Source organism: Bos grunniens, chromosome 8, assembly GCF_055505025.1.
Source record: "Bos grunniens cultivar Pamir isolate PY7600 chromosome 8, Bosgru_T2T1.0, whole genome shotgun sequence".
In the NCBI taxonomy this organism is placed as follows: domain Eukaryota; kingdom Metazoa; phylum Chordata; class Mammalia; order Artiodactyla; family Bovidae; genus Bos; species Bos grunniens.
In genome coordinates, this window is record NC_141172.1 from 89,712,102 (window position 1) to 89,773,049 (window position 60,948).

The window sequence follows — 60,948 nt, forward strand, 5'->3', positions numbered from 1 at the left end:
TTTAAATACCAAGCATAATTTCTTGATAAAATCCCAGTGGGAGGATAATCTATTATCCTCACCAAAAAGTAACTGCTTCTCTTACTTATTTATGTATTTTTAAACTTATTTTTGGCTGCTCTGGGTCTTCGTTTCTTCGAGGGCTTTTTTCTAGCTTTGGCGAACTGGAGCTCCTTTCTGTCGCCCTGCACAGGCTTCTCTCATTGTGGAACATGGAGCTGCTAAGTCACTTTAGTCGTGTCCGACTCTGTGTGACCCCATAGACGGCAGCCCACCAGGCTCCCCCGTCCCTGGGATTCTCCAGGCAAGAACACTGGAGTGGGTTGCCATTTCCTTCTCCAATGCAGGAAAGTGAAAGTGAAGTCGCTCAGTCGTGTCCAACTCTTCACAACCCCCATGGACAGCAGCCCACCAGGCTCCTCCATCCATGGGACCCTCCAGGCAAGAGTACGCGCTTGGGCTCAGTAGCTGCAGAAGCTGTGGCTCATGGGCTTAATTGCTCCTCTTCCTGTTGAATCTTCCTGGCTAGGGATCAAACCTAAATCCCCTGCATTGGCCAGCGGACTCTTATCCACTTCACCAACAAGTCCAAATATTAACCCTTTCTATTCCTCTTTTTTTGCTCCTGACATTCCATGTTTCCTTCTGTTATCATTCTCCTTCTCCTTTCAAGAACTTCCTTTAGCAATTTTTAAAATTAAGTTCACTAAGAACAAATTCAATTTTCCTTCATCTGAGAATGGCTTCACTTCATTTTCATTCCTAAAGTATATTCTCACTGGATATATAATTCTGTTAACAGTTCCTTTCTCTTAGCACTTGAAAAATGTGCTGTTTCCTTCTGGCCTCTATGGGTTCTAATGAGAAATCACAAGAATTAGAGACATTCTGCCCCAGTAGGCAATGTATCATTTTTCTAGGACTGCTGGGCACATTCAAGAGTTGGTTTTTTTGTTTTTTTCTTTTAGTTTTCAGTAATTTGATTTATGATGTTTTAGGGCATTATGATAGTTTGGGGCCTATTCTTTTGGGATTGACTCAACTTCTTCAAACCGTAGGTTATACCTTCCCCCAATTCGTGAAGCTTTCAATCATTATCTATTCAAATATTTTTTTCAGCCCTGCCTTCTTCCACCTCTCCTAAATTTTAGATCTACTCTTAATGTCTTACCAGCCTTTCAGATTATGTTTATTTAAAAATTCTTTTTTTTTTAATTTAAAAAGGCTTAATTGTGGAAAATAACATATACAATTTACCATTTAAACAATTTACCATCTGAACAATTTCTAAGTGTACAGTTCAGTAGTGTTAAGCATATTTACAGTACTGTGAAACCAATATCCAGAAGTTTTCATATGGGAAAACAAACTCTATACCCATCAAACAACAGCACCCCATTTCTTCCTTCACCCATGCCCCAGCAACCATCAGTCTACTGTCTGTTGATATGAATTTGATTTCTCTACATACTTCATATAAGTGGAATCATACAGTATTTTTGTTTTTGTGACCAGCTTTTTTCACTTAGCATAATGTCCTCAAGGTTCACTCACATTGTATCATGTGGCAGAATTTTCTTCCTTTTTAGGAATGAATAGTATTCCAGGACTTCCTTGGTGGTCCAGTGGTTAGGACTCTGTTTTTCCAAAGATAGGGGCACAGGTTCCATCCTTGGTCAGGGAACTAAGATCCCTCATACCACGCCATTGAGGAAAAAAAAAAAAGAGTAATATTCCATTGTATGTATATATTGTATTTTGTTTATCCATTTATCTCTCCATGGACACTTGGGTTGTTTATTCCTCTTGCCTACTGTGAACAGTGCTACTATGAATATGGAAGTGCGAACATTTCTTCAAAGTCTTGCTGTTAATTCTTTTGATATATACTCAGAAGTAGAATTGCTGGATCACATAGTAATTCTATTTTTAATTTTTGAGGAGCTCCCATACTGTTCTTCATAGCAGCTGCACCGTTTCACATTATTTTGTGTCTAGTTTCTTTGAACATTGTGCTTGAGATTCATCCATGTTGTTGCAAATAATAATGTTTTGTTTATTCTCATTACTATGTAGCACTCCATTAGGTGAAAAATCCTGCAATTTATTTATTCTACTATAGACTTTGGGGTTGTTTCCAGGTTTGAGCTATTAAAAAGAGTGCTGTTATCAACATTCTTCTGTGTTTCTGGTGTTAAAAAAAATGTGCGAGTGAGTGCTAAGTCACTTCATTCATGTCCGACTCTGTGCCACGCTATGGACTGTAGCCTGCCAGGCTCCTCTGTCCATGAGATTCTCCAGGCAAGAATACTAGAATGAGTTGCCATGCTCTCCTCAAAAAAAAAAAAAAAAAAGGCATGTATACACATTTCTGCCAAGTCAAATTCCTAGGAGTGGAATGATATTCTGGTGATTATTATATTATGGTTTTGACTTAAAATTTCCTGATGACTAGTGGAATTAGCAGAGAACTTTTCAAATGTTTATGGGCCATTTGTGTATCTCCTTTTGTGAACTGTCTATCCTATATTTTGCCCACTTTTCTGAAAGCTTGCTTCTTATGATTTTGCAAGAGTTCTTAATAAATTCTGCATATGAGTTCTTCGTCAGATACAAGTGTTACAATATTTTCTCCTTTTTGTGGCTTTGTTCTTCACTCTCTAAATGTAGTTTCTTATGATAAACCGATGTTCTTACTATTGACAAAGTTCAACTTTTCATTTTTATTTGTCTTTTAACATTTTCTGTAACCTCATTTAGAAAATCCTAACTAAAAAGCCTCTTCATGAAAGTGAAAGAGGAGAGTGAAAAAGTTGGCTTAAAGCTCAACATTCAGAAAACTAAGATCATGGCATCTGGTCCCATCACTTCATGGCAAATAGATGGGGAAACAGTGGAAACAGTGTCAGACTTTACTTTTGGGTGCTCCAAAATCACTGCAGATGGTGACTGCAGCCATGAAATTAAAAGACGCTTACTCCTTGGAAGGAAGGTTATGACCAACCTAGATAGCATATTCAAAAGCAGAGACATTACTTTGCCAACAAAGGTTCATCTAGTCAAGGCTATGGTTTTTCCTGTGGTTATGTATGGATGTGAGAGTTGGACTGAGCACCGAGGAATTGATGCTTTTGAACTGTGGTGTTGGAGAAGTCTCTTGAGAGTCCCTTGGACTGCAAGGAGATCCAACCAGTCCACTCTAAAGGAGATCAGTCCTGGGTGTTCTTTGGAGGGAATGATGCTGAAGCTGAAACTGCAATACTTTGGCCACCTCATGCGAAGAGTTGACTCATTGGAAAAGACTCTGATGCTGGGAGGGATTGGGGGTAGGAGGAGAAGGGGATGACAAAGGATGAGGTGGCTGGATGGCATCACTGACTCATGGACATGAGTTTGAGTGAACTCCGGGAGTTGGTGATGGACAGGGAGGCCTGGCGTGCTGTGATTCATGGGGTCGCAAAGAGTCGGACACGACTGAGCGACCGAACTGAACTGAACTGAACCCAAAGTCATTAAAATATTTTTTTTTCTAAGAGCTTCATTGTTTATCTTTTATATTTAGGTCTGCAGTCCATCTGGAATCAATTTTTGTGTATAATTTGAGATCTGCGTCAATAGACAGTTCTTCCTCATATGACTTTCCAAATGACCCAGTACCATTTTTTGAAGACCATCCTTTCCCATTCCACTGCTGTATTTACCCACACCATTTGTAATAGCTGTAAAGCATTCCATTCTAAGGCACTCTCATAACTTATTCACCATTCTTCCATGGGATATTTGACTTATTTTCTAGCCTCTGCCATCATCAAACAGGGTGAATATATCTGTATAGACATCAAGGCCTTCTTCTGAAATTGTTAAAGCAGAGTACAATTTATGAGCCAGAAAAATATTTATTTTTTTGAAGAATTAATAAATTATACGGTTCACAATTTCAAAAAAATCCAAAGAGGCCCAGTGAAAAGATCACCTCCTACCTTGTCCCCAATCCTTCTGGTCCCTTCACCAGGTAAGCACAATCATGAAATCTTGAGTATTTTCCAGACACCTTGTAATGCATGAACAAGCATTATTTATATTATTTTCTTTTCTTTTTACACAGCTAGTGGCACTCTATATACTTTGTTCTTCACCTTGTCCTTTTGACTTAACAATACATCTTAGAAATCTTCCCGTTAGTGTGCATAGAAAAGCATCCTGGTTCATTTTAAAGGTAGCGTAAATGATGTGTGTCACTGACTCGATGGACGTGAGTCTGAGTGAACTCCGGGAGTTGGTGATGGACAGGGAGGCCTGGCGTGCTGCGATTCATGGGGTCGCAAAGAGTCGGACACGACTGAGCGACTGAACCGAACTGAAATGAATTGAATTGCTGCGTGTATCACAATTTAGACAGTCTCCTATCGATGGATATCAATGCCGTTTCTAAGTTTTTGCAATTCATCTGTGCTTCAATGCCTGAACTTACACGTGTCATTTCACATGAGTGTAATGTATCTGTTGGAGGAGGTTCTAGAAGTGGATCAAAGAGGATATACAACTGTGATATGATTATTTTATTATTATTTTAGTTGTGATTAGATTATTTTACGGTTTATCTCATCGTGTATGAGATTAAACACTTTTTCAGAAGTTTTAAAAAGCGACTTGCTTTTATCAACATCCTTTGACGGCATGCACTTCTTTAAAATCCCCCAGTCTGCAAATTCCTCCAGTATTTCCTCATTAGAAGTCCTCAGACATTGTCTTTCTGTGTCAGAGTTTGCACTTTTTAAAAGTTGTCTTTAAATGCTGCCATTTCACGCTCCCTCCACAACGCAGACCGGAACCCGTCTCGCTTCCATCACCATTAAGTCTGGGGCTTAAAGGCGGAATGGTACCTGTATGTTTTCCTAGGTGGAAGCTGGCACCTCTAGGTAAGGGGGCGGAGGGACCCTGGCCTTCTTGGGGAGGAGCCCGCCCCTCCCTGTCACTTTTCGGCCACGCCCTCGGCGCCGCAGTCACGCCCCTGGGTGGACGGCCCCGCCCCTCCCTGCCCCGTGCTCGCCTCCTCCCTGAAGAGCGGCTCCACCCTCCCGCCAATTTAGCGCCTTCCCACCGCCTCTCGGCTTTGCCCTCGGGCTAAGTGGCCCCGCCCGTTACGTAACCTGGCATCACTGGTCACGTGGTGCTCGGCAGAGGCGAGAGGGATCGGCAGCCATCGCTCCCGCCCGCACGGATGACTTCTGCTGAGTGAAGCGCACTGAGGCGTGATGGCGAGGTCCTAGGGAAAGGCACTGAGAGGCCTGGACGTCACCTCTAGTTGCCTTCGGCCTCCAGGCCCGGGCGCTCGTTTCTGCGTCGTTGCTAGGCAGCCGCGTCTGGGGCGGAAGCCGGGGCGGGCTAACGCGGAAGGGTCTGGTGCCAGCGAGGGGCTGTAACTGCGGAGGGTCAGGGTGCCGGGCAGAGGGCCATGGAGCAGTACTGCATCTTGGGGCGCATAGGGGAGGGTGCGCACGGCATCGTCTTCAAAGCCAAGCACGTGGAGGTGAGCATCCAGCCCTTCCTCTTCGGTTTCATTGAGATCTCCCCGTCTTCCTGACCCATGCTTGGGCCATAGCTTCTGCCTCCCGGTAGTTCATCCTGGCGTGCGCCCGCCTCTTTTGCCCGCGGAGGGGAGGGCTTCCAAGTTGCGGCCAGCTACCAACGGCGCTTTCAGCGAATTCCCCTAGGAGCCTGGCGTGGATATCTGAGTTGTTTGCCCAGCTCTGCGCCGGTTGGCCCTGATTTCCCTCCAGCACGGGTTGGGGGGCGCGTTCCACCCCCACGAGGACCTCAGCCCTCGGCGTCGCACCCCTTTTCCCAGCTGGGACGGGCTGGTAGTGTCTGCGTTCTGTCCCAAACAGACTGGAGAGATCGTTGCCCTCAAGAAGGTGGCCCTGCGGCGGCTGGAGGATGGCATCCCCAACCAGGTCCTACGGGAGATCAAGGCCCTGCAGGAGATCGAAGACAGTCAGTATGTGAGTGGGGCTGGTGTTCTGAGGGGCTGTCCCACCCTCCTTGCTCACTCCCACTCTGAGGGCCTGCGGTCACTGTGTTTCCTTATTTGCATCCTCACCCCTCAACTCACTGCCTTTCTTGTCCACATTCATTCACCCAGTTATTTCATTCCTCACTCATTCCCTCTTGTTCACGCATTTATTTCTTGCCTACTTGTTCATTCATTGACTGACTTATCCTTTTTCTCAAATCATATAATGATTTCTAATGATAATGATTATTGCCACCTGTTGAGCTCCTGTTACCTTCTGCAGGCTGGGTTAACTGCTTTATGTACACTGTCCTGAGTTTTCTCCTCCATACTGCAAGGCGGGTTTCAGGCTCTCCTTCTCTCAGGCCAGGGCCTGCTCATGGGCACTCAGCTGGCTCAAGCTTGTCTGTGGAGGCTTTGCCTGATTGCAGAATCAAGGTTTTAGCATTAGGGTCTCCCATAGGCTCTGCCCTCTGCTGGGCACTGGAGACATAGCCCCTAACCTGCTTTTGAGAACTGAAGTGTGATAGGGGAGACAGACAAAGGCTACAGGGTCCACTTGGCGTGATTTGTATGTGACAGGCATGAGAGGGGCTGTGGGCGCATGGGGAGAGACACCTCCCACACCCAGGCTCATTACGTGGTTTTCTCTCTTGTCCATGTCCTTCCTGAGTGGAGAATGTACCTAACTTCCTGGGGAGTGACAAGGCTAGGCCCACCCACCCAAGAGTAGGCAATACTCTGACTTGCTTCTTTTTTTTTTTTTTTTTTAATTTTATTTTTAAACTTTACATAATTGTATTAGTTTTGCCAAATATCAAAATGAATCCATCACAGGTATACATGTGCTCCCCATCCTGAACCCTCCTCCCTCCTCCCTCCCCATACCATCCCTCTGGGTCGTCCCAGTGCACTAGCCCCAAGCATCCAGTATTGTGCATCGAATCTGGACTGGCATCTCATTTCATATATGATATTTTACATGTTTCAATGCCATTGTCCCAAATCTTCCCACCCTCTCCCTCTCCCATAGAGTCCGTGAGACTGTTCTATACATCAGTGTCTCTTTTGCTGTCTGACTTGCTTCTTATTCTCTAGAGATGTCCATGATATTTTGGTGACAAAAGCATGTTTTAGAACTGCATGTGTCATCCTGGTTTTGTATAAGAATATTAAGTGTATATATATATATATATATATATATATATATAGGCTTCCCAGGTGGCTAAGATGGTAAAGAATCTGCCTGCGATACCTGAGACCTGGGTTTGATCCCTGGGTCCGGAAGATCTGCTGGAGAAGGGCATGGCAACCCACTCCAGTATTCTTGCCTGGAGAATCCCATGGACAGAGAAGCCTGGTGGGCTACAGTCCATGGGTTCACAAAGAGTCAGACATGACTGAGCGACTAACACATACAACACACACACACACACACACGTATGAATATGTGTCTGTGTATACCATGTCTCTTGTAAAGTCTGGTGGGATAGACTCCTACTGTTGACTATAGGTGGTAGGATTTTACTTTTGCTGGGGTTTTTTGTTATAATTTTGTGTATTATCTGAATGTATGTTTGTCCCAATTTGTAAAATGACTGTATGCTACCATCAAAATCAGAAAAACAGCACTATGGCCATTCTTGTTTTTTGAGGACAGTAAAAGGGCTTGCAAACAGCTTGTGTGAGCTGGTTGGAGGGCCCATGGGAAGCTGGTGATACAATCCCATGTCCTGTGTAGCAGGCCTGAAGGGTCTATCTTTAAAACACTGCTGGTATTCCCCTGGCCCAGGCCATCCTCACCTCTCATCAGAACTACTGCAACAGCTCCCCCTTCCCTCCTCCACCTTCCCTGCCACTACTCCCACTCCACAGTCAAAAACTGTAGATGAATCCACTCCCCAGCTTGAAAAGCTCCAGTGTCTTCTCTTCACTCTGAAAGAACTATCTCTATCTGCTCTGTCTCATGCCAGCCTCTTCATTCATTCAGCAAAATTTCTTCCATGTCTCTCCGAAAACAGCACTATCGAGACTCCAGGAGTATAGAACAGAGCAGCCTCCTTCCTGTTCTTGCCTTCGGGCCTTGTGTTTGCTGTCCCCCTGCCCCCAGCTCCTTCCCAGATCCCTATATAACAGACCTCGCCCCATCTGTTCTCTTCTGTTTTCATCAGAATACCCTATAGGTTTGTTAGTTTCTGTCATTTTTCCCCTCCTTGAGAACCCACTGGCCCTCCCTCCTGCTCATTGCTGTGCAGCCAGCCCTTGTGGGCCCTCGGTTTATATGGCATGTCTCCTGCGCCCAGTGCTGGGAGCTGCGATCACCTGTGTGGATGTGTTTCCAGATGACTTTCCAGTTCATGGGCTGGGTGGGGGATCAGACACTGCCCTACGTGGCCTTTCTTAGACCTCCTTTCCCCTGAGGGTTTGCTAGAACTAAATCACTTCAGTAGTGTCTGACTCTGCGACCTCATGGACTGTGACCCGCCAGGCTTCTTGTCCAGGGAATTCTCCAGGCAAGAATACTGGAGTGGGCCGCCATGTCCTCCTCCGGGGGATCTTCCCAACCCAGGGATCAAACCCACATCTCTTAGGTCTCTTGCATTGGCAGGCGGGTGTTTACTACAGGATTCCAGTAGGGACTTGCCTTCTTCTGGGAGAAGGGAGCGAGAGAGCACCCAGCTCCCTGATCCTGAGCTCAGGTCTCTTTTCAACTTCTCTGCCTGCCTGGTCCTCTGTTGGCGCAGGGGCTGGGGATCCGAGAGAACGTGAGCCATGAGAGTCTGGAGGCTGACGGGGTACCATTGCAGGTTGTGCAGCTGAAGGCCGTGTTCCCACACGGCGCAGGCTTTGTGCTGGCCTTCGAGTTCATGCTGTCAGATCTGGCTGAGGTGGTGCGCCACACCCAGAGGCCACTGGCCCAGGCGCAGGTCAAGAGCTACTTACAGATGCTGCTCAAGGGTGTTGCCTTCTGCCATGCCAACAACATCGTGCATCGGGTCAGTACCACCATGGGCTGGGGTGGGCCTGTGGATGGCTGGGCTGGGAGTAGGCCAGCCCTTGATAAAGGGCATGGTTTGGGAGGGGACAGAACGGGCAGGGCCTGGGAACAAGTGACTGGAGTTGTGGCCCTGGAAGAGACCAGGTCCTGAGCTCACCCGGGTGCCCAGCCTGCCAAGCCCTCCTGTCCCGAGGTCCGCTAGAGGAACTGATGCTTCTTTTGGTGCCCTCAGGACCTGAAGCCAGCCAACCTGCTTATCAGTGCTTCAGGCCAGCTCAAGATAGCAGACTTTGGCCTGGCCCGGGTCTTTTCCCCAGATGGCAACCGCCTCTACACACACCAGGTGGCCACCAGGTAGGGAGGACCAGTTTCTGGGCAGGATATGGCAAAGGATAGGCCCCCAGCCTACCTACTGGGGAAGAGATGATTTTGGAAGAGATGTTCTGTCCAAACAAGTGCTACTGGGGCTGGTGTGAGGGTCAGGGTGACCTTCCAGGGCAGCTTCCTGACAGACCAGTGACCTACCTGTGACCCCGTGCCCTCCTCTCATAGGTGGTACCGAGCCCCCGAGCTCCTGTATGGTGCCCGCCAGTACGATCAAGGTGTTGACCTCTGGTGAGACTCCTATGGGCTAGACAAAGGGGGGATGTGGGTAGCTGAGTCACCTCTCCTCCTGGACATTGAGGTCTCTAAGCCATTTGGGGGTTTTCCCTGCTGTGAGCTCTAGGTTGCCTTGGGAGTGTCTCCTCTGGTTAGAGTATTTCTGAGGAGTTTGGAATCAGTGATCCTCCCCATGAGTTTTGAGCTGGGAGGGGTCAAGTGGGATTGGAGTGATTGTCCCTGTAGGAAGCTTCTGGGCTGAGGTTGGGAAGGCGGTCCGAGGCATGGGACGTCTAAGCCGGTATGCAGGGGATGACATCCCAGGATGTAATGTCCCTGAGTTATGCAGAGGCCTGGGTCCCTGGATATGAAGGCCCTGGACCTTTATTTGGAGTTGGATGCATGGCATCTCACTCTAGTATTCTTGCCTGGAGAATTCCAAGAACATAGGAGCTTTGTGGGCTACAGGCCATAGGATCTCAGAGTCAGACATGACTGGACTCACCTGGTAGCTCAGTTGGTAAAGAATCTGCCTGCAATGCAGGAGACCCTGGTTTGATTCCTGGGTCAGGAAGATCCCCTGGAGAAGGGATAGGCTACCCATTCCAGTATTCTTGGGCTTCCCTGGTGACTTAGATGATAAAGAATCCTCCTGCAGTGAGGGAGACCTGGGCTTGATCCCTGGGTTGGGAAGATCTCCTGGAGAAGGGAAAGGCTACCCACTCCAGTATTCTTGCCTGAAGAATTCCATGGGCAGAGGAGCCTGGCAGGCTACAATCCTTGGAGTTGCAAAGGATCAGACACGACTGAGCAACTTTCACTTCACAAGAGTTCGAGGTCTGGGGGCTGTTTTGGGGGTCTGTCCCAGAATGGGAGGGGGTTGCTGTGTGTTCCAGAGTATGAGGTTCTGAGACGTTCCCCAAACTGGGTTGATGTGTGTTTCAAAGTTGAGGCCTAAGACCTATTTAGAGAATGGGCTATGCTCTGTATTCTAGGCTTGAAGCTTTGGACTGTGTGAAGCTGGGGATCTGTAGGCTACTTTGTGGGTGTCTTGACCACAGAGGGAGGTGTGGGTGCTGGTGTGGGGAAACCTGTGTCCCTCGTGTGTGATCTCTGAGATGTTTGGCTTCTGTACCTGCAGGGCTGTGGGCTGCATCCTGGGGGAGCTGCTGAATGGGTCCCCCCTTTTCCCAGGAGAGAATGACATCGAACAGCTTTGTTGTGTGCTTCGAATCTTGGGCACCCCCAATCCTCAAGTCTGGCCGGTTTGCAGGGGCCTACCATTTGAGGGGGGAGGGGGTGTCCTCTCTTCCCCCAGCAGCTCATAACTCCCCTGCCTTGCATCTTCTGTCTTCTGCCTCAAGGCCCCCACACCTCCTAGACCCTCCCAGACCTTGGTCCTGGCCCAGCATGGGATCTCCTCCATCCCTGATCTACTGGAGGGTGGAGGACCAGAGCCCAGCCCCTACCCCTTCCTGCTAATCCCCAGCACACACGCAGCCCTTACCAAGCTGGGCATGGAGCAGGCGCCTGAGATGTGCATGTGTTCACTCACATCATGCTGTGAGCGCATGATGTCATGAGTGATGTGGTGCGAGCAGGGGCAGGTGGATGGGGGCTCTGTGAGTGAATGGCAGCAGGTGGGTGACAGAAAGCAAGAACTGACTCCTGAGGGGGCTGACAGGGTGGGCGCCAGCCGTGATGAGCCCCCTTCTCCTCCAGGAGATCACTGAGCTGCCCGACTACAACAAGATCTCCTTCAAGGAGCAGGCACCTGTGCCCCTGGAGGAGGTGCTGCCCGATGCCTCTCCCCAGGCCTTGGACCTGCTAGGGCGGTTCCTCCTCTACCCACCACAACAGCGCATCTCTGCCTCCCAGGTAGGAAGACGCCCATTGCCCTGACCCTCCTTGTTCATGCCCCTGTGTCCCAGCAGGTTGAGGTCCTCAGAACCTGTGATGGGCTGGGAACAGCACCCCTGGAGACAGGGGGCATGGAGAAGGGGTACCTCTCCTGAGCAGACCCTTGAGAGGCAGCAGGTGGCTAGGAGTGGCCATATTAAAAGGGCATGCCCACCTCGCTGAAGAGTGCATCTCGCTTCTTTATCCCTTCATTCCTTCAAGAAGAATTTACTAGCATCTGGCACATGCCCAGCATTGTCTTGGGTCCTGATCCCGTGTGAACAGACGTGACTTGTTCCTCTGGGCTCTCCACCCTGTGGTGGGGCAGGGCAGCCAGTCTGTGGGCATCAAGGGGAGGGATGTTGGGACTGACTCTGGGGTCATGCAGGTCTTCTGGAGAAGGGCGGGGGGAGTGGGGCGGGTCTATTATCCCAAGAGAAATGATGAGCAGAGGCCTGGAGAGGAGGACCCAGAAGGGGTTGTGGCTGTAGGTGAGGGAGGAGGGGAGAACCATGGGCTGATGGCTTATGGAGTCAGGCCTCTGTCACATGTACCTGTCCATCTGGCCTCATGGCAGCCTCACCTCCCTGCCCTTGGAGCAAGCAGTGTGTGTTTACATACACCCCTATGAGTTCCAATGTCAGCAATGCCTTTAGGATGTACTAAAGCCAACCGAGGCTTCCCAGGTAGCGTTAGTGATAAAGAATCTACCTGCCAGTGCAGGAGACATTAAAAAAAAAAGATGCAGGTTCGATCCCTGGGTCAGGAAGATCCTCTGGAGAAGGGAATGGTACCTCACTCCAGTATTCTTGCCTGGGAAATCCTAAGAACAGAGGAGCCTGGTGGGCAAAGAGTTGGACATGCCTGAAGCGACTTAGCACGCGTGCACCCGACCACTTCTCAGCCCCCCGCTGCTGCCTCCAATCTAAGTGCCTCCTGCCTCCATGCAAGTCCCCAATTGCTTCCCAGAGTTTGCTTCTCCTCCTCCCATTCGATCTCTCCTCCACTCGGCAGAGAGAGGGACCTTGTCCAGGCAGGCTGTCACATCTTCCCCTGCAGGGCTCTCTCCTCAGCTGAGAAGCCCAGGTCCTAGTGACCCACAGGCATCACACACGTGGGGCCGTCACATTTGTGACCCTGCAGCTCCCTTCCCCTTGCTCACTCCCTGGGACCCCAGGCCTCCTCCAGGTCCTAAGGTCTGTGCACTTCTGTCCCAGAGCCTCACTCATTCAGCTTCCAGATCTCTGCTCAAGTGCTACCTCTCGGGGCCTACCCTCCTGTTCTTCAGGCCTGCAGCTGCCCTAGTTTTCCTTGTCCATGCTCTGACTTTCTTTTTCCCACAGCACCAATCATCTGGTGCGCTGTTTATCTTACTTTACCTTGTTATCGCCCCCTGTGCTGTGCTGTGCTTAGTCGCTCAGTCGTGTCCAACCCCTGACTATATGGAAGACTTGAAGGCAGAGCTCTTTGTTAGTTCACTGCTACATCTCCTGTCTTTGGAGCAGTGCTGAAACAGTGAACACTCAGAGCTGTTGGGATCATCTTGAATGGAGAATGCATGAATGAGAAAATTTCTTCCAGGGTATTCTCGGGTATTCACATCCCCCCCAGAGGGAAGTGAACTGAACCTGGAAGGCTGCAGTGACCGGTTTCCTTTTGCTGTCTCTTGCTTGCTCCCCTCAGGCCCTCCTGCACCACTACTTCTTCACAGCTCCCCTGCCTGTCCACCCCTCGGAGCTGCCAATCCCCCAGCGCCCAGGGGGACCTGCCCCCAAGGCCCACCCAGGACCCCCCCATGTCCATGACTTCCACGTGGACCGGCCTCTCGAGGAGTCACTGTTGAACCCGGAGCTGATTCGGCCTTTCATCCCGGAGGGCTGAGATGCAGGGCCAGGCCCAGTTGGCTTGTCCCCCCAACTTCCTGCCCCTCCCAAGGACAACCCAAGCCACTCGTTCTTCTGCTCCAGCCTGATTTCAACCACAGTGGCCCTGGTCCTGGCCAGACGATGAGGCCATCCAGCCCCAGCAGAGGGCGCCCTCAACCTGTGCTGTCAGCCTCCAATTTTGTGTGCTGCTGAGGGATCCATCAGGAGGGGGCAGTGAGCTCCACTACCATGCCTGCCATCATCAGGGATTCCACCAGGCAGGGATTGTCCCAGTAGAACCATCTGAGGGAGCACTGAGTTTAAGATGTCCTCATGTTGGAAACCCAAGTGAGAAGGAAAGTTTGGTTTGATTTTGTTCTCAGACATTAAACACTAGTTCAATTTTGAGATTTATTATAAAAACCCTGAGTAGTTCTATGTGACGTAAGCCCCTCTTCCGTAGTTCATATAGAGAGAAGTGGCTGAGGTGGCATCATCTCTTGGCCCTTGTTTCTGCTCACTTGGAAAGTGGCCCCACTCATGGCTACTTTATAGTCTTGGGGGCTTCCTAGGTTCTTCATGTAACAGAGCTCCCTTTTAGAGGTAAGGTGGCAGAAGTCAAGGGCCAGGGATGGCTCAAGTGGGGGACCCCGTAGTGACCCTCCACACCTTAAACTGGTTTACCAGCATCACCCTCAGGATAAGGGTAGGCTGGGATCAAATGAACCTCTTCACTCAGAGATATCTTGCAAATAAGAGACATTCCTGGAATTCACTTGTTAATTCAGTAAATACCAAAACAATTCGAACTTGCTCTTGTCTTTCTTATTTAATAACTTGGTAAGCCAATTCTAAAATATATATGTGGAAATGAAAAGGTTAAGAGGAGGGAGAAGAAGAAAAGGAGAAAAGCAATAAAAGGATTTACCGTATCAGATACCAAGACATATAGGGTATAGTAAATAAGACAATGTGCTGTTTGTTCACGGATAGATTAAAAACAGACAAGTGAGAGAAACTAGTATTTTAAGAGAAACTTAAAATACTAGCAGTATGTTATTCAAAATATACATTTTGTGCTCATATGTATAAACTTCTGCAAGCGCTGAGGTTACAGAGGTGACTAACTGCCACCATCACTGCCCTCTAGGCTCTTTGAGGGTAAAATACAGTAAACTCAGTTGTTGCTTGCAGGGATAAGTTTAAGTGTCTCATGTGACTTTAAAGGTGTTTTAAGCATCTGCCCTCTGCCTGTTTGTCCAGCCACATCTGAAGACTAAGCTTCAGTCTAGCTCAATTTCTGGTATCTCTCACCTCCATATGAATGTGGGTCTGGACCCAAACCCTGATCGCTGACACTCAGCCAGTTCTGCTCACAAAGACTCTATAAACCTTACCCCCACCCCCAACACAGACCCTAGCCTTGACCTTGAGCCTTACATTTAACCTGACCCTATTACCCTGACCCTGGTACATACCCTCACTCTCACCTTCACTCAGTTCTTTGGCAGCCCCTTCCCCATCCCCCCGCACCCCCCCACCCCACCACTGGCCTGGCTTTGATCTTAGCATTGACTGACCCTCATCCAAACTCTGACCTCATTTGACCTAGAACTTAACCTTGTCCTTGAACTTGGCTCTCCTTTTCACCTTAACCATGACTGTCTAACTGATATCTTTGTTTCTCATGTTGACCCTGGGATCGAACTTGGGTCTCCTGCATTGCAGGCAGATACTTTACTGTCTGAGTCACTGTACTCAAGCTGAAACTGAAACTAGTCTGCACCCCATACCTGATCATGACTCTGGTTCTGACACTCATCTTGCCATAGACTCACACTTGGCTGACACCACTGACACCCTAATCCCATCATGACCTTGAACTTGACCTAGACCTTAACTCTAAAATTGAACTTAAGGGTGACATAGCCCTTCATGATTACGATGACTCTGATCCTCAGCCTGAACATCACCTCCATCTTGACCTACTCTCACGTTGAAACTTAAGCCTGATTTTTACTACAAGCCAAACGCTGACCCTCTGTGGTAAGCAGACTAATGTTCCCTTTAAAATGCCCATGTCCTAAGCTATGAATATGCTGTTTTACACACAGAAGGGATTTTGCAAATGTAATTAAAGGAGTGAGATGTAAAGAGTGTCCTGGATTATGCAGATTGGGCCAATGTAATGGGGGGAGGGGAGGGAGAGTTGGAGGAAAACTTAATTCCTGCCAGCAGGAGTAGAAATGGAACCCCACCTTGACTTTTAATTGACCTTGACTTTCATGCTCACCTTGACACTAACATTATCCTCACATTGATCTTGACCCTGAATCCAACACTGATTCTAATTCTGAACATCAACCTCACCCTCAACTTGACCCTGAATCCTACTCTGAAATGGCCATGCACTGTCAACCTGAACCCAACTTTTACTTTCATCCCCAAAATACCATCTTTCTTATCCTGACATTCATCCTCTCACTGACCCTCTGCAATGGAGGCACAACTTGATCTTGACTTTCACACTGATCTCAAACTTGAACTGGATCTTGAACCTAACCCTGAATCTAAAATTTCCCTCACACTGATCTTGTCCTTGAACCTGATTCCAATGACACAACCCTGACCTTTTTCTTATCTTAACCCTTAACCTGACATAGAATTTTACCTTGAACTGGACACTCACCCCAATTTCTGATCTTCATCAATCTGTCCCTGATCTTACCCTCATCCTGACTGTGACCCTAACTGCTCTGACACTGAGCTAGATCATGATCCTCACCCTTACACTAACTCTGATCTTTGATATGGTCATGACCAAGTCCAGAGTGAGCTCCGGGGTCAGGGCCAAGGCAGGGGTCATGACAAAGGAGACACTAGGTGAGGGCCAGTGCCAGGGTAAGAGGGAGGCTGGGGGTCTCTGTGAAGGTGATTGTGAAGGCAAGAGTCATGGCTAGGGCAAAAGTCAGGGTGAAGGAATGTTAGGGTGTGTCAGGATCAAGTGAGGGTAAGAATAGGGGTGGGGTAGATGTCAGATGCTAATGAGGTCAAGCGCGATGATTAGGGTGAGGCTGAAGAAAAGGTACAAGGTCTGGATAAGGGCCAGCACCAGGGCAAGGGCTCAGGAGGTACTTGGTGCAGGGGCACCACAAGTTCCAGTGTAAGGGTCAGTGCAAGGGCGAAGGTCAGAACGAGGATGAATGTCAGTATAAGAGGGTGAGCGAGGTTCTGGGCTACTGTCAGGACAAGAGCAAGTGCCAAGGGGAAGCTCAAAAGCCAGATGAAGACTAACAGAAGCGGATCCGGCGTGCTATTACTGTAAGGAGCAACAGCACCGCTGCTCGGCAAGAATTATGCCAGCCGGGCGGAAGCCGGCGGGCTGGGCGGGGCGCGGCCTGCGGAAAGAGGTTCAGCTTGAGGGGCGGGGCTCGGCCGTCGGGGGCGGGGCTCGGCCGTGGGGGGCGGAAGCACAGCGAAGGCGTGGCCCAACCCGGCGTCCTGGGCGGCGGGCGCCATGGAACCGCAGTTGGGTTTGCATGAACTGTTGCACGTCTTTTCCTTCTTGGAGGCTCGCGACCTGCTGTGCGCCGCCCAAGTGGACAAGGTAGTGAGTCCCGTCCCAGGTGGGAGGCAGGGCTGGGCTCATGGTCTCTGGCGTGTCCACGGTTGGTCCGTTCCCTCTAGGCCTCAGTTTCCCAAATCTGGGAGGGAGCGTGCGGCGGTCCTGAATCCGCCCGGAATTAGCAGAGGACGCTCGTGGCCCCCGGGGTGATGACCTCCTCAGCGTTTTAAGGGGTCGCTCAGAAAGCCTGTTACTCCTCCGTCCCTCCATCTGTCTAGAGTGTGTCCAGAGCTCCTGTTGGGTTGACCTGCGCTGGGTACCTGTGAACAGAGTTCACCCCAAGATTGACTTAGAGATCCCGCCTCTTCTGGAATGTTCTGAAAGTTCCCTTATGGGGCCTGCCCGGAAATCCTTGCTCTCCCTGTGAGTGGCACCTCCTCCTGCAGACTCGGGCTACCCCTTCTCAGCCAGTCGAACTCTCATTCTGGCTGTGTTCCCTAAGTGCCTGTTGAATGTGGTAGTCTGGTCTGCGCTTCTGCGCATGTTACACGTGTTCTGAGCGCTTTCTCCTCTGTGCGCTCCATCAGCACAGCTGTAACCACATGATCGTACAGTGTTATTTGTTAAATATCTGCTCCTCACCCCCCACCCCCACTGGACTCATTTCTAAGAGTGGGGAACTTGTTTCTTGCATCACTGTGTATAAAATCACTGTATAATCATTGTGTGTATACACTCAGTATATGGCTTGATATTTAATTGTTCAGTCACGCCAAGTCGTGTCTCACTCTTTACGACCCCATGGACTGCAACACGCCAGGCATCTCTGTTGCTGACCATCTCCCAGAGTTTGCCTAAATTCATGTCCATTGAATCGGTGATGCCATCCAACCATCTCAACCCCCTTGATATTTAGGGTCCTCAGTAAATGTTTGTTGAGTGAAATAATTTCTTCACTTTTAAAAATACATTATTGTATCACTTTACAAAAGGTAAACAGACAGACCTTTACCTCTTTGTGTAATTACAATTTAAATGTGTAGAGTAACAATCCTGGGTTGTTATCCCCAGTTGCACCAGTAAGGTATTAGGCTTCCCAGGTGGCGCTAGTGGTAAAGAACCCGCCTAACAATGCAAGTGACTGTACTTGGTCAGGGACGTGGGTTTCATCCCTGGGTCAGGAAGATCCCCTTGAGGAGGAAATGGCAACCCACTCCAATATTCTTTTGGGGAGAATCCCATGGAGGAAGGAGCCTAGTGGGCTATGGTCCATGGGGTCACAAAGAGTCAGACGAGACTGAAGCAACTTAGCATGCACACACACCAGTAAGGAAAATGAGTATCAGGTAGTGAGCACGTTGGCTGAGGTCACCCAGGTAGTCCCCCAACAGATTTAGAAAGGGAGGTGCCTTTTACCCTTTGATAGTAGCAGATTCTCTAGGTTCTGGTTCCCCTGTTAGGTAAAATGAGGTCAGTAGACCCTGCCTCACAGTGTCATCATGAAGGTCAGGTTCTAACAGAGAGATTCTCGGAGGACTTGAAAGTGAAAATGTTAGTGAAAATGTTGCTCAGTTGTGTCTACTCTTCTGCGACCCTATGGACTGTAGCCTGCCAGACTCCTCTGTCCATGAAATTCTCCAGGTAAGAATACTGGAGTGGATAGCCATTCGCTTCTCCAGGGAATCTTCCTGACCCAGGGATAAAACCCAGGTCTCCTGCATTGCAGGTAGATTCTTTACCATCTGAGCCACCAGGGAAGCCCAAAGGTGGGTAGCATTTATTTTGTAGGTTTCATTACATTTTATAATTATTAGGGATTATAAATATTAGGGAAATAAGATCTCAGTTGGGTTTTGAACTGGGAACTGTGTAAAAGGAGAATGGATAATCTTGTCAGGTTTGATCTTTGCAAAATATCAACTTTACATTCCTTCCAGCCAAAAAAACTTCCTTTTTTTTTTAATTTGGCTAAACTGGTTCTCAGTTGTCACACACAGAATCTTCCATTTTCATTGCAGCATGCAGGATCTAGTTCCCTGATCAGGGATCAAAGCCAGGCCCCTGCATTGGCAGTACAGTGTCTTAGTGCCTGGACTACCAGGGAAGTCTCCAAAAGGACTTGTTAAAGGCTGAAATTTTTGAACTTGGATGAGTGAGGGCGGCAGAAGTAGGAGCCTGGGCTCAGACAGGAAGGTTGTTACTTCTACCAGGGCCTGGTAAGCCACATATCTGGAAGGGAGCCTCAGTAGGTCTCGGCCACAGAAAGCTCCCGAGTGGTTTTCATGAGGATGGGTAGGCTCCTGAATCCAGGGTGGCCCAGCTAGAGAGGCCAGGAGGTTCCAGGATGCAGGTGTGGCCTGAGGGAGAGGGAAGCATGGCACTCTGATCCTGTCCGGGGCCACCTGAGCCTCTTCCAGACATTTCTGCAGATAGCAGTTTGTGGGAATAGGGCCTATGTACCCTCCCCAGATAGGAGTCCATTCTGCCACCTTGACATCTCTGGGACATCTCTTTAGCCAGGGCCTTAATTTACTCCATTGCAGCAGCCTTCTTATGGGCCCTGCTGCTCTGCGTTCTTCAGTTCTTCCTTCTCATAGCATCTAGTGACCTTCCTGAAACAGTTTGGCATGTCGCTCTGCCATTTACAATTCTCAAGTGACTTCTCACTGTTTTTGCCCTTCCAAGAGTTGGTCTAAGCCTGTCTCCAGCTCCTTTCTCTGTGTTCTGATGAAGGCAACCTGCTCATCATCTTTTTCACACTTGTGAATCTTTGCCGAGGTGGATGGCTCTCCCTGAAATTGCTTCAGGCATTTTATTAGAGGACAGCCACTTAAGAGGACATCCTTCAGGGCTTGATCCATCATTTCTTCTGAACCTCTTGGCCCCAGTTGAGTTGGTCATTCTTTTTCCTTCCTCATTCGTCATTTGGTGGGTTTTATTTGATTGTCTGAATATGTCACCTCAGGGTGAGTGTTCTTGAATGCCAGTACTGGATCTCATTCAGCACTCTGTCACCTCCACAGGGCCTGGCAGGCTAGTCACTGATTGCTTGCTGACTGAACAGATGACTGTCTTCTCTCTCCTCCTTTTCTAGGTCTGGAATGAGGCTTCAAGGACCAAGGAACTGTGGAGGTGAGTGAAGGAAAAACCAGGCCTCTCAGGAAAGAGTATGCCTTGAAGAAGAGCGGGGTGGCCCTTTTTAGCACTCACTGCATTTCTGTTAAGGAGACAGGAACAGACAAACCACAGCCCCTACCAGCAGGAAACTCCTCCCTACTTGGAGAATAAGACTTTTCTTTAATAGTATATTGAAATAAAAGAGAGTTTATTAATCAATTGGAGGTTAATATTAGGGGCGGGGGTACCAAACTCAGGGGCAGATGTGTATAACAGATTGAATGCAGCTGGCTGATAGACAAATTGATGGACAGATAAGCCATTTTGATTTCATCTTTGCTGTAATGGCATTGTTCAAATGTGTATGTCTTTCCTTTTCTCCTTTGCTTTTTACTTCTCTTCTTTTCACAGCTATTTGTAAGGCCTCCTCAGACAGCCATTTTGCCTTTTTGCATTTCTTTTCCATGGGGATGGTCTTGATTCCTGTCTCCTGTATAGTGTCACAAACCTCTGTCCATAATTCATCAGGCATCATCAGGCACTCTATCAGATCTAGTCCTTTAAATCTATTTCTCACTTCCACTTTAGTATAGTCATAAGGGATTTGATTTAGGTCATACCTGAATGATCTAGTGGTTTTCCCTACTTTCTTCAATTTAAGTCTGAATTTAACAATAAGGAGTTCATGATCAGAGCCACAGTCAGCTCCCAGTCTTGTTTTTGCTGACTGTATAGAGCTTCTCTATCTTTGGCTGCAAAGAATATAATCCATCTGATTTCGGTGTTGACCATCTGGTGATGTCCATGTGTAGAATCTTCTCTTATGTTGTTGGAAGAGGATGTTTGCTATGACCAATGCGTTCTCTTGCTTCATTCTGTACTCCAAGGCCAGAATTGTGTGTGGTTTATTCTGTGTGGATCACAATAAACTGTGGAAAATTCTGAAAGAGATGGGAATACCAGACCACCTGATCTGCCTCTTGAGAAACCTGTATGCAGGAAGCAGCAGTTAGAACTGGACATGGAAATTCAGACTGGTTCCAAATTGGGAAAGGAGTACAGCAAGACTGTATATTGTCACCGTGCTTATTTAACTTCTATGCAGAGTACATCATGAGAAACGCTGGGCTGGAAGAAGTAAAAGCTGGAATCAAGATTGCCGGGAGAAATATCAATAACCTCAGATATGCAGATGACACCACCCTTATGGCAGAAAGTGAAAAAGAACTAAAGAGCCTCTTGATGAAAGTGAAAGAGGAGAGTGAAAAAGTTGACTTAAAACTCAACATTCAGAAAAGTAAGATCATGGCATCCGGTCCCATCAGTTCATGGTAAATAGATGGGGAAATGGTGGAAACAGTGAGAGACTTTTTTTGGGCCAAAATCAGTGCAGATGGTGACTGCAGCCATGAAATTAAAAGACGCTTGGCTCCTTGGAAGAAAAGTTATGACCAACCTAGACAGCATGCTAAAAAGCAGAGACATTACTTTGTCAACAAAGGTCTGTTTAGTCAAAGCTATGGTTTTTCCAGTGGTCATGTATGGATGTGAGAGTTGGACTATAAAGAAAGCTGAGTGCCGAAAAATTGATGCTTTTGAACTGTGGTGTTGTAGAACACTCTTAAGAGTCCCCTGGACTGCAAGGAGATCCAACCAGTCCATCCTAAAGGAAATCAGTCCTGAATATTCATTGGAAAGCCTGATGCTAAAACTGAAACTCCACTACTTTGGCTACCTGATGCGAAGAACTGGCTCATTAGAAAAGACCCTGATGCTGGGAAAAATTGAAGGTGGGAGGAGAAGGGAACGACAGAGGATGAGATGGTTGGATGGCATCACCGACTCAATGGACATGAGTTTGGGTAAACTCCAGGAGTTGATGATGGACAGGGAGGCTTGGTATGCTGCAGCCCATGGAGTCGCAAAGAGTCGGACAAGACTGAGCAACTGAATTGAACTGAACTTGTAGTACAGTGCTCACAACTGAAATGGGTAGAATGCCAACCCTAAACCCTAGTATTTGTTTTCATTTTTACTGATAAGCTGGGGTAGAAATTTCCCTTTGAGTAACAAAGTAAGTATATTTCTTGCAGCAATTCAAAAAATCTTTGCAGCAGCTTATCACCTGACCCCCACATATATGTCATGTGTCACCATATTGTATGCATCTCCAGGTTCCTGAAGCAGATTGTTCAGCTTTCTGCAAGCCAAGTCACAGATAGGTTTTCGGTTGATGATTATTTTTCAGTGTCTGGTGTTAACTCTTTGTAGCATAAAGTCATTGCTTAAGATTATACCTATGTTCATATAAAAACACTGGGTTTCTGTTTCTGGGACAACACATTCCAGGAGCATTGTCACATGCACATATCATTTCTGATGCTGTGCCTGTGTGGGTACCAGACCCCAAAATTCCTCAGGCCCAGTGAAATTCTTATGGACACAGTAAATGAATGTGATTAACTGATCATGTGTTTTTAATATGTACTCCAATTCTAATTTAAAATACTTCATGGTATTTCTTTAAAATGCTTCATGACCTTTTTTCCCCCTTTGACCTTTTAATTAAATTGTGCCATTTCTTTAACACACTAAGCATTAGTTTTTTGGTTAAAAGTAAAACTGCAGACATTTCCTTTTGTTTAAGGTATGTAATTTCTGTTGTGCACATTAGATTGTTTTGCTGTCAGCTGGTATCTGAAAGGTTTTGATGCCAAGGGTTTTGATTTTTTCACTTGATACATCTTTGTATTTCAGAGATGTATATACTTATATGCACACTTCAACTGTATTGACAGTGTGCCCTTTTTTAGTCAGATCATTTGGTTTTATTTCTTCTGAATATTCCTTTTGGTTCCTACTTACGGTTTTATGTATAATGGCCTTAACAATGTAGAAACAGGCTTCACTTCCACAAAGAAACATGCTTTCTCCCTTTTTTTCTTAAAACTACGTTGTCTTCTTGGTCTAGTTTTTATTTTCAAACTGTTTAAGTTGACATATGTGTACAAGAAAGTCCCCTTTCTGCTTATTTCACCTAAATGAAAATCAACAGCATGAGAGTAATGATGTGAGGCAGCTGGTAATCAGCTTCTTAGTCCAGGAGATGACACAAGCGGTGAAGGCTGTGGTGGAGCTGATTCTTTTTTTTTTGACGGTGCCATTCAGCTTGTGGGATCCTCGTTCCCCAACCAGAGACTGAAGTAAGGTCTTCAGCAGTGAAAGTGCAGAGTCCTGACCACTGGACTGCTAGGGAATTTCCTGAAAGCCCATTCTTGTCTGAAGGGGACAGTTCTCTGTGGCCCCAGACAAGTTTTATCAGGTGGTAATTTGATTTCAATATAGCTAAACCTTCTTTTACCTGATTTGTGTGTGAAATTTGATTTTTAAGTGTGCGCAACTACTTCATGTAGGCCAGTCCTATGCAAAGGGATTCCCTAGTGGCTTAGATGGTAAAGAGTCTGCCTGCAATGCAGAAGACCCGGGTTCAAGCCCTGGGTTGGGAAGATCCCTTGGAGAAGGAAATGGCAACCCACTCCAATACTCCTGCATGGAAAATCTCGTAAAGGAGCCTGGCAGTCCATGGGGTTGTAAAGAATTGGACATGACTGAGTGACTTCACTTTCGCTTTCAGTCCTAAGCAGACCAGACAAGGTAATCTGGATGCTCATTCTGCCCACAGGCTGTGATATGCTACTTCTGATAGAATAAGCAGAGTTTCAGTGAGTATAGGAAAACCTGCATCCCACCTCAGCACTGGATTCCTCAAAGGAAATTGAGGCCTACATAGACAGAATGAGTTGTCCAGGCTAGTGTTAATAGATGCTAAAACTGGGAATTGAAACTAGGCCTCCTGATGCCAAAGCACCTTGTAATGACACCTCTTCTGCCTGGGACTGGGGCCTGTGTTTCAGGCAGCTGTGTCTGAGACGCTGGTCCTCCTGTAAAGCCTCCCAGATGACCCTGGGCACACAGACATGGAAACAGTACTATCTCCGCCGATCTGAGCTTGAGTTCCGAATGGCATCTGGGCGGCCAGAGGACTTTACCTGCAGAGCCCTTGCTGGGCACAAAGGTATGGGGTGACAAAGTGGTAACTCTACATTCCCACGGCTTCCCTGGTCACGTCTCCAGGGATTTGGTCTTTCAGCCAGTTAGTTGGAAAGGGCTACTTAATGAGGATATGCCCTTGCTGGTTTCTATACTTGTTCTATATAATTTGATCCTCACAGAGATCATTACATCTGTTTCAGAGTAGAAAGAAACTAACATAAGGAAATTGTTGACAGTTACATGACCAGTGGGATGGTAGGCAGTCCTGGGCATGATACCCGGGTTGTAAGTCTGAAGCCCTAACTCTGTGTGTCCACTGCTGTGCCCTGAATCAGCACTGCTTCTGAGAGAGAAAGAGGGATGACTGTCCCACCTACCAAGCTGAGTGTTCATATCCTGAGCACCCATATGTGTGCTCAAGGCAAGTCTGTGTTCTTCTTCAGGAGAGATAGATGATCTGGCCTACATCTCAACCAGCGAGTACCGGTTTGATGGTCGGGACAAGTCCGTGGTGTGCACTGTGTCCTCAGATGGCACCGTGCGTGCCTGGGATCTGCATGAGGTGAGCTGCCTGGGAGGGGGCCAGGATGAGCGCTGTGGATTCTGCTGTGTCCTCAGTCTTGCAGCCCTTTGCCTTTATTCTCTTTGTCTTTAAACATCACAGTCAACTTGTGAGGTGTGGGAGTCCCATTGTACAGTGGAAAGTGTGAGCTACAGGAGGCTCAGTCACTGTGCCAGGTCACTCTTCAAGCTTGAGTCTGATTGATCGCAAATGCCCTTGACTGTCCTGCCCCGCCTCAGGGAGATGGGCATTTTTACAGTGCCTGATGGAGTCTGTTCATGCAAGGGGATGGCAGCTGGCTTGCCCAGTTTTGTGATGTCCATATTAGAGCTGATGCCAGTTTTGCCCAGATAATGCAAACTTTACTCACCCATTTGCAAACTAAGTGTTAAAAACTTTGATAACTATTAGTAATTTCAGACTTGGTTGGCACTTAAAAAGCTTTCCTATCCATTTTCTCATTTGATTCCCACAGTAGCCGTTATTATTCTCAGTATTCATTATTATTATCATCCTAATTTTATACAGGTTTAGACTGAGACAGAGAGGAAAGGCATCTGAGTTGAACCACGTGGTCCCTAGCAGATCCAGGGCTTCTGCCTGGGCCCATGGATCTTTTCCTGGAAAACTAGATAGCTTGATGTTTTCAAACACCCTAGACAAGGAGGTCCCTCTAGGCCTTGCATTATTGGTAGACAGACTTGGGGAGGTGGTTGCTCATCTTGTGCTGTTGTTCGGGTTTGCTGGACATGACAGTTTCCTTCCACGGGAACTTAGTGCAGAGCGAGCAGAGGGCAAACTCCTGAGTAGGGCACCAGGAAGCCCTACCTAACGTCCCGCAGATTGCCCCCATGAACAGGGCACGGTGGTCAGAGACCTGACTGATCTGTGGGCTTGACTTCTCAGTCCGTGTTGTAGCTACATTTTTGAGTCCCTGTTCCTGCCTTGGGGGTTGCTCCTCTGCCCAGACTTCATGGTAGAAGCCATGAGAGAGAATGGTGTGAACCGTGTTAGGCGATGGGAGTGCTTGGCTGCCAGTGAATGAGTAAGTCCGAAAGCCCTAGTTGGGCTCCAGCCCAGGATTCTGACAGATGCCAGATGACAAACTAGGCCGTCTGAGGGACTTTAGAAACTGGGATAGGGACTCAGAAAGGGAGGAAGGTTGGGGGCACTGGATGGGAGCAGTGAGAGGGCAAAGGAGCAGAGCAATTTGGGAATGAGTTTTGGGTAGTTACAATTTGCTTTGATTTTCATAAAACACTATCAAGGCTTTTATATGAAAGGAAAAATGGGACTAAAAGATAATTTATAAGAAGTAAAAAAAATTGCCCTTCCTTCCAAAGGTAACCACTTCTTTATTGATTTCTGGTCTTATTTTATATTTTATTAATAGATTCTGTTTCTTGGTGTGTATACTTTAGAGAGCATCTGTTGACTGCTTTACAGAAACATTTTTAATTACTAGGAACCCTTTCATATTTTCTGATTATAATTATTATTTTTGTTTGTTTAAAGGATACAGTTATTTGCATCGTATGTCTTTCCTCCATAGTCAGTTTTTCAGTTGTTTATCACGGATTTTTCTCTTCCATGTGCTTTTTTCCCTCATATATATGCCATGATGTTTGACATAATTCCAAGTGAAGGTCTCTGGTGACCATGGGTGCATGTAGCTGGTTTCTGTCTCACTGCAGTTGTGTTGCCCTGAAAGAGGCCTGCCTCAGGCTGTGGACAGGAGACCTTGCAGGCTTAGTAGGTTAGGGATCTTGGGCAGGAATGAGACCCAAAGGCTGGGAGGTTCCATAGTTGCCAAAACAAAAAGATCTTGACTTGAAAGAGCTTTGGTGCAGGGGTCGACAGACCTTTCTGTAAGACCTTTTCTTTGTCTGGCCAGCAGACCAGAGAGCAAATATTTTAAGCATTGTAAACCATGTGATTCTGCAACAACTTAACTCTGTGGCTGTAATGCAAAAGCAGCCATAGATAACAGATAAACAAAAGGGAGTGGCTGTGTTCCAATGTAACTATTTATGGACACTCAAATGTGAGTTTCATGTTGTTTTCAAGTGTCATGAAATGCTCTTTGTGTTTTTCCTTTAACTAAAATTCAAAAATGGGTTTGGGTATAGGCCGTGGTTGAACTCTACTGTGGTCTGTTTATTATAGGGCTAGACCACTCTGCATCCATTCTTCCTGATTCCCTATCTTAATCCCTCTTGTGAGCACATCTCCAATCTTACTTTATTTTTTAAAAGTTCAGTCATTCCGTTGGAGTCATGCAATATGTAGCCTGTTTCCATGCTCTCTTCCCCTGGTCACTGCTTTCGATTCTGACATGAGAAGGGGAGTTTCACTGCTGCTTTGCCTACTTCCATACCACTGGCCACTGGGGAGTGATGTGTGGTCTCCGAGACCTATTTGACATGAGCCAGTCACCGGTGCAGAGTTTCTACTAGTGATGGTCTTATTAGCTGTTCCAGCAACAGAAATCAACTGTTGATATGTTGACATGAGGGGGAAGAAAGAAAAGAAAGGAAGAATACTGGGATATCATGACTGGGAAAAGATTGTGCTAACAAGATAACACCTGATACAAAAAGGACCATAATAACTACAAATTGAAAGAAAAAGAAAAAACTTTGTCGCAACTCTGGAAAACTCTGAAACAATGGCTAGAGGATTGGTTCTCTGATGCCCTTTGTTAATGTGCCATGGGCCTGCTCTTTACCTCACTCTTCTAGCTTTCAGAATCCTGGAAGAGACCGTGGAGCTGGGAGTCAGCCCATCTCAGGCCAGTTGTTCTCCTCTATGCTAATGGCCATGACAGGGCATGGACCTTGGCCAGGCCCGGCCCGTGGTAGCTCCACTGGGCACCCCAATGGGAAGGGCATGTTCTGAGCAGGGCAGCTGCAGTTACCCAACAGAAACTGTTTGCATCCATGAGCCTAAAGTAGCTTATCTGTAAACTTGGGCTTCCTGGGGACCAAATGGGATGCTCTGTGTGGAAGTTCTCTGTATGCAGCCCTCTGGAACTCAGGTCCTGAGTACAGCTCCAGTCCAGGGCAGGGTGGAGGGTAGCGTTGGTCCTGCCTCCCTGCCCAGCCTTCCTCAGTTAAGCCATAGTTGACCACTGGTAGTGCTTCAGACATCCCAGTGTGCACCCCAGACCCCACCTTTAGTCCTTCTGGCCATGGCTCTAGCCCCAAGCAGTCTCCGCACCCACTCTCAGCCACTGCTCTCCTCTAGGACAAATGTGTCCTTTGTGGTAGAACGTTATTTATTTTTTTTTTTTTAATGAATTTTATTTATTATTTATTTAGTTTTTGGCTGTGCTGGGTCTTCAGCACTGCATGATTTTCTCTTGTTGCCAGGCAGGCTCTAAGGGTGCACAGACTTCAGTAGTTGGGGCACGCGAGCTTAGTTTCTCTACGGCATGTGGAATCTTCCTGGACCAGGAATCAAACCCATCTTCTCTGCATTGGCAGGCAGATTCTTAACCACTGGGCCACCAGGGAAGTCCAGGGGAACATTGCTTTTGTGTTGTATCCCATATTGTGCTGTGCATCCTGTGAGGATGGGGATCACACCTCTCATCCTGCATGTCCCCAGTGTGCCCTGGGTGATGGTTGAATGAATGAAACCAATAAGTGTTTAGGAAATAAATGAGCCCTGTGTGAGTTGTTATATTCATTTTGTTGTTGCCCAGGGCATGGAGCTCTGGTCGAGCCCTGTACAGTCTGCTGCTCTGGTGAATCTGGTGGCCTACCCTCGACTGCAACTGGTGGTCACTGTGGATGAGCGGGGACTGATCAAAGTATGGGAAGCAGAGAATGGGTGTGAGAAAGCCGCCTTCTTGCTGCCCATGTATTCATCTGCATTGGAGGCCTGTGACATTCCGGAGGGTCCCCTCTTGCTGGTGAGTAACCTGGCTCCTAGGAGCCTCTCCTGTTTCCCGGCATCTGTGGGCCTGGCACCGGACCACCGTGTCAGGTGGCACCTCAAGCCAGGCCCTCCACGTGGCAGACCAAGTGACCTCATTATTCTGCTTGGTCCCCCCGCTCCTCCTTGCCTGCCGTGTGGAGGGCAGGCTCCACATCCCCCTTCAGTTCTAACATGCCACAGCCTGCTCCCTGGACCTGTCTCTGCAGCCTCTCACCCTCTCACAGTGAGGTCCAGCCCCATGGGCTGCCGGTGCTTTCTTGTCCACATGCCCCTGCTTTCCTGTCTCCCCGTCCTGCTCATAGTCTTTCTTTCCCTTCTGGTTACTTCTCATTACTGCATTCTCACTCTTCTCTCCCCCTTTCAAGTCTCAGCAAGGGCCCAACTCAAAGGAAAACAGGCATGTTCGACAGAATGCAAGCATTTGCCTGAGATGATAAAGGCCTTCTGTTGCCAGGACATTTGGTTTGGAGGTGATTCTTGAGTATTGCAAGGGAGCATTTGGCCAGAGAGAAAGGGTGAAAGTGGGTGTAAGTTGGCAGGTCGAGGATGTGGCTCTCACCTGGCGGCAGTATCCTCCTCCTGGAGGGAAGGAGGTCTTTGAGAGTGTGAACAAGCTGGCCTCCCAAATACCAAGATGAGCACACCCCCAGGAACAGCTTCATATGTAAACAGGACTAATTCTGTAAAGGAACTAAGTTCATGAACAAAAACAGTAAGACCTGATGAAACATATTTCATATAAATAACTCTGTAGTTATTTAAAGGAGACTTTGGAATAAGTGTAATTAATACCTCCAGAGCAATTTGAGAATATATTGTAAAGAGGAAGAGGAAGCCACTGTAGTTCTCTCCGGGGAATGAGAGACCACATGATTCACACTTCATTGTTGGTGAAGGACAGTTAGGAAAGTTAGAATATATATTAAATCAGAGAGCTAAAAATAGCAAACAGTTTCTAGGCCAAGATTCAGAAGATGGCAGAAAGCAAAGTGCTGAGCCTAACACTGGGGCTGCTTTTGTTCTGGAGATGTTTACTCCAAGGCCAAGGAGCTGAGCAGGGAGATAGCCAAGTAGATAAAGGTTGGAGTGCAGGGCCATCAAGGGTTGGAGCCCTGTGAAGCCTCTTACATTGGGTGTGTTATCGAATGTTGGAACCTGAGAGTTGTGGGGGAGGGTCTGAAAATAAACAGTGCCTGCAATGGCTGCAGTCCATGGGGTCGCTAAGAGTCGGGAACGACTGAGCGACTTCACTTTAACTTTTCACTTTCATGCATTGGAGAATGAAATGGTAACCCACTTCAGTGTTCTTGCCTGGAGAATCCCAGGGACGGGGAAGCCTGCTGGGCTGCCGTCTCTGGGGTCACACAGAGTCAGACATTACTGAAGCAACTTAGAAGGAAATGGCAACCTACTCCAGTATTCTTGCCTGGAAAATTCCATGGACAGAGGAGCCTGGTAGGCTACAGTCCATGGGGTCGCAAAGAGTCGGACACTGAGCGACTTCACTTCTTCACTAAATGAAAATCCTTTCTAGAGAAAGATAAGACTCACCATGCCTCTCTTTTCAAATATAGTGTTTAGCACTCCCTTAGAAATGAGGGAGTGGTTAAGACAATGGGCTTCCCTGATGGCTCAGAGGTTAAAGCATCTGCCTCCAATGCAGGAGATCCGGGTTCGATCCCTGGGTTGGGAAGATCCCCTGGAGAAGGAAATGGTAACCCACTCCAGTATTCTTGCCTGGAGAATTCCATGAATGGAGAAGCCTGGTAGACTATAGTCCACGGGGTCGCAAAGAATTGTACACGACTGAGGGAGACTTAACCTTCACCTTCACCTTAGAGATAAGTAGTGATAAGATAACAGGACCTACCCAAGGCAATCTACAGATTCAGTCCAGTCCTTACCAAACTACTAATGGTGTATATTCTTGGGCTTCCTTTGTGGCTCAGCTGGTAAAGAATCCACCTGCAGTATGGGAGACCTGGGTTCTATTCCTGCGTTGGGAAGATCCCCTGGAGAAGGGAAAGGCTACCCACTCCAGCATTCTGGCCTAGAGAATTCCGTGGACTGGATAGTTCATGGGCAAAGAGTGGGACGTGACTGAGCAACTTTCACTTTCAGAGATAAGTAGAGATAAGATAATATGACCTACCAAGGCAATCTACAGATTTGGTACAATCCTTAGCAAACTACCAGTTTTTCACAAAACTAGAGCAAAAATTTTTTAATTTATATAGAAACACAGAATATCTTGGAATAGTCAAAGTAATCTTGAAAAAGAAAAAGGGAGCTGGAGGAATCAGATTCCCTGACTTCAGACTATACTGCAAAGCAACAGTAATCAAAATAGTATGAGACTTGTACAGAAACAAGAATATAGATTAATGGAACAAAATAGAAAGCCCAGAGATAAACCTATGCTGCTGCTGCTGCTGCTAAGTCACTTCAGTTGTGTCCGACTCTGTGCGACCCCATAGACGGCAGCCCACTAGGCTTCCCGTCCCTGGGATTCTCCAGGCAAGAACAAACCCATGCACCAATGGTCAGTTAATCTATGACAAAGTAGGCAAGAATATACAGAGGAAAAAAGACAGTCTCTTCAATAAAATAATGGAATTAGAACAGTCCCTAACACCATACACAAAAATAAACTGAAAATGAATCAAAGCCCTAACTGTAAGGCCAGACTCTATAAAATTCTTAAGAGGAAAACAGGCAGAACACTCTGACATAAATCGCAGCAAGATCCTTTTGGATTCAGCTTCTAGAGTAATGAAAATAAAAACAACAGTAAACAAAAATTAAACTTAAAAGCTTCTGCACAACAAAGGAAATTATCAACAAAATGAACAAAGAGCCCAAAGAATGGGAGAATAATCCCCCAAATATGCAAACAGCTCATGGAGCTCGCTCTCTGTCTCTCTCATATATATATATAAAACAATCAGAAAATGAGCAGAAGACCTAAATAGACATTTCTCCAAAGAAGACATTGTAAAGGCCAAAAAGCACATGATAAGGTACTCAGTATCACTAATTATCAGAGAAATATAAATCAAAAGTAGTGACATATCACCTCAAACCAGTCAAAATAGCCATCATCAAAAAGTCTACAAACAATAAATGCTGGAGAGGGTGTGGAGAAAAAGGAACTCTCCTACAGTATTGGTGGGAATGTGAATTGTCACAGCCACTATGGAGAACAGTATGGAGGTTCCTTAAAAAACTTACAACTTAAAATACGATCGAGCAATTCCACTCTTGGGCATACACCTGGAGAAAACCATTATCCAAAAGAACACATGTATCCTAATGTTCACTGCAGCACTGTTTACAATAGCCAAGACATGGAAGCCATGGGTGGTGATATGAGTATTTACTTTGTAATAATTTACTGAGCTCTTATGTTTATGTTTGGTGCAATTTTCTGTGTTATGTACATCAATTAAGAAGTTAAGATTATAGAAGAATTAGTGAACTGGAAGATAAACGTAATTCTGTAGAATGCAATGGGGATATCAGGAGTGGTAAATGTGGAAGAGAGGCTGAGAGACAGAGACGAGTGCTTCTCAGACTTGAATGGGATGTTATTTGCCTGTGGACCTTGTTGAAATGAAGATTCTGATTGAGTGGGTCCCTGGGAATACCTGAGATTTCTGAGTTTTTTAGGAGCTTCTTGATATTGATGCCGTCAGGTCACAGACCACACTTGGAGTAGCAAGGCCATAAAGGACCCATGAAAAAGTTTAGTATTTGTTCATTTGATATCTTAGGAGTAGGTGAGTCAGGGTGAAACCATGTAGTGCCATTTCATGGGGCTCCAAAGAGCCCTCATCTTTTATGTCTCCACGTGGAAAGAATCCAGCGAAGGGTGAAGTGATAAGTGATTTATTAGAAAAGGGTGCTTGTGAGGCTTACAAGCAAATGGGCAAGAGAGCGCTGTGTCCTGAGAACTTAGTGGGCTAGTTTTATAATCAAAGGAAAAGTGAGGAGGAGGAGATCTTTGTCTTTCTTGATAGATGTCACGCTTCCATCATGAGTTCCTCCTCCAGGTTGAGCAGGGGAGTTTTCTTGTCCCTATGTGGTCCATCTAAGTCCACAGGTACTGTTTCATGTGTGCAGAGAGCATGCCCTAGGCATCATCAGCTGACTGAGCTCCCTGGGCAGGATGTGGTCTCGTGCCACCAGTGGTTTGCAGTTTTGGGGCATGTCATGCTTCTGTCGCTAAGCAAGCCAACTTGGTTTTGAGGTTATCCAAATTTGCTTTCTTGAGTGATCATTAACTCCCAGGGGTCTCCCCAATTTTTATTTATTTATTTATTTTTTCCAGTAAACAACTTAGTCTTTTATTTGCCCAAGGCCAGCTGTTGCAGGCACTGAGGCCCTAAGACTTCCAGAAGGGATGGGGGTGGGGGGAGTCACCCTGCCTCCCAGGTCCTGCCTGCCCCATCCTGCTTCCTGCAGGAGATGGGAGAGTAGAGAAAGTGTGCCCTTGCACCATCAAGTATCTCAGTTGTGTGTGTGTGTCAGTCGCTCAGTCGTATCCGACTCTTGCGACCCCATGGACTGTAGCCCACCAGGCTCCTCTGTCCAAGGGATTCTCCAGGCAAGAGTACTGGAGAGGGTTGCCATTTCCTTCTTCAGGGTCCAATTTTTAAAACTTACAATCCCCTAGTGGGAGTTAACTATTTTATGACCTACGTTGTCCCTTTACTCTTTCCCTATCAAGCTGGGGGGTGGGGTGGGGGTGGGAGCATAAGAAACATTTGACAAGATGGTAGACATTTTTCCAAAATAGACTGAGGACATTAATCAATGAAGGTCAAGAAGGTCCTGCAAACCCCGAGTAAGGTAAATAAAAATAAATTTGCACATAGACCTATCAGAGTGAACTGAGATAATTGAAGACTAAGACAGATCTATTTAATAGCAGTGAGGGGAAATAAAACTACCTTAAGTGTAATAGTAATGAGACTGCTTCAGGCAGTGGGAGAATGATCATAGGTGAACTTTCAGAAGGAGCAGGAAAGAATTTTGAGCAAGAACCATGGTAAATCTTAGGAAATCTAAACGAATATCCTGTATAAAGCAGCAGAAACAATGCCTTGTGGATTTTATATGTAGAAATAAAATGAATGACTTCACCATTTAGGTTAGGAGAAGGTTATGAGGAACTAGGTCTACTAAGCTCCTTGAACTGTCCGAGATTAAATGTACGAAATTAGTCATATACTTTATGAGGCAGTTTGCAAACAGTTATCTCTCACCTAATTCCCAAAATAGTATACAGCAAATAGCTTCTAAATCATAAGAGGAAGATCAATGTGTCTTGTGGTTTCCCTCTAGGGGCAGGATCAACCCAACCCAAAGTTTGGCTTGGTAATTGTCAACTGGAAAAGAAAAACAAAAGCACAACCTAGAAGCTGAGAGTTTTGTTTTATTCAGCAGGACTTTCTGAAGATAGAGCATTTCAGATGACCTTAAGAAAACTGTTCGGAAGAGGCAAGGGTGGGGACCCAGGATATATAGGATTTTTTTTGCAATAAATGACCAGGTGGTTGGAACATCAAAAGATTACTGTTAATTAAAGAAAACCAGATATGATATCTCAAGTTAAGGAATTTAACACTCTTTTATGTATGGGAAAATGCAAGAGTCTGGGCTTACTGAATTGTTCCTTTGATACGTACCTTCTTTTGATGTGGGCTTCCCTTGTGGCTCAGCTGGTAAAGAATCCGCCTGCAATGTGGGAGACCTGGGTTCGATCCCTGGGTTGGGAACGTCCCCTGGAGAAGGGAAAGGCTACCCACTCCAGTATTCTAGCCTGGAGAATTCCATGGGCTGTATAGTCCATGGGGTCGCAAACAGTCGGACATGACTGAGCAACTTACACTTTCATTTTATGAACCTTCACGGTCTGGGGCCAGTATCCTGTGTTTTCACATCCCGAGTCCCCTCAGAGCTCACCATTGCGGGTGGCGGTAATGTGATGCTTAATGGCTGCAACATCCTTTGTTTACATATATGGCAGGCAGCATTTTTAGTTCTCATTATCATGAGAACTCATGATGCCACACATGCTCTGAGGGGATGTAAAAAGATTCATTGGTTTCATTATCAGACCTCCCTGGGAGAGCAGAGCGGGCTTCTAGGAGTCAGCTCTGGAAATGGCTTGAGGGAGTAGGGAGGAATGACTGGCTCTGGTCTTCCTTCAGAGGAAGCAGAGCCCTGCTGGCATCTTGATTTGGGGCCTCTGCCCTCTAGAACTGTGAGAGAATACATTTTTTGTTTTTATAAGCCACCCTGTCTTACTACTGCACCCAAAGGAAACTAATACAAGACTCCTCTAAAACAGAACACTTAAGGAATTAAAATGATGGGAAAATGATAGGCATTAGAGATGTTACCAGAGGCAAGCTGATACAGCTAATTATGTTAGACGAGAAGACTGGAAGATGAAAGTCTTTCCTGGATCTTAGGGATCTTATATCAGAATAAGAATTAGGTAAGCCTCCTGGGAAGATACAGCAAGACTAATTTTTTTTTTTGGCCTTGTGTTTTTGGAGTGGCTTTCGGGATCTTAGTTCCCTGACCAGGGATCAAACCTGTGTCCCCTGCATTAGGAGTGCAAAATCTTAACTACTAGACCACCAGGAAAATCCCAGGGCTAATTTTGAATGCATTTTAGAATATGGCCTAAAATATATATTGAAAAATAATGTGTAGAATTTCAAGGAGAAATGGTCAAAGCTACATGCATCATGAGACATTGCTGTTACCTGGTTAAAGAGAGATGATCTGGGCAGGCCCACTCTAGTTCCGTGGGCGCTTTAAAGGCCAAGCATTTTCTCTGGCTGGTCACAGAAGAGGAAGTCAGAGACACAGAGGGTGAGGGCATGGGGGCCTCCTGTGCTGGCTGCCAGGTTGTTGGTGGGCCTGGAACAGGGATGGTCTCTGCTGCCAACCAGTGGGCAGGGAAACCTCAGTCCTGCAGCCACAGTGACCTGAATGGGCCCTCAAATGAGAATCCAGCACCCTGACACCTTGACTCAGCTTTGTGTGACTTTTTATACATTCCACGGTTTATTTGGAAGTGGTTAGGTCATTGGCTCATTTCAAGTTAAATTACATTTGTGTGCAGGGTCAGCATCAGGGTTCATTTTTACTTACAAATGGTCATCCAAAACTCACAGGAAAGACCATACTTTCTTCATCCAATTACATTATCACCTTCGTTTTGTCAAAATATCAGCTGACCAAATGTGTCATGGGTGTTCTATGTCAAACTTGTGGGTCAGTCTCCACTGATCTGTATGTCTGTCCTGATGACAGTCACATGGGATCTTGTTTCCCACAGATTTTAGTTAAGTCATGACCTCCCACATTTCCTTTCTTTGAAAATATATCTGTTTCCATAAAATTTTTCCAGTGAGCTCATCAATTTCTGTAACACTGCTTCCTGGGTTTTTGCTTACTTTGAATCTGTACATTAATTTGGGAACAACTAACACCTTAGTATTCAGTCTTCTAAGCCATGAATACGGCATCAGTTCAGTTCAGTCGCTCAGTCATGTCCGACTCTTTGTGACCCCATGAATCGCAACACCCAGGCCTCCCTGTCCATCACCAACTCCTGGAGTTCACCCAAACTCAGGTGCATCGAGTTGGTGATGCCATCCAGCCATCTCATCCTCTGTCGACCCCTTCTCCTCCTGCCCCCAATCCCTCCCAGCATCAGGGTCTTTTCCAATGAGTCAACTCTTCGCATAAAGTGGCCAAAGTATTCGAGTTTCAGCCTCACACCAGTCCTTCCAATGAGCACCCAGGACTGGTCTCCTTTAGGATGGACTGGTTGGATCTCCTGGCAGTCCAAGGGACTCTCAAGAGTCTTCTCCAGCACCACAGTTCAAAAGCATCAGTTCTTCAGCGCTCAGCTTTCTTCACTATCCAACTCTCACATCCATACATGACCACTGGAAAAACCATAGCCTTGACTAGACGGACCTTTGTTGGCAAAGTAATATTTCTGCTTTTTAATGTGCTATCTAGGTCAGTCATAACTTTCCTTCCAATGAGTAAGCATCTTTTAATTTCATGGCTGCAATCCATCTGCAGTGATGTTGGAGCCCCAAAAAATAAAGTCTGACACTGTTTCCACTGTTTCCCCATCTATTTCCCATGAAGTGATGGGACTAGATGCCATGATCTTCGTTTTCTGAATGTTGAGCTTTAACCCAACTTTTGCATTCTCCCCTTTGACTTTCATCAAGCATATATGTCCATATATATATATAGGCCTTCATTTATTTTCCTCAACAAAGTTTTGTGGTTTTAAGTGAACAGCACTTGCACATAGTCTGCTACAAGCATTTTCATACTGTTTAAATATTATTTTAAAGTATTCATTTATTTTTGCCTGCATCAGGTCTTAGTTGCCGCACTCGGGATCAATCATCATTGCTGGGCACAGGCTCTTTGTTGTAGCACAGGGGCTGCTCTCTGTTAGTACTTGTGGTGCACAGGCTCCAGAGCTTGCCAGCTCAGTTGTGGGGCACGGACTTAGTTGCCCCGAGGCACGTGGGATCTTATGGCTTCCCTGGTGATGCAGTGGTTAAGACCACATCCCAATGCAGGAGACATGGGTTCGATCTTAGGTTCAGGAAGATCCTCTGGAGCAGGAAATGGACACTCTGAGTATTACTGCCTGGGAAATTCCATGGACAGAAGAAACTAGCAGGCTACAGTCTAATCGCTTCCCAAAGAGTGGGATGTTACTGAGCATGCATGCGTGTGGGATCTTAAGATCTTCCCCAACCAGGGATTGAACTCACATCCCCTGCATGGGGAGGCAGATTTTTAATGACTGGACCATGAGGCAAGTCCCTTAATGTTATTTTAAAATGTACTTTTCCAATTTTTTCCATTGCTAGTATACAGCATATATAGAACATAAATAATTGTGATCATGCTACCCAAGATGGCTCTTCTCTTGCTGTCTGTACATCCTTTGCTCGACCAGTCCCTTCTTCACCTATACCCTACTCACATGATCAGCCCCTACTCACATGACCAACCCTTAATACCTACTCCCCCCTAAAACATACTTGCCCCCACCTCCAGTTAGTGATTATTCTAATCTTTAGATCAGAGCATCTTCTCCATGATAGTTTATCAAAGGGGTGGTGAGGGACGGGCTCCTCTGCTGGTTTCCCTGGTAACTGACAAGCCAACCTGATGTCAGTTACCTCTGTAATTGGTCTCCCTCCTATACATGGACGTCACCAGATGGTCAATACCGAAATCAGATTTATTATATTCTTTGCAGCCAAAGATGGAGAAGCTCTATATAGTCAGCAAAAACAAGACCAGGAGCTGACTGTGGCTCAGATTATGAACTCCTAATTGCAAAATTTAGACTTAAATTGAAGAAAGGAGGGAAAACCACTAGGCCATAAGGGTATGATCTAAATCAATTCCATAATTCTGACCATAAACTGGACTACAGACAGGAGGAGTTACAGGAGTATCAAGGGACAGAAACAGGCTTGAATGAAGCATGAGCCTCCTGAGCAGAGAGCACACAGGCTGATAATAAAGCCCTTCCTGGGAAAGCACAGTCTGCAGTCTGGAGGAAAAAAAGAAGGGGGAAGGAAAGAGCAAGAAGTGGGATGCAAGAGGCCTGGAAAGCAGGGAAATGAGTAAACTGTATTATTTAGTCTGAATAAAGACAATCCTGGGCTTCCCCGGTGGCTCAGACAGTAAAGAATCTGCCTTCAATGTGGGAGATGCGAGTTCGATCCCTGGGTCAGGAAGATCCCTTGGAGTAGGAAGTAGCAATTCACTCCAGTATTCTTGCCTGGAGAACCCCCATGGAGAGAGGAGTCCGGCAGGCTACAGTCCATGAGGTTGCAAAGAGTCTGACATGACTGAGAGACTAACACTTACACTTTAAATCAAATCCCTTACAATTATACAGTGGGAAGTGACAAATAGATTCAAGGGATTAGAGCTGATAGAGTGCCTGAAGAACTATGGACAGAGGTTTGTAACATTGTACAGGAAGCAGCGATCAACACCATCTCCAAGAAATGAAATGCAAAAAGGCACAATGGTTGTCTGAGGAGGTCTTACAAATAGCTGAGAAAAGAACAAAAGCAAAAGGCAAAGGAGAAAAGGGAAGACATATCCATCTGAATGCAGAGTTTCAAACAATAGCAAGGAGAGATAAGAAAGCCTTCCTCTGTGAACACTGCAAAGAAATAGAGGAAAACAATAGAACGGAAAAGACTAGAGATCTCTTCAAGAAAATTAGAGATACCAAGGGAACATTTCATGCAAAGATGGGCATAATAAAGGACAGAAATGGTATGAACTTAACAGAAGCTGAAGATATTAAGAAGAGGTGGCAAGAATACACAGAAGAATTATATTAAAAAGATCCTAATGACCCAGATAACCATGATGGTCTGGTCACTCTAGATCTAGGCATCCTGGAGTGTGAAGTGGGCCTTAGGAAGCATTACTATGAACAAAGCTAGTGGATGTGATGGAATTCCAGCTGAGCTATTTAAAATCCTGAAAGATGATACTGTTAAAGAACTGCATTCAGTACGCCAGCAAACATGGAAAATTCAGCAGTGGCACAGGACTGGAAAAGATCAGTTTTCATTCCAATCCCAAAGAAGGGCAACGTCAAAGAATGTTCAAACTACCCCACAATTGCACTCATCTCACATGCTAGCAAAGTAATGCTCAAAATTCTCCAACCTAGGTTTCAGCGGTATGTGAACCGAGAACTTCCAGATGTTCAAGCTGGATTTAGAAAAAGCAAAGGAACCAGAGATCAAATTGCCAACATATGCTGGATCATAGAAAAAGAGAATTCCAGAAAAACATACTTCTGCTTCATTGACTATGCTAAAGCCTTTGACTGTGTGGATCACAACAAACTGTGGAAAATTCTTCAAGAGATGGGAATACCAAACCACCTGACCTGCCTCCTGAGAAATCCGGATGCAAGTCAAGAAGCAACAGTTAGAACTGGACATGGCACAACAGACTGGTTCCAAATGGGAAAAGGAGTACTTCAAGGCTGTATGTTGTCACCCTGCTTATTTAACTTATATGCAGAGTACATCATGCGAAATGCCGAGCTAGACGAAGCAAAAGCTGGAATCAAGATTGCTGGGAAAAATATCAGTAACCTCAGATTTGCAGATGACACCACTGTTATGGCAGAAAGCAAAGAGGAACTAAAGAGCTTCTTGATGAAAGTGAAAGAAGAGGGTGAAAAAGCTGGCTTAAAATTCAACATTCAAAAAACTAAGATCATGGCATCCAGTCCCATCACTTCATGGCAAATAGATGGGGAAACAATGAGAGACTAGTTTCTTGGGCTCCAAAATCACTGCAGATGGTGACTGTAGCCATGAAATTAAGAGACACTTGCTCCTTGGAAGAAAAGCTGTGACCAACCTAGACAGCGTATTAAAAAGCAGAGACATTACTTTGCCAACAGTGGTCTGTGTAGTCAAAGGTATGGTTTTTTCCAGTAGTCATGCTATGTGAGAGTTGGACCATAAAGGCTGAACTGCAGAGATTAATGCTTTTGAACTGTGGTGTTGGAGAAGACTCTTGAGAGTCCCTTGGACTGCAAGGGGATCAAACCAGTCAGTCATAAAGGACATTAATCTTGAATACTCATTAGAAGGATTGATGCTAAAGCTGAAGCTCCAATATTTTGGCCACCTGATGAGAAGAACCAACTCATTAGAAAAGACCCTGATGCTGGGAAAGATTGAAGACAGGAGGAAAAGGGAATGACAGAGGATGAGATCGTTGGATTGCATCACTGATTCAATGGATGTGAGTTTGAGCAAACTCCAGGAGATGGTGAAGGACAGGGAAGCCTGGCATACTGCAGTCCATGGGGTCGCAAAAAGTTGGACACAACTGAGCCACTGAACAACACCAACTGCCCCCTCAACAGTGAAGACTGCTGCTATGTCCTGCCTGCTCCCTGCGGCATATGGTAGAATGTCACTTAAGGGCCTTGCTTCAGACATAAGGTCCCCCATCCATTAAACTGTTGTTGACTCCACACTCTTCTGTCTTGAGGCTACGTGAGTGGGTAGGGTGCAGACCAAGAGTAATAGGAGAATGTATGGTTTTGTATTTATAAAGAAATTGCCACGCATGCACTATGTAGCATACATAGAAATAATTTCTGTATAAATATACAGAGACTTGCGTTTGACTTTTGTATAGTTACCTGTATCCAACAGCCTTGCTAAATTTACCTATTAATTCTTTGGTAAAAAAGAAAAATTTTTTTATTATTTTTTGCCCGCACTGTGCGACTTGCGGGACCTTCCCCACCCAGGGATTAAACCTGTGCCCCTTGTACTAGCAGTTCAGAGTCTTAACCACTGGCTCACCAGGGAAGTTCAACCTATTAATTCTAACTGTTTTGCAGGGGAGTAGATTAGTAGAAACTTTTCAAAGGTAACAATTTCTTAGGACTCCCAAAGGACTAGCTGTGTAATAAAAAATAAACAAATTCGATTTCATCAAGTTCAGAACTTTTTAGAAGACATTAAGGAAAATAAATGGCAAGCTTCAAACTGGAATAATGTATTTCCCATATATAAACATGACATAGGACTGTGTCGAGAATATATAAAGAACTGGTACCACTCAGGAAAAAGGACACAATGCAGCTTTTAAATTATGCAAATGATTTGAACACTCCTCAGTTCAGTTCAGTTGCTCAGTCGTGTCCAGCTCTTTGCGACCCCATGGACTGCAGCACGCCAGGCTCCCCTGTCCATCACCAACTCCTGGAGCTTATTCAAACTCATGTCCATCAAGTCAGTGATGCCATCCAACCATCTCATCCTCTGTCGTCCCCTTCTCCCGCCTTCAATCTTTTCCAGCATCAGGGTCTTTTTCATTGAGTCAGTTCTTCACATCATGTGGCCATAGAATTGGAGTTTCAGCTTCAGCATCAGTCCTTCCAGTGAATAGTCAGGACTGATTTCCTTTAAGATGGACTGGTTGGATCTCCTTACTGTCCAAGGGACTCTCAAGAGTCTTAACCAACGCCAGAGTTGTTTTTTTTTAAGCAGGGCATTATATGCTTCTCATGTATGACAACCTGCTTAAAAACTCGTGACGGTGGGTACTGTCCTTCCCCCTTTTGTTGGAGGCTCAGCCAGGAGTCCACAGGCTGCAACTCTGAAGTGCCTCAACTCAGACTTGGTGCAGCCAAGTAAGGACTTCCCAGGTGGCGCAGCGGTAAAGAATCCATTTGCCAATGCAGGAGACACGAGAGACTTGGGTTTGATCCCTGGGTTGGGAAGATCCCCTGGAATAGGATCTGAACAGGGATCAAAGCCAGGCCCTCTGCATTGGGAATGGGGATTCTTTGCCACTGGACCACCAAGGAAGCCCCGGTTTTCTTTACCTTAACACTTTCTTTCTCCTTTTTCCTTATTTGGGCCTGTCACCTGTTTTATTTGTTGTCTTTACTCTTTACTCCCATGGCAGTCAGTGAGTTATTCTATTTTGATCCTCCCTCACTTTTTAAAGATATATTATTTCCAGCTTTTTGAGAACATAAAATATTTACACCCTGTTCTTCTCTTGTGTCTACCTTTTTTTTAAATTAGCTCTTTGATTTACGGTTTAATGTATTTCATAACAACACTAGTTCTTTTGGTGACATATTCGTTGTATCTTGTGATTTGATGAAGCCCATCCCCTGGTCAGGTCCCGAGGAAGGACCCATGAATGCAATTCTTGCATTAGCATTGTGGTTCTGTAGTCTGGGGGCTTGAAGAGTGACCTGGCTGGCCACTGCATCCCTGGCTCATGCTTTCCTTAAATTTTGTGAAAATATTATGCCACAGTGTTTCTGTTGGAAGTGTCTACTGCCACCCTTATTTCTCTTGTTAAATACTGGAGTTTTAAAAAATCAAAGGCCTAAAGGATTTTTTGAAAGATTTAAAGCCTAGTAGTCAGTTTTATTGTGATGTGTCTGTGGTGACCATCCCAGCTCAACTTCCCCAGGATTTATCGCCAGAAAGTTTTTACATGAATTTTGTTTGTTTGTTTTGACTGTACCACGTGTTTGTTGCAGCACGTGGACTCAGTAGTTTCGGCGCTCAGGTGTAGTTGCTTAGTGGTGTGTAGGATCATAGTTCCCCGGTCAGGGTTCAAACCCACATCCCCTGCGGATTGGAAGGCAGATTTTTTACCACTGGACCACCAGGGAAGTCCTTGAACATGGATTTTCAGTGTTAGTCTGTTAATTAGTTGACTTTTCTTCTGTAGGAACTTCATTTCTGTGTTTCTTAGACCTTTGCTTATCTCCTTGGACACTTTCTGATTCTTTTTGGGTCTTGATCCCATTTTTGATCCGTTGCTTGCAGGCCGCCTGTGCTGAAGGGGCACTCTACACACTTACGGTGCCCTGGCTGCAGCTGCTCTCCAGAGTCAACGTGTTTCCCGGCAACCCCACCAGTCTCCTCTGCTCACCTGACCGGCAGTGGGTGTTTGCGTCAACCCAGAACTCAGACCTGAGCCCGGAGGTCAGTGGTGGGCTGTGTCCCTTGCCTCAGGTGGCTGGCTTTGTGCACAAGGGTGGTGGATCCTATGCCCTAGGCTTTTGGGGTGCATCTGTGGGGGCAGCTTCTCATGTAGGACCAAACCTGCATGTATGGGTGATGATGAGTCATCTGTGACCTTTCACAGTAGGGACTGCCTTCTCAGGGCCACCAGCTGAGCTGATGGCCATGGCAGCCTCACCCAGGAGTCTCTGTTCTTTCCAGGCTCCCGTGTTGCCCACAGGCTGGAGGGGGTCAGCTATCTGACTGGAGATGACAGAATTCAGTTTTGAAAAGGTTTGGGACTTCCTTGTGGAAATGCTCATGAGGTATTAGTGGCCTGAGAACAGGCTTCAACAAGATTAAGGAAGACAGTGTCTGGGCCAGCATGGAGGAGATGCTGACAGCATAGGGACTGTATCCATTACTTGGAGGCCCATACACAGCTTGCCTGTGAGAATGGCTGCCTCTGCCAGTGAGGGCTCAGAGATGCTCAGGCTGAGTGCCAGGGTGTGAACTGGAAAAGTGTGTGTGTGGGTGTGCACGCACAGGTGCACCCATGAGCTCTGTCATTCAGTCGTGTCCAACTCTTTGTGACACCATGGATTGTAGCCTGCCAGGCGCCTCTGTTCATGGGATTTCCCAGGCAAGACTACTGGAGTGGGTTGTCATTTCGTACTCCAGAGGATTTACCCAACCCAGGGATCAAGCCTGCATCTTCTGTGTCTCCTGCATTGGCAGGCGGATTCTTTACCACTGAGCCACCCGGAAAGCCTGAATTGGAAAATTAGACTGGAGTAAAAAGCAGGCAGCTGGAGCGGGTCTTGAGACATACTGGGGTCGGTGAGGAAGGAAGGACAGAAAAAGAGAATCAGTGGCCTAGCTGGATGGGAGTGGAAGTGCCGAGACCTGGGAGTCAGGGGAGGCCAGGGGTCAGGGAGGGCAGCCAAAGGAGAGAGGCCATAGGATCGGTGGGCAGCCTCAAATCAGTTCCGGGGACCAAGAAGGGGTTTGGAGCCAGACTGCAAGAAGACAGGAAAGGAATATGGAGGAAGACATTGGAGGCAAAAGCAAGATGGTGATAGGCGCTCAGGAAAAGAAAATCCATTTATTTGATTCACCCATTATGCTGACCTCACTGGGACTGGTGTGCCAAGATCTTTCCAGCAGGGCCAGACATGGTGTGGGGTTAACCTCTTTTCCTTGGTAAGAGCGTTTGAGAAAGGCGGGTCCACATGAGGCACCCTGTGAGACCCAGTACAGTCACCGTGGATGTGGTCTTTCGGAGGGCTCCTGGTTGGAGAAGTCTCCTCCCTCACCAGCGATGAGACGTGCGGTGCTGTTCCCCAGGTGTTCTACACTCAGTCCTTGCTCTGCCGGTCAGAAGATGAGACTCCTGCCTCCACCACTCTCCCCATCTGGCTGACGTCCAGAGCCTGCTGGACCCCCGACGAGGCAGCCAGGCTGATGGTGATGCACAGAAATGACAATGGCATGCAGTTGGTCATCACCACCTATGAGCTAGGGAGCAGGAAGTCCAGGGATAGAGTGGAGGTTCTCGGTAAGGATCCCCATGTCACCACCACTACCTTACAGTGCTTCTTCATGTTTCCTTTGGGGCACTTTTTCTTTCCTCTCAGTGAATCATAGTGACCCCACAGATGTCTTCTAGTTGTGCTTTTGTGTGCTGGTGGAGTAGTTGAACATTTGCTGTGTGTTGGGGCCCTCTGCATGGCCGTGGGATTCAGAGGTTAACTGCTGTCCACTCTTCTCCCTTCTCTTCGTCCATTCATCCCATCTCTCCTTTTACAACTGTGTCAGAGTCACCACTCTCAGCACTGAGTGCCCACAGAGATGAATAAGGAGCTCTTCCCTAAGGAGCTCCTAGTCCAGTAGGAAAATAAGACCCACATTTTTGTCTTTTCCTGTCTCCTCTGTTTTCCAAACCCCACACCACCCTGATAGGCCTTTTCTTTGTTCCTTAGCGTTTTTTCCTTTGTATTATATTCATTTGTTTTCCTATCATCATTTGACCATAAATTTTACTCTGAGCTTCCTGGCAGCCGAGGAAAAAAAGGGAAACAGGATGTGTAATATAATCCCTTGTCTGATACGAGAAAACGCATGAACTCTTCAAAAGAGGTAATTTTGTTTTCCTGGTGCTAACTAAATTCCATAAGGAAATGATCGAATTAATTTTTTTTTTTAACAAGGAATGCTGTACAGTATAAAAGAATCTTCAACAGTAGTTTTCAGCAGATGTCATAAATGTCATAGTTCTCTTGTGGTCATGTCTTACATCCCCCTGTCTTAGATGGGGAAGGGTAGAAAGCAGGGTGGAGGCCGCACCCCTGGATAGTACCATAGGCCAGATACTGTCACTGCCATGTGCATATCGCCTTGAACCTCACAGTCTCCCTATAAAGCAGCATGATCAGCGTTCGACAGCTGATGACCAGTAGACTAGGGGAGTAAATGCATGGGTCAGGATTGATTGCAGATGCAGCACAAAGCTGTTGCTCTTTTCATTATTCCACATCCTTGTAGGTGAGGCATGTCTATTCCAGACCCCCAGCTGCTACTAAGACATGACAATCTGTGTGCCTTTATTTCAAAAAGTACGACAGATTGCGAGCTTCCTGCTGCCAGACACCATGATGCCTCCTCACCTCATGAAGGGCTACGGCTCCCAGGTGATCCTGCTGGTGTCCGGCTCAGAGCTGGTGCTCTTCACCATTCACGGCCTGCAGCTGGTGGCCTTTCAGGACCACCAGAGGCCCATCACGTCCATGTGGGTGGTGAGTGTGGCCCCTTGCCCGCCTGCTGCCAGCCTCATGGCTCCGTGCCTTGGAGCCCACATTCCTGCCTCACTTGGTTTTTCATTTCAAGGACCAGACTCGAGTCATCACCTCTTCCTTTGACCTCTCCCTGCGAGTCTACATGTGGAACAAGGAAAATAAATTTCCCGTCCTCAAGAGCTGCTATCATTTGCTTGGTGGGTCCCACAGATGGGCCAGGTAATTGCTTCTGACTTTTTAAATGTTAGCTACACAATGGCCTCTCATGGCCTCCCAGCAAGAGGATACCATTGGCAAGAATGTGAATAGGACTTGGGGTCTTAGCCCAGCCTGCCCCTCCCTATATGGGGACCTGAGGCAAGTCACTGTTCATATTTATCCTCTGGTTTTAAAAAAAATGCTACACTGTGCATCATTTGCATTATCTCCTTTAATATACAAAGCCACCACCTGCAGTTAGCATCACCCACGTTTCCCAGATGAAATCAGCGATGTGGGTTTTGCCCAAAGGCCCACAGGGATGCACAGTGAAGCTGGGGTCAGCCTGGATGCAGCCCTTACCCCACCTCTGTAACCTGCACAATGCCAGGTCCATTTACCAAACCTAGGTGGCCATAGGGGCAAGACTGTAAAAGTTGAAGAGAATATGATTTTTGTGCTCTGATTTACAATTAGAATTGGGGATGCTATGCTTAGTCATTCAGTCGTGTCTGACTGTTTGCAACCCCACGGACTGTAGCCCACCAGGCTCCTCTGTCCCTGGTGATTCTCCAGGCAAGAATACTGGAGTGGGTTGCCATGCCCTCCTCCAGGGGATCTTTCAACCCAGGGATCAAACCCAGGTCTCCCGCATTGCAGGTGAATTCTTCACTGCCTGAGCCACGAGGGAAGCTCAAGAATACTGGAGTGGGTAGCCTATCCATTCCCCAGGGGATCTTCCAGACCCAGGAATGGAACTGGGGTCTCCTGCATTGCAGGTGGATTCTTCACCAGCTGACCTACCAGGGCAGCCCAGAATTGGGGGATGACATGTTTTTTCTTATCAGAGTAAGTCCTGCAAAGTAAGGACAGGGCTTCCAGATTGTCTGTTTCACTGGGTTACTTACGGTAACACCTCCTGCTTCATAATCATCAGTTACTTGTCATGAGTTATGGAATTAATTCAGCCTCCTGTGGCAAACATCTTCCAGTGTTAATTTTAAAAAATGCAATGCCCCAAACTAAATATTTTTACAATTAAATATTTCTATTAACAAACCTGCTTCCCTAGCAGCTCAGATGGTAAAGCTTCTGCCTGCAATGCAGGAGACCCAGGTTTGATCCCTGGGTCAGGAAGATCCCCTGGAGAAGGAAATGGCAACCCACTCCAGTATAACAAACCTACCTAGTTGCTGAGTTTAAGAGCCATAACATTCCATCTCCACACTGCAGGCCATGAGGGGCTGTATATTTCCTACTGAAGACCCTAATATGTTGTTATCTACCCTCCCCTGTGCTCGGGAGAGGTGGCCTTGCTCTGTTCTGTCTGTACCTGGGCCGCAGGCCAGCCATTGTGAAGCAAGCCCCTCAGGCCGATGGAGGCCCTGATTACACACCCCACATCCACTCATGACCCCTCAGTAATGATTTTTTCCCTCCAGTGGCAGGAGATGTATGTGCGAACAAACACTTGTTGCCACTGGAAGGAGGCCACTGAAGAGCTTGCCAGCGATGTTGGTCTCCCAAGATGTGCTTTTTTTTCCTTTCCGTTTTTATATGTGCCTTTAAAGAATTCCCTGTATCATTACTGAATGGTTAGAACATCTTTTCACTGAAAAAACACTGTTGTCAACTTAGTAAGCAAGTAGCACTTCTAGAAACTTCTTTTTTACACATTTTTAAACACTGCTCTACATGCATCACACAAAGCAGAACACATTCATTCACTGAAATATTCATTGTGCACTATTAGAAACATTTTTTAAATTACACTTTATTTACTTACCTCTGTGCTAGGTCTTCATTGTTGCATGCAGGCTTTTTCCAGTTGCGGTGGCTTCTCGTTGCAGAGCTCAGGCTCTAGAGTATGGGCTTAGTAATTGTGGCACATGGGCTTTGTTGCCCTGTGGCATGTTGGATCTTCCTGGACCAAGAATCAAACATGTGTCCCCTATATTGTTGGCAGGCACATTCTGAACCACTGAGCCACCAGGGAAGTTCCAGAAACTTCTGTTTTTTATGTGTTTTTAAACTGTGCTATTCTGAGGCTTCCCTGGTGGCTCAGATGGTAAAGAATTCACCTGCAGTACAGGAGACCCAGATTTGATCCCTGGATCAGGAAGATTTCCTGGAGAAGGGAATGGCTATTCTTGCCTGGAGGATTCTATGGATAGAGGACCCTGGGGGGCTACAGTCCATGAGGTCACAAGAGTCAGACACGGCTGAGTGACTAACACACCCATTTTATAGGATGGTAAACCTTTTCACTGAAATGACATTTTCTCAATGAGCATAGCACACTTAGTAACATAAATGTGCTTTAATCAGAACCCTGGAATGTATTACAACCTTGAATTCTGCTCTTTCCTAATTCATAACAGATTCCTCAGAAATCCTTATTTGATGCAAGTGGTAATTTTTCTCTTTGAGGGCTTCATTGGCAATCATAAACCCAGCAACCTTGCTCCATGCTGATCCCCACAGGATGGGCAGCTGTGGACTGTATTTGATCTATCTTTTCATTACTTTTTAGGAGCTTTTCGGTTTCCTAAAATGTTATAATCTGTGAACACATACTCTGATTCTCCAAAGAAAACAGGTGTGGTAAATAAAAATGTAATAGCAAACGTAGCAGCATACCCCTAGGAGAAATAAAACATGTCTACAGAGACTTGTACTTGAATGTTCTTAGCAGATTTATTCAGAAAACCCTAAAGGTGCAAACAGTGCATATGCCCATCAGCTGGTAAATGGATAAATCCACTGTGGTGCGTCCATACAGGGGAATGTTATTCAGCCGTAAAGAGGAATGGCATATGACATACACGTGGGTGAACTGCCAACATGTTGTGCTGGTGAAAGAAGCCAAATGTGTAAGGTCACATATTGAATGATTCCTTTAATATGGTACATATAGAAAAGGCAAGTGTAGGAACAGAAGGTTAATTACTGCTGCCCAGGGTTGGGGGTAGGATGGGATTTACTGCAGATGGCTACAACAGATCGTTTTGGGCCAATGGAAATGTTCTTAAAACTGGGTTTTAGTGATAGTTACAGAGTTCTGCAAATTTACTAAAGATGAGTTGAGGGCGTGGGGGAAGATGAAGAGGAAGTCTATAAAGAGAAAAAGAAAGAAGATAGGTGCTAGTTCAACCTTATTTGCTAACAAACCAAGGAGACTGCTGGCTGACTGCTTGTATCAGGGAGCAGTTGTTGCCCTGCTCACCCCACGCAGACCAGCCAGTCCTGCAATTTTCCAACCCAATCTCGCAGTTTTCTGACACAGTCTGCAAACTGCCACATTCCACTCTTGTTATTAATCTCTGTTGTTGTTTGCACAAGATGCGTTTTTTAAAATTAATTTATTTTCATTGGAGGCTAATTACTTTGCAGTACTGTGCTGCTGCTGCTGCTAAGTCACTTCAGTCGTGTCCGACTCTGTGCGACCCCATAGACGGCAGCCCACCAGGCTCCCCCGTCCCTGGGATTCTCCAGGCAAGAACACTGGAGTGGGTTGCCATTTCCTTCTCCAATGCATGAAAGTGAAAAGTGAAAGTGAAGTCGCTCGTACTGTAGTGGTTTATTAATCTCTTAAGTTGAGTAAGTCAGCATGGCATTTACTCTAAGCTGAAAGTAGTTCATGAAAGCCAAAGCTCGTTTCAGAAGCAATCTATAGACAAAAACTGGGCTTCTTTGGGAAACTCAGCAAGTTCCTTCTGTTTTTGTTTGTTGGTTAGTTCTTTTTTTTGTTTGTTGGTCTAGACTTGCTCAATTTTTCTATAATGCAACAGAGCAGCATTGTGTTTTTGTGGAAACCGAAGTCCCCATTGGCTCCTGTGGTTACATCTCCTTCACTAAGACTGGTTAGGAATTGATAGTAATTCTAAATTCTGGAGAAATGACTCTGACTTGCCCAGATTGGATGAGGTATCCCCCACTCCTGTATCAGAAGTTTCTAGAGTAATCATTGTGATTCAGGCAGCTACCATCAGGAAGACCTCAGACTGATCATAGTCAAGAATGTGATGATTTTTGCTACTTGATATAAATGAACGTAGGTCCTCAAGTCAAAGCCTAGCATACTCACAGATGGGTGGACTGGGTGGAGAACGTACAAGGCTGAGCTCCATCTTCGTGTAAAAGCTTTATGACTTAAACGTTTGTCCTTTTCCAAAGTTAACATATAGCGTGTCCCTTCCTTCACAGTGGATTCACTCATGTGGAGAGTGACAGTATGAGCATTGTAGGCGTGGAAGCCAGAAACATCGGAACTAGTATTCTGAGGTCATATTACTTCCAAGTGCGCTGTGGCTAAGATGACTGCATCAACTGAAGATTGTCACCACAGTTGGTGAGGGGCTTGTCTGCATACAGAGACCAAAGTAATTATTGTATCAACATCGGGAAAAGAAGTAATGATCCTCAAATACCTACTGTGGGCCACACAAGTGTGTGAGGTGACCTTATTTTTAAATCCTCAGCAGAAGCCCTGAAGTGTAGATATTACTGTCTGTATTTTTCAAAGAAGTTGAAATGTAGTGGAAGAGGAGTTAACCCACCGTTGGTCCATTTTCCAGCTATCAAACTGTCCAAGGCTATTCAGATAGTAAGTAGCCAAGAAGAATGAGTGCAAGACCTTGGGTGCTAGAAAACCCAGGTTTAAAGTACTCAAGATTGTAACATAATTGTTTTTTGTTGTCCAAATATGTAATTAATGGAGTAAATATTTTTATCTTCCTAGTCTGTGTTACATGCTTTAGACACACATTAATAAACAGCTCTGGGTGTCCTACAGATGTTCTGTGGCACAGCGTTGCATGGCTGCAGGGCACCACTCTGTGCCTTGTGACAGCGATGCCTCTGGAGTTGGTCCATATGGAAGCCCTGACTGGGTTAGCAGGTCTGTCTTTAGCATTCTTAATTGCAGGCAATAGGAACAGCAGGCTGGATCACTAACACCAAAAAAGGAATTTATTAGAAAGAAATAGAGTAGCATAGAGGGGCAGTGTGCAGGCTTGAGGAGTAGGCCTGGCACCATGGAAGCTGGCAGCAGGTGACAACCAGGGCCGGCTCCAGCAAGGCCTGGCTTCCCGGCTCTGCTGCTCATATCCCTATTTCCCCTCCGGCTCCACCACATCGCTGCCACCATGCTCCCATCGCTGTCACTGAACAGGCATCACTGCCATTATCTGAAAACTTCCCTAAGGAAATGCGACTCTTTGTGACTCAGTGGAGTGTGCGTATGGGATTTACTGGCCTGGGTCACAAGCCCACACCATCAAGTTCAGGATGGGAGAGTCTGGCCCATTCAGCTTTAATAGTAGGTACTCAAAACCAAGATTCATACAGTGAAGAACTCCTCGAAAATAGAAAATAAAGATTAAAAAGTTCTCTACTACATTCTGCTCTTGTGGCTGCCTAGTTCCCAATATACCCTACTTCTATATTTGCCTTTTAACAATAGTTTTTTGGCCTAACACAGCACCTATATACTATGTAGCCAAGACCACATGCAATCATTTCACCCAGAGGAGAAAATCTAAGGTTTTTCTTTCTCTTTTTTAATCTTAAGGTTTATTTTGGAGTTATTTTAAATTTACAGAACATTTGCAGAGATAGTACAGAGGGTTCCCATACGCCCTTTACCCAGCTTTCCTAATGCATTAAATCTCGCATAACTGGTACACTTAAAAACCCAAGGTCTTTGTTAGCTGTGTGAACCGGTTTCAAGTCAGAACTCTTAGGGCTGTGAATCTCTCTTTTAGTTCTATCACGATTTTGCTTGATGTTCCAAAACTCATGAACTAAGTACTAATGCATCGTATATACAGCAGTGGGGAAAGGGGAAGGAGATGAGAAATTAGCTGAAATAAATATGCACACACACACATGCGACACAGCAGGAAATAGCTGTTCAGAGATGAAGGGAAAACTTCAGATAAATTGAGATATAGGAAGGTTTTCTGAAGACACAGGGAAAGGGGTTGGGGTGTCAGCAAGAGATTGGAGATCAGACAAGGGAACTCTTGAGTGTGTGGATCCACCTAAGAAACTTGGACACGTGATGGCTAGGAAAGCGGTCCTGGTCATTTCTTAGGGAGGCCAGCTAATCAGGTCCAGGCACTCTGTCCTCAGGTGCTACATTAGGTATCATGTCTGGGAATGGCAGCCCTACCCAAGAACAAGTGCAGTTCTGCTTTGGTTGTGTGTAGGAAGTTTGTAAGGGAGTCTATGGGAACATAGGGAGCTCTGGGGATTTCTGTGAGTCTTGACAACGGTAGGTCCTGAGTCTGGCAGATGGGCTTTTGTCAGGAAAACATGGTCTGCTGGGGTGTGGTGCCATGGCCCCAGGAATAGGCACTTAGTATGTCATGCTCTAAAGTCCTCTAAGTCCAAGTCCTGACGGCTTGTTTTACAAGGTGCAATGGGCACTGTTCCAGTTAAGTAGCGTGAGTGGTCCTCCTCGAGTCCTACAGAAGCATGCAGATCTCTGTGAGACCTTCCAGTAACTCCTGGTGTAGGCATATGTATTCTGTATTACTTTTTAAAAATTCCCCTAATCATTGGCTACAGGTCAAGTCTTAACAAACTACAAAATACTGACTGCTAACCGTGGATTCTTGAGTGTGGCTATAGTCACACTCAGTCATAAAGTTCCCTAGTCATTGGCTACAAGTCAAGTCTTAAACTGCAAAATACTAATTGCTAACCATGTATTTTCCCTATAGTCACATTACCAGTCATTGGTTCAGAGCACACACCATATCTTGTATTGGAAGATTGTATCCAAACCTCACTAAGTATTGTCTCCCCAGCCAGCACCTTACCTGAGCCTTCAGTAGGCCATCCTGTATTGCATCAGGCCAGTTACTTCCGGATGATGGATACATGACAAGATCAACGCATTGCACAGTCATGAGCTCATTGTCACCCCTCTGGTGTAAAATAGGTCCTTCATTCTGAGGCAGCGTTGTCCAGGATGTCTGGATAAGGCATTCAGCAAGTTTGGGAGATGATGCTGACAGAACTGTGGGCAATTATGACAAAGTAGGCAAGAATATAGAATGGGGAAAAGACAGTGTCGTCAATAATTGGTGTTGGGTAAACTGGACAGTTTCATGCCAAAGAAACGACTACTTTCGCACATAACTAAAAACCTCAAAATGGATTAAAGCTTAAGTCTAAGACTTGAAAAAACAAAACTTCTAGAAAAGCATAGTACCTTCTTTGACATTGGTCTTAGCAATATTTTTTTTAATATGTGTCTTTAGGCAAGAGAAAAGCAAAAATAAACAAACAGAACTACATCAAACCAAAAAGCTTTTGTACCACAAAGGAAACTTAACAAAATGAAAAACAGCATGCTGAATGGGAGAAAGCATTTATTTGCAAATAATATATCAGATAAGGGGTTAATATCCAAAATACACAAAGAACTCATAGAACTCAACACCAAAAGGACTAACAGTCCCACCAAGGAACTGAATAGACATTGTTCCAAAGATATAGATACATATGACTAAGACACATGAAAAGATGCTCAACATAAAAAAGCTCCCATTATAAACATAAGGGGAATGCAACTGAAAATCACAATGAGATAACACTTCACACATGTCAGAATAGCTATTACAAAAAGATAAGAAATAACAAGTGTTGGTGAGGATATAGAGAAAACCCTTGTGCACTGTTGGTGGTACAAATTGGCTCAAGCATTATGGAAAACAGTATGGAGATTCCTTAAAAGTAGAACTACCATCAGTTCAGTTCAGTTGCTCAGTCGTGTCTGACTCTTTGTGATCCCATGAATCGCAGCATGCCAGGCCTCCCTGTCCATCACCAACTCCCGGAGTCCACCCAAACTCATGTGCATCAAGTTGGTGATGCCATCCAGCCATCTCATCCTCTGTCATCCCCTTTTCCTGCCGCCAACCACTCCGAGCATCAGAGTCTTTCCAATGAGTCAACTCTTCGCATGAGGGCCAAAGTACTGGAGTTTCAGCCTTAGCATCATTCCTTCCAAAGAACACCCAGGACTGGTCTCCTTTAGGATGGACTGGTTGGATCTCCTTGCAGTCCAAGGGACTCTCAAGAGTCTTCAACACCACAGTTCAAAAGCATCAGTTCTTCGGCACTCAGCTTTCTTCAGAGTCCAACTCTCACATCCACACATGACCACTGGAAAAACCATAGCCTTGACTAGATGGACCTTTGTTGGCAAAGTAATATCTCTGCTTTTTAATATGCTATCTAGGTTGGTCATAACTTTTTTAAGATCTAGCAATTCCACTTTGCATATTTTTTACAAAGGAAAAAAAAAAAAACACTGATTAGAAAAGATGTATGCATTCCTATGTTTATTGCAGCATTACTTACAATGGGCAACATATGGAAACCACCTGAATGTCCAGCAATAGATGAATGGATGAAGATGTGGTATATTATATATAGTGGAATATTAGCCATAAAAAGAAAAATCTTTCGTGATTTCAATGTGACAGCATGCATGGTCCTAGAGGTTATTATGCTAAGTGAAATAAGTCAGAAAGAAAAATGAAGTGTGATTTTAACTTATATGTGGAATCTAAAAAACAGCAAATGAAAAAAGGAAAACAATAGATACAGAGAAGAAATAGTGATTGCCTTAAGGGAGGGAGTGGTGGGTTGAATGCCATAGGTGGAGGTACAGACTTCCAATTACAATATAAATGAGTCATGCGGATGAAATATACAACATGTGGAATATACTCAGTAATACTGTAATATCTTTGTATGGTGACAGATAACTAGACTTAGCATAATAAACATTTTGTAATGTATAGAAATATTGAATCACTATGTTGTGCCCCTGGAATTAACATAGTATTACAGGTCAGTTATGCTTCAGTTAAAAAACAAAAGATAGTTCTTTGAAAATTAATAGAATTGATAAGCCTCTAGTCAAGCTAACTGAAGGAAAATACAAATTAGTAAGATCCAAAATAAAAGAGGGACATTACTACAGATCCCATGGATATTAGAAGGAAATACTATGAACAACCATATATCTACAGATTTGGTAACCTAGATTAAATGGAGCAATTCCTTAAAAAATGCATCTGCCAAAACTTACACAAGAAGAAAAAGACTGAATAGGCCTGTATCTAATAAAGAAATTGAGTCAATAATTAAAAACCTTTCAGAACAGCAGCGGGCCCAGATAGGTTCACTGGTGAATTAAAACATTTAAGGAAGAATTTATGCCAATTCTATACAATCTCTTCCAGAAGATAAGATGCAGAAGGGAACCTCCTAACTCATTTTATATGAGGCCAGCATTATTCTAAAACCAAAACCAGATAGTCTTTAAAACTATAGAGCAGTCTCTCTCATGAATACAAATGCGAAAGTTCTCAACAAAATATTAGCAAATCAAAACCAAAATGTATGCAAAGAATGTATTCCAGGTATGCAAGTTTGGTTTACCATCTGGAAATCCATTAATCTACCACATCAACAGGCTAACAAAAACCACATGATTATATCAATAGATACAGAAAAAGTATTTGACAAAATCCATCACTCATTTTTTATAAAACTAGCAAACTAGGCATAGAGGGGAACTCTCAACTTGATAACATCTACAGCTAACATCATACTTAATGGCAAGAAAATAGAAGCTTTTCCACCAAAAGCAGGAACAAGGCCAATGTCCTCTCACCATTCCTTTTCAACATCATACCAGAAGATCTAGGTAATGCGGTAACAACAAAAAAGGGAAATAAAAGTTACACGGTGGAAAAGAGGAAATAAAACGTTCATTTATTACATGATGGTCTATATAGAATTAACAAAAAATTTCTGGAAATTATTACAGCAAGTTTATAGGATACAAGGTTAATGTACAAAAGGTTATTAACACTTTCATTATACCAGCAATAAACATGCAGAATTTTAAATTTAGAATGTGTTACCATTTACATTAACACTCAAAAAATTTAGTTATATGTAAATCTAAGAAAATGCATATAAGATCTATATGGGGAAAACTACAAAACTCTGATGAAAGAAATTTAAAAAGAACTATAGGTAGATATTCATGGATGCGAAAATTCAGTTTTGTCAAGATGGTCATTCTTCACAACGATTTATAGGTTCAATGCAATTCCTATTAAAATGCCAGCATGTTATTTTGTGGATGTCAACTACGTGATACTAAAGTATATCTGAAGTGACAAAAGACCCAGAATTGCCAGTACTGAAGTGGGAGGACTGACACTGCCTGACTTCACGACTTACAATAAAGCTACAGTAACCAAGTGTGGTATTGGATGAAAAAAGTCATATAGATAATTGGAACAGAATAAAGAACCCTGAAAGAGACTCACATAAATATCACTGTATTTCTGTGAAAATATCACTGATCTTGATGAAATACAAAGGCAGTAAAATGGAGGAAAGATGTGTGCTAACTCATTTCAGTCGTGTCCAACTCTTTACGACCCCATGGACATATGTACAACTTAAAAATATAAGCAACTTAAAGTATACATGAAGGTATACAAATAGCTGACTGTGGCTCAGATCATGAACTCCTTATTGCCAAATTCAGACTTAAATTGAAGAAAGTGGGGAAAACCACTAGACCATTCAGGTATGACCTACATCAAATCCCTTATGATTATACACTGGAAGTGAGAAATAGATTTAAAGGACTAGATCTGATAGAGTGCCTGATGAGCTATGGGCAGAGGTTTGTGACATTGTACAGGAGACAGGAATCAAGACTATCCCCAAGAAAAAGAAATGGAAAAAAGCAAAATGGCTGTCTGGGGAGGCCTTACAAATAGCTGTGAAAAGAGAAGTGAAAAGCAAAGGAGAAAAGGAAAGATATACCCATTTGAATGCAGAGTTCCAAAGAATAGCAAGGAGAGATAAGAAAGCATTCCTCAGTGATCAGTGCAAAGAAATAGAGGAAAACAACAGAATGAGAAAGACTAGAGAATCTCTTCAAGAAAATTAGAGATACCAAGGGGACATTTCATGCAAAGATGGGCTCAATAAAGGACAGAAATGGTATGGACCTAACAGAAGCACAAGATTTAAGAAAAAGTGGCAAGAATACACAGAAGAACTGTACAAAAAAGATCTTCACAACCCAGATAATCACGATGGTGTGATCACTCAAACTCACCTAGAGCCAGACATCCTGGAATGTGAAGTCAAGTGGGCCTTAGGAAGTATCACTACAGACAAAGCTAGTGGAGGCAATGGAATTCCAGTTGAGCTATTTCAAATCCTGAAAGATGATGCTGTGAAAGTGCTGCACTCAATATGCCAGCAAATTTGGAAAACTCAGCAGTGGCCTCAGGACTGGAAAAGGTCAGTTTTCATTCCAATCCCAAAGAAAGGCAATGCCAAAGAATGCTCAAACTACCTCACAATTGCAGTCGTCTCACATGCTAGTAAAGTAATGCTCAAAATTCTCCAAGCCAGGCTTCACCAATACATGAACCGTGAACTTTCAGATGTTCAAGCTGGTTTTAGAAAAGGCAGAGGAACCCAAGATCAAATTGCCAAAATCCGCTGGATCATTGAAAACACAAGAGATTTCCAGAAAAACATCTATTTCTGTTTTATTGACTATGCCAAAGCCTTTGACTGTGTGGATCACCATAAACTGGGAAATTCTCAGAGATGGGAATACCAGACCACCTGACCTGCCTCTTGAGAAACCTGTATGCAGGTCAGGAAGCAACAGTTAGAACTGGACATGGAAAAACAGACTGGTTCCAAGTTGGTAAAGGAGTACGTCAAGGCTGTATATTGTCACCCTGCTTATTTAACTTCTGTGCAGAGTACATCATGAGAAATGCTGGGCTGGGGGAAGCACAAGCTGGAATCAAGATTGCCGGGAGAAATATCAATAACCTCAGATATGCAGATGACACCACCCTTATGGCAGAAAGTGAAGAAGAACTAAAGAGCCTCTTGATGAAAGTGAAAGAGGAGAGTGAAAGTTGGCTTAAAGCTCAACATTCAGAAAACTAAGATCATGTCATCGGGTCCCATCCCTTCATGGCAAATAGACGGGGAAACGTGTCACACTTTATTCTTTGGGGCTCCAAAAACACTGCAAATGGTGATTGCAGCCATGAAATTAAGAGACGCTTACTCCTTGGAAGGAAAGTTATGGCCAACCTAGACAGCATATTAAAAAGCAGAGACATTACTTTGTCAACAAAGTTCCGTTTAGTCAAGGCTATGGTTTTTCCAGTAGTCACGTATGGATGTGACAGTTGGACTATAAAGAAGGCTGGGCACTAAAGAATTGATGCTTTTGAACTGTGGTGTTGGAAAAGACTCTTGAGAGTCCCCTGGACTGCAAGGAGATCCAACCAGTCCATCCTAAGGGAGATCAATCCTTGGTATTCACTGGAAGGATTGATATTGAAGCTGAAACTCCAATACTTTGGCTACCTGATGCGAAGAGCTGACTCATTTGAAAAGATGCTGATGCTGGGAATGATTGAGGGCAGGAGAAGAAGGGGACAACAGAAGATGAGATGATTGGATGGGATCACTGACTCAATAGACATGGGTTTGGGTAGACTCCGGGAGTTGGTGATGGACAGGGAGGCCTGGCGTGCTGTGGTTCATGGGGTCATAAAGAGTTGGACATGACTGAACAACTGAACTGAATTTGCCTAGTATTAAACAGTAATATCTGGCAGAATCTACGTCTATTTCACTGTAGAGCCTAAAGAAGTAATAAAGACATGCAACTTAATCCCAAGGGCTTTCAAGAAGTGAGGTGCATTTGCTCTGCCCTCACCCAGTGAATATATCACATTTGAATAGCATGTATCTTTAAACATAGGATTGGTAGATAAGTCAGGGCTAAATAGGAAAATATATCCAAGGTCATGAAGTCACCTTGATATGTTTTCTGATTGCTGGATCCTTTTTCTGTCCCACAAGCACATTTCAAAGTAGAACTATGGAGTTTTAGTTTCAAAGAATTTAAAGTTGAAATGGACCTTAGAGATGATTTAGTCCAGTTTTCACATTATAGCCTTGCAAAAACCAAGGCCTAGGAATGGAAATGGACTTGTTTGGAGACCTAGGATGTTAGTAGAAGAGCTAAGAAGAGAATCTGAGTAATAATTTAAACAAATTTAATTATTATATAGTCATAAAATAATATTTAAAACAAAATTAACTACAATGCCATATATTACCACTTGGGGGTGTCTGCAATATCCCCTGTACGTATATTGTCTTATTTAACCTATATATAGATTGTCTTGTTAAAGCAGTGTTTTGATATAAGTGTTATTATCTCTATCTTGGGTAAAAGAAAAGTTTCTAAATCCAGGATTACACAGGTAATGCATGGCCAAACCTTACCAACAAAGATCCATAAATCAAAGTTATGGTTTTTCCAGTAGTCATGTATGGATGTGAGAGTTGGACCATAAAGAAGGCTTAGCGCTGAAGAATTGATGCTTTCAAACTGTGGTGTTGGACAAGACTCTTGAGAGTCCCTTGGACTGCAAGGAGATCAAACCAGTCCATCCTAAAGGAAATCAGTTCTGAATATTCACTGGAAGGACTGATGCTGAAGCTGAAGCTCCAATACTTTGGCCACCTGATGCAAGAAGCAGACCCTGATGTGGGAAAGATTGAAGGCAGGAAGAGAAGCAGGTGACAGAGGATGAGATGGTTGGATGGCATCATCAACTGGATGGATATAAGTTTGAGTGAGCTCCGGGAGATGGTGAAGGACAGAAAGCCTGGTCTGCTGCAGTCCACGGGGTCACAAAGAGCTGAACATGACTGACTGAACAACAAACAACTAAAGAATCAAGATTCTAAGTTTTTCCTACTATATCATTATTTTAAAAAATTATTTTATTGTTCATATTTATTTTCTGACCGTGCCACGTGGTATGTGGGATCTTAGTTCCCTGCTGCTGCTGCTAAGTCACTTCAGTCGTGTCTGACTCTCTGTGACCCCATAGACGGCAGCCCATCAGGCTTCCCCGTCCCTGGGATTCTCCAGGCAACAGCACTGGAGTGGGTTGCCATTTCCTTCTCAGATGCATGAAAGTGAAAAGTGAAAGTGAAGTCGCTCAGTTGTGTCTGACTCTTAGCGACCCCATGGTCGCTGCTGCTAAGTCACTTCAGTCGTGTCCGACTCTGTGTGACCCCATAGACGGCAGCCCACCAGGCTCCTCAGTCCATGGGATTTTCCAGGCAAGAGTACTGGAGTGGGGTGCCCAGGGATCAAACCTGCATCCCCTGCATTAGAAGCATGCAGTCTTAACCACTGGACCATCAAGGAAGTTCCTCAAACTAACTTTTATTCATGCTATTAAAACTATAGAAAAACAATTGAAAATGACATCAATGAGAAAAAAACAGAATTAAGACAAATATATGCATGCTACCATCAATATCAGAAAGATCTCTACAATGGCTAAGCTTTATTCTGGTCTCAAGGAAAAGTTTGAACGGAAATAATATATGCACTGCATATTACCACTTCAAGTTGTAAATATATGGAATCATCTGGAAAAAGTAATGCTCTAGTCTCTCTTTTGTAGGAGATATTTGTTGATTTTCTTCTAGGCATTTCATTTTTATGTTCAATTGTATAGTCTTTTTTTTTTTTTCACTTGTCCCAATGGTTTTTTATAATGCTTTCTTGGGTCACAGCGATAACAGAAGGAGACACAGGTGTGTTTTGT

The 60,948-nt window shown here is 45.2% G+C and overlaps 2 protein-coding genes across 44 annotated transcripts; both read left to right on the plus strand.

Annotated features, from left to right (window-relative positions):
* Window positions 1-5,179: 5,179 nt before the first annotated feature.
* Window positions 5,180-14,184, plus strand: CDK20 (cyclin dependent kinase 20). Of its 9 annotated transcripts, none has more exons than XR_015131968.1 (9): window positions 5,180-5,530; window positions 5,889-6,002; window positions 8,821-9,009; window positions 9,244-9,365; window positions 9,564-9,626; window positions 10,355-10,448; window positions 10,753-10,876; window positions 11,334-11,489; window positions 13,194-14,184. XR_015131968.1 is itself a non-coding variant. In XM_086315699.1 (9 exons), exons 4-9 carry the CDS (start codon window positions 9,329-9,331, stop codon window positions 13,389-13,391), a joined length of 672 nt encoding a protein of 223 aa, XP_086171825.1. In that variant the 5' UTR covers window positions 5,180-5,530; window positions 5,889-5,998; window positions 8,821-9,009; window positions 9,244-9,328; the 3' UTR covers window positions 13,392-14,184. The 9 variants fall into 9 exon arrangements, 8 of the variants coding, with proteins under 8 accessions (XP_086171825.1, XP_086171821.1, XP_086171822.1 ...); XM_086315699.1 differs by having other exon boundaries at window positions 5,889-5,998; XM_086315695.1 differs by lacking the exon at window positions 10,355-10,448.
* Window positions 14,185-16,299: 2,115 nt separating this feature from the next.
* On the plus strand, window positions 16,300-50,956 carry LOC147367659 (F-box/WD repeat-containing protein 12-like). Of its 35 annotated transcripts, XR_015131951.1 has the most exons (12): window positions 16,300-16,982; window positions 20,035-20,072; window positions 24,007-24,132; window positions 24,554-24,672; window positions 28,379-28,588; window positions 43,047-43,205; window positions 44,571-44,781; window positions 45,284-45,362; window positions 45,840-46,018; window positions 46,110-46,237; window positions 46,877-47,065; window positions 50,423-50,956. XR_015131951.1 is itself a non-coding variant. In XM_086315678.1 (10 exons), the coding sequence occupies exons 1-10, from the start codon at window positions 16,732-16,734 to the stop codon at window positions 50,529-50,531; spliced, it is 1,530 nt and encodes a 509-aa protein (XP_086171804.1). In that variant the 5' UTR covers window positions 16,300-16,731; the 3' UTR covers window positions 50,532-50,956. The 35 variants fall into 35 exon arrangements, 15 of the variants coding, with proteins under 15 accessions (XP_086171804.1, XP_086171807.1, XP_086171815.1 ...); XR_015131953.1 differs by lacking the exon at window positions 46,877-47,065 and having other exon boundaries at window positions 45,273-45,362; window positions 45,768-46,018; XR_015131952.1 differs by lacking the exon at window positions 46,877-47,065 and having other exon boundaries at window positions 45,273-45,362.
* The last annotated feature ends 9,992 nt before the right edge of the window (window positions 50,957-60,948 follow it).

Bases quoted from the DNA above. Each gene is read 5' to 3' on its own strand.
- LOC147367659 (XM_086315678.1), top strand. From the start codon at position 16,732: ATGCCAGCCGGGCGGAAGCCGGCGGGCTGGGCGGGGCGCGGCCTGCGG. The intron at 24,673-28,378 runs GTGAGCTGCCTG...GTTGTTGCCCAG, and splicing joins GTGCCTGGGATCTGCATGAG to GGCATGGAGCTCTGGTCGAG. The intron at 46,019-46,109 runs GTGAGTGTGGCC...TTTCATTTCAAG, and splicing joins CCATCACGTCCATGTGGGTG to GACCAGACTCGAGTCATCAC.
- CDK20 (XM_086315695.1), top strand. From the start codon at position 5,456: ATGGAGCAGTACTGCATCTTGGGGCGCATAGGGGAGGGTGCGCACGGC. The intron at 9,010-9,243 runs GTCAGTACCACC...TGGTGCCCTCAG, and splicing joins CCAACAACATCGTGCATCGG to GACCTGAAGCCAGCCAACCT. The intron at 10,877-11,333 runs GTTTGCAGGGGC...CTTCTCCTCCAG, and splicing joins CCAATCCTCAAGTCTGGCCG to GAGATCACTGAGCTGCCCGA.